At 47.1% G+C, this 70873-nt stretch overlaps 2 protein-coding genes across 11 annotated transcripts in view; one reads left to right on the forward strand and one right to left on the reverse strand.

The window, feature by feature from the left end:
• HECTD4 (HECT domain E3 ubiquitin protein ligase 4) overlaps positions 1 to 12255 on the forward strand; it is a 226734-nt gene extending 214479 nt beyond the window's left edge. For 6 of the 8 annotated variants that reach the window (XM_032168628.2, XM_058425552.1, XM_058425553.1 and 3 more), the window contains exons 68-76: positions 1219 to 1365; positions 2029 to 2148; positions 2821 to 2976; positions 4566 to 4669; positions 4946 to 5167; positions 8194 to 8360; positions 8729 to 8924; positions 9193 to 9415; positions 9935 to 12255. In XM_032168628.2, coding sequence (XP_032024519.1) covers positions 1219 to 1365; positions 2029 to 2148; positions 2821 to 2976; positions 4566 to 4669; positions 4946 to 5167; positions 8194 to 8360; positions 8729 to 8924; positions 9193 to 9415; positions 9935 to 10071 — 1472 coding nt within the window. In that variant the 3' untranslated portion in view covers positions 10072 to 12255. Of the gene's footprint in view, positions 1 to 1218; positions 1366 to 2028; positions 2149 to 2820; positions 2977 to 3676; positions 3851 to 4565; positions 4670 to 4863; positions 5168 to 8193; positions 8361 to 8728; positions 8925 to 9192; positions 9416 to 9934 lie in introns of those variants that run through there. The other 2 variants (XR_009209060.1, XM_058425555.1) reach the window with 2 other exon arrangements.
• A 14832-nt stretch (positions 12256 to 27087) lies between these two features.
• TRAFD1 (TRAF-type zinc finger domain containing 1) lies at positions 27088 to 54362 on the reverse strand. 3 transcript variants are annotated; one of them, XM_032168638.2, is made up of 12 exons: positions 54259 to 54362; positions 49155 to 49213; positions 44844 to 44979; positions 44651 to 44704; positions 39277 to 39682; positions 38197 to 38403; positions 34648 to 34724; positions 32410 to 32640; positions 30848 to 30968; positions 28545 to 28884; positions 28186 to 28258; positions 27088 to 27951 (listed from the first exon to the last, which is right to left on the reverse strand). In XM_032168638.2, exons 2-12 carry the CDS (start codon positions 49199 to 49201, stop codon positions 27895 to 27897), a joined length of 1749 nt encoding a protein of 582 aa, XP_032024529.1. In that variant the 5' UTR covers positions 49202 to 49213; positions 54259 to 54362; the 3' UTR covers positions 27088 to 27894. The 3 variants fall into 3 exon arrangements, with proteins under 3 accessions (XP_032024529.1, XP_032024530.1, XP_032024531.1); XM_032168639.2 differs by having other exon boundaries at positions 53728 to 54318; XM_032168640.2 differs by lacking the exon at positions 38197 to 38403.
• Positions 54363 to 70873: the final 16511 nt, after the last annotated feature.

The following is a 70873-nucleotide window of genomic DNA, read 5'->3' on the forward strand; positions in this document are numbered from 1 at the left end:
GGCAGGGAGCCAGGACTGTGGCCTAATTAGTCCGGGGCCTTTTTTAATGCCAATGACAACAAAGCCAGGGAGCAGATACAGAAATGCACGGCTGCAGGGGATGCCCAGGCCGCTGCCTGGAGGCCCCACTGAGGCCAGGCTGCCATGGAGAGTGAGAAGCATTTATAGTCTGATAACTTGCAGTAGAGGCATTAGCCTTCATAACGGGGAACACTGTGTTTTTCTTAAAAGCTAGGATTGCAGGAGGGCCCATTCAGGTACCCCTGTGTTTCCATAGAGAGAAAGCTGTTCTCTGGGCCAGGCGCGCTGGCTCATGCCTGTAATCCCAGCACTTTGAGAGGCCAAGGCGGGCGGATCACCTGAGATCAGGAGTTCGAGACTAGCCTGACCAACATGGAGAAACCCCGTCTCTACTAAAAGTACAAAATTAGCCGGGCATGGTGGCGCACGCCTGTAATCCCAGCTACTTGGGAGGCTGAGGCAGGAGAATCACTTGAACCCGGGAGGTGGAGGTTGCGGTGAGCCACCGCCTGGGCAATAAGAGCAAAACTCCGTCTCCAAAAAAAAACTAGGATTGCACACAAAAAATAAATTGTTAATTCCCAGACGCACCCCCTTTACAAGGTGTTGGCGAGCAGCTCATTACACTCGTCCCAGGGGCTGTGCTCAGCCGCTTGCCTCATCAGCAACAGAAGCAGAGCCCTTGCTCTCTCCTGGGTGCCAAGGAGGTAAAGGTGGGCAAGAGGTTGTCCTGACTTCCGTCTGTCGCAGTGAGAAGGGTGAAGGACTGAAGGGCAGTGTGCCAGTGGCACAGTTTCCTGGTTTTGATATGACATCACCATTGGGGGACACTGGGAGAAATGTACACAGGACTCTTTGTGCCATTTTTGCAACCTCCTATATTACTATTTCAAAATAGTAAGTCAAAAAATAATATAGTGCACAGCCCTGGCATGGCCCTGAAGGTAGATGAGGGGGCCTTGGACTCCTTAAGAGCCAGCACCTCCATCTGGCCAGCCAGGGCCTTGCCCTTTCTGTATGCTTGGCATAGGCACAGGCACATTGGAGGCCGCTCACTCACTGACAGCATCTCCAGGGTCCCAGGTAAAAAATCCACCAATCCTGTTCGCAGTGATAGGGTCTCCCTGTGTTGCCTGTGAGTCAGGCATCTCAGCCACCTGGCCGAGATCTCAGCCTGACTGCTCCTGCGCCCTGCAGACGTGCCCATTGAGAGCCTGCGCCTGCGCTTCGCCTTGCTGCAGTCCCTCAACACCACACTGGAGACCTTCTTCCTGCCCCTGGTGGAGCTGCGCCAGACTCCCATGTACACCCACAGCATCGCCGCCCTGCTGAAGGAGGCCAAAGGTCAGTGCCTGCGCCCGCCCTGGCCCTGCAGGAAGAGAGCGGTGACCTGCAAGACGCCAGGGGCCAGAATCCACGGGCAGGTCCTTGGGCAGCCCCCCAGGTTGAAGATGCCTCCCCACCTCAACCTTTCATCTAGCAGGCAGGGCTCCTCTGGAGCAACAGGCCCACCCAAGGAAAGTTACTTTAATTATAAAAGTAACATATGCTCTGAAAAATAAAATTATTTTTAAGGTTTTCAAATTAATTAGAAATATATGAAGGTCTGTTTACTATCTGGCCTCCACATCCCTACATCCCAGTAGTGACATTGTTAACAGATGAGTCTCTATCCTTCCAGACTTTTCTCTTCACATATAAACAGACACATGTGTGCACACACAGCTTTTTGTCTTTTTTTAAATTAAAAATAGGTATCATTTTCTACATTCCATTTTGCAACTCTAGTTTGTTTGCATTGTTTCTGGAAATTGGATGTCTCCTGGGAATGACAAAGGCTAAATGCTGGGTGGATGCTGACACACCGCCCTCCACAGTCAGGACCCGGCTCTACTGCCACCAGGGGTCCTGAGAGTGCCACACCCAGGGACCCGAGGAGAGTCTTGGGGGGACTGGGAAGGAAGGGACAAAGCCCCACCCAAGCCTCTCCCACGTTCCTCTCCTTAGGGCTGATCTTCTATGACACGAAGGTGACTGTGATGAATCGAGTGCTGAATGCCACTGTGCAGAGGACAGCGGACCACGCGGCGCCTGAGATCACCTTGGACCCACTGGAAATTGTGGGAGGTGGGGTTGGCTGCAGAGAGCAAAAAATGCAAAATGGCAGTGCCTAAACACGCTAGCGGATTTCTGGAACATAAAAGAAGGGGGTCCAGGGCTGGTGCGGCGGTTCCTCCTGTCGTTCTGCTGGAGCACCCTGGTGTGTGGCTTCCTGCTGGAAGGTCCCCTCAGGAGCTCAGGGAAGGGGCATAGCAGAAGGAGCTTGGCTCCTGGGGGCCTGCCCAGCTGCACAGGGTCAGGTGGGGCAGGCTTTGCTCTGATCAGCCATGTGCCTGCCAAAAATGGGGATTCCAGCATCAAAGGAAAGGGAGAGAAGGGCATTGGGGAGGCTCCCCAGAGTCTCTGCCACAGCATATAGACAGAAGAGATACACGCAGAGGAAACGAGAGAGGAGTTGGGGGGCGAGGACCTCCCCGAGAGGCAGAGGGAAGCCTCTAGAAGATGAGAAGGGGCCAAGCACTGGGGGCCCAGGAGGGCAGGTTCCAGAAGTGGGAGCCATGAGTGCTAAGGCACAGAAGGCTCTAAGGTGTTCTGAGGGTAGAGAAGGCACAGGGGGCCGAGCGAGGGAGCAGGGGTCCGGGGACAGGCACAGGCCTGCTAGGCCCAGGGTCTGTCCTCAAGGGGAGGGGAGAGGGTGGCCACGGCGGGGTGCTTTGATCAGCTCATCTCACTTTCCAGGGGAAATCAGAGCTTCTGAAAACTCCTACTTCTGTCAGGCTGCCAGGCAGCTGGCCTCAGTGCCGTCGTCTCAGCTCTGCGTCAAGCTGGCCAGTGGCGGTGACCCCACATATGCCTTCAACATCCGCTTCACTGGCGAGGAGGTCCATGGCACCAGTAAGTGGTGGCCCGCCAGGCTCCCCTCCCCGCTGGAGGAGCTGTGTTTAGTGTCCAGCCTTAGCCCCAGCTGCCCAAGACCTCCATTTCCAAGAGTAAAAGCCACATCCTCAGCACCTGTGCTGCAGAAGCCAGGTCTGCACCCAGAGCGGCCTCACGCCCGTGTCCTCCAGACCAGCCCGCTGTGGAAGCCTCAGCCAGTCCCTGCTGGGCTTGGGGACGGCACCTCTGCTCAGGGCCCTCCTCGGTGCTGATTGGACCCCTCCCCAGGAAGGGCCCTGGCTGAGGAGTTGGTGGGCCTAAAAGCTTGTGTGTGCCCCATGAGAGGCAGGGTGTTGAGGAGCCCTTGGTTAAGATGGCACCATCGCACTCTGCAGGGATGAGGACTGGCAGCTGAGCAAGTGCTCCCTTGTGACCTCTTAGGCTTAGCCCCAGACATTCAGGAAACGTGTCCACTGCAGATGGAGAAGAAAGCTAGTTTCTCCGCAGCCGGGCGCACTGGAGGGAAAGGCTGTCTGGGCAGGAGGGAGCCCCCACCCAGCTCCTTCTCCCCTTTCCTCTGATCTGCCCCCATGGAACACAGCTGCCTCCCAGACGGGGGACCCTGGCATCCTATGGGCAGGCCTCCTAGGCCTCTCTGAGAGCAGCTCTGGTTCACTGACAGCCCAGACTCACGCTCGACACCTTATCCTCCCCACAGCAGCGAACCTGCCCAGAGTGCCAGCCCTGGCCCATCCTACACATAGGGAAACTGGGACTCTACAAAGCCAAGTCACTTCCCAAGGTCATGCAGCCAGCTGGGGTTCCAGGGTCCAGGCCCCTGGCCTTCCAGGCGTCAGCAGTCAGGATGCTCCTGCTTCTCCTTGAAGCAGAGGTGAGGGCCAGGCCCACCATCTGCCCCTGCACTGGGTCCCCACACTGGGTTTCCACATGTCTCTGACCAAGCAGGGTGTGGGCACAGCTGTGCTCAGAGCTCCCTGACCTCAGGGTACTGATAGGGAACACAGGGAAGGCCACAGGAGATTTGCAACGAAACCAAAGGCCCATCTTGAATGGCAGCAGGAGAGGATGGGCAGTTACCATTGCCCTTTGCACATTCACACATTTGTCCATTCACTTACGCATTCATCGGGCAAACGCGAGCCCGGGCAGTGGGGGAGGCAGTGCTGAGTGAAACAGGTGGTCCTGCCCTCAGCCTGGCCCAGAGGGACAGAGGTGGACCAAACAAGTCCACAACTCAGGCGGGCTTGCAGCTGTGAGAGGTTGCCGGTGTGGGGACCTGCGGTGACCTCACTGAATCTTTGAATGGCCTTTAGGGTAGGTACGGTCACTCTCCCATTTGACAGACAGGTGACTGAGCCTCAGGGACATCTTGCCCTCCGTGGTATCCCTGGGTGGCCCTACTAGTGAGTGGAGAGCAGGATTGGGCCTGAGGCCTCCCAGGCCTGAGGTGGCTTCTTTCCACCCCGCCACAGCGGCAGGTAGGCTGTGGAAGGAGTAGCCGCTCCAGCCAGCAGGTGAGAGGGAGAGAATGGTGTCACCTCCCGCTGGGACACCCCAGGTGCCCATGTGTTTCGTCTGTCCTGCAGGCGGCTCTTTCCGCCACTTCCTGTGGCAGGTGTGTAAGGAGCTGCAGAGTTCCTCGCTGTCGCTGCTGCTGCTGTGCCCCAGCTCAGCTGTCAATAAGAACAAGGTAGGCAGAGACCGGGAGGAGGCTCCATGCCCCCGAGCTCAGGTCCGGCGCAGTGGCTGGGGTGGCGGGGCAGTGTGTGTTTCATCAAAGCCAAACCTTTTCAGAAACCCTCCCAATCTGTGGGGACAGGTCCCTGCCACACTGGATCGGCAAGCTCTGGGAGCTTGCAGTGACTTCTCTCCTGCCTGCCACAGGGTGCAGTGGCTTGAAACACATGTTCCCTGGCGGGCACAGAGGCCCACGCCCAGGTCACCTCATGGCCACCTCCGCTTCCAGGGCAAGTATATCCTGACCCCGAGCCCCATCACCTACGGGGAGGAGCAGCTGCTGCACTTCCTGGGGCAGCTGCTGGGGATTGCTATTCGGGCAGACGTCCCGCTGCCCCTGGACCTCCTGCCCTCCTTCTGGAAGATGCTGGTGGGCGAGCCCTTGGACCCTGAGCAAGACCTTCAGGAAGCGGACATCCTCACCTACAATTACGTCAAGAAGTTTGAGAGCGTGAGTGCAAGGCACAGTTCTGGGGGGCTGCAGAGCCCGGGGCCTCCCTGCCACCTTGCTTAGGCCTCCATGCAGACCCGAGCTCCCTGCTGAGGCTGGGTTGGGATCCCACAGAGGACCTTAGGGGTGTGAGCCACGTGCCAGGAAGGCTTGTTTCATGGGGACAGAGGCCTCTGGCCTCCCTCCCTGCTGGCAGCAGAGATTGGAAGTGACATGACCAGCCCTGCTGGCCCTCCCCTCCCACATTGGTGCTCGTCGCCTGGCCATGGGCAAGGGCTCCTGGAGCTGAGTGAACAGGCACTGGGAGAACGGCTGTAGGGGTGAAGGTTAAGAGTTGTTTCAGGGCCTCAGAGCACAGGAGTCAGCCCTGGGACCACCTGAGGTCAACCAAGGGGGAGGCATTAGGATGGAGCCCTTCCTGCCTCTCCAGGCCACGTGCAGATGTTGACAGCATGGTGCTGTTGCCCAGTGCCCCCCCGGAGGGAGATGGGGTCCACAGTCCCTCCGTTCACTCAGGGGCCATCACTGAGGCCCTGTCACGGGCCAGCCAGACTCTGGACACTCGCCCTGTCCTCGGGGAGTGTCCAGGCTTGTCTCTTTCGCGGTGGAGGGCGGAGGGCTTTATTCCATCATCACAAGGCCAGGAGGAAAGTGAGGCTCACCAAAGGGAGGTGACTTGCCTGGGCCCTCACAGCTGGCAGGGAGCAGAGCCACCGGGAGCCCAGGGCTGCCTGCTCTGACTTCCGGCCTCTCCAGCACCACACGCCCTGCAGCTGAGAGAGCCATCTTGGCCGAGTGTGGAGGGCAACGTCCCACCTGGCGCCCCTCAAGGCCATGAGAGTGGACATCATGCCTGAGGCCTGGCAGAAGCTGCTCTCTCCTGGGCCTCAGGTGAAGGAGGTGCCAGCTGCTTCTGCCTATGCCAGCAGAATACTCCATGGCTAACTGAAGCACTGCCTGGCCAGGTCTCTGGTCTCTGCCATTGTCCCCCTGGGTCACTCAGGGCAGCCATTGCAAGACAATAGCAGAGCCAGAGTCCTGGATGCCAGTGGCTTCTCGGTGGAAACAGAGATGACAAGGCATTGTCTAAAGGGTGGAAGAACACCCACAGTGGGCTGGGGGTTTATGCGTCTCCTGCACTCCTCCAAGGAGTCCTCCTGGGGCTCTGGGTGCAGCGCAGGCTGGGGCAGCAGGGGATGTGAGGCGGGGTCCCAGCAGACAGGCCAGCTGAGGCTTCTGGCTACAGGGATGGCCAGGGCCCCAGAGGGTGTGGGATACAGAACCACATGGTGTTGTGGAGTGCATACTAGGAAGAAATGCTCTCGACTTGTATCAGTGGAGTATCTGCGGTGAAGGGGTAGGGAGGTTGCTACTAAGGAGACTCCAGGCTTAGACCTGAATGTCCATCCACCTGTCACTGTCCCCAAGCTGCAGTCAGTCTCCTTTGGGTCCGACCCTGTCGTCTCCCTGGTGGCCGGGCAGGCACAGTGCAAATCAGTTTCCCCTGGACTCTGATCCTGGTCGCCAAATGTGGGGAGGCGGTAGCCTGTACACCTCCACAGACAGGACTAAGTCAGGGCTGTCTGGTGGCAAGGGACAGAAATCCCAACTCCAACAAGCTTTAGAAAAAAATTGTTTAAAATGAGTTGCTCTTAGGCCAGGTGTGGTGGCTCACACCTGTAATCCCAGAACTTCGGGAGGCCGAGGCGGGCGGATCATGAGGTCAGGAGATCAAGACCATCCTGGCTAACACGGTGAAACCCCATCTCTACTAAAAATACAAAAAATTAGCCGGGCGTGGTGGCGGGTGCCTATAGTCCCAGCTACTCAGGAGGCTGAGGCAGGAGAATGGCATGAACTCGAGAGGCGGAGCTTGCAGTGAGCTGATAATCGCGCCACTGCACTCCAGCCTGGGTGACAGAGCAAGACTCCATCTCAAAAAAAAATTAGTTGCTCTTAAAACAAAAAGCATGATGGGTTTGACTTCAGGCAGGGCCAAATCCAGGTGTTCAAACAGTGTCATCTGGTATTGGTCTCAGGCCTCTGATCCAGATTGCTTTAAAAAAAAAAGAAAGAGGCCAGGCGTGGTGGCTCACACTTGTAATCCCAGCACTTTGGGAGGCTGAGGCGGGTGGATCACGAGGTCAAGAGTTCAAGACCAGCCTGGCCAAGGTGGTGAAACCCCGTCTCTACTAAAAATACAAAAATTAGCCAGGCATGGTGGTGGGTGCCTGTAATCCCAGCTACTCGGGAGCCTGAGGCAGAGAATTGCTTGAACCCGGGGGGCAGAGGTTGCAGTGAGCTGAGATTACGCCACTGCACTCCAGCTGACAGAGTGAGAATCCGTCTCAAAAAAAAAAACAAAAAGAAAAAGCGGTCTGGGTGCAGTGGCTCACACCTGTAATCCCAGCTCTTTGGAAGGCTGAGGCAGGTAGATCACCTGAGGTCAGGAGTTAGAGACCAGCCTGGCCAACATAGTGAAACCCAGTCTCTACTAAAAATACAAAAATTGACCAGGCATGGTGGTGGGCGCCTGTAATCCCAGCTACTCGGGAGGCTGAGACAGGATAATTGCTTGCACCCAGGAGGCGAGGTTGCAGTGAGCCGAGATTGCGCCATTGCACTCCAGCCTGGGCAACAAAAGCAAAACTCCGTCTCAAAAAAAAAAAAAGAAAAAGAAAAGCATAATTAGCCTTGAGCAGTCTCTCCTAGCGCACAGGCAGAGGTGGCCTCCAGCAGTAAAGGGTTTCCCATCATAGTCGGTCCATGCCAGTGAGAGAGGATCGCTGCCTCCAAACAGACATGGGAAAAGGCCTGGAATGTGGGTCTCTTTAGCCTGGCCTGGGTCACACGCCCTGCCCTGAACTGATGGCAGGTTCTGATTGGCCAAACCTGTGTCACGTGCTCATCTGCACGGCCAAGGGTAGACCCCACCAGCTGCGCTTGGGGTTTGCCCAGCCACCTGGGGATCAGGGTTCCACCTCCCATGGCCTCATAATGAGCCTCGCTCTGCCTCCACCCTCCAGATCAATGACGAGACCGAGCTGGAGGCCCTGTGCGCTGAGATTGCCTCCCAGCACCTGGCCACCGAGAGCCCCGACAGCCCCAACAAGCCCTGCTGCAGGTTCACCTACCTGACCATGACGGGCGAGGAGGTGGAGCTGTGCAGCCGGGGCCGGCACATCCTTGTGGCGTGAGTGTGTGCGCGTGGCAGGGGCTGGCAGGGGCTGGCCTGGCCAGCCAGCCAGGGTATGACAGCAGCATCTGTTCCTGGGCAATGACACGAGGACCTAGGTCAGGTGACAGGTGGATTTCATCAGAAGAGGGAGATGAGGCAGGATGGTGGGTGCCAAGAAAGAGGGTCCTCAGCAGAAGGGGTTTACTAAGAAAACAGCTCTGAGGTGGCGGCACCAGAGGCAGGAAAGGACTGGGATGACCAGGGCGGCTGGGCCCCAGTCCTCTCCCAAGAGAGGATCTAGGACCTCCGGCTGAGTGGGTGTGGCCCCCAGACCCAGCCTCTTCGGCGGTGTTCTCCCTCACCTGTGCCCCTCACCCGGGCAGGTGGGAGAACAAGGACATCTACGCAGCAGCCATCCGGAGCCTGCGGCTGCGGGAGCTACAGAATGTGGAGTGCGTGACGGCCGTGCGGGCCGGCCTGGGCTCCATCATCCCCCTGCAGCTGCTGACCACGCTCAGCCCGCTGGAGATGGAGCTGCGCACCTGCGGCCTTCCCTACATCAACCTCGAGTTCCTCAAGGTAGACGCCCCAGGGCCAGGCTGGGCAGGGAGGTGGTGAGCCCCAGGCGTGCCTCCCTGTCACCCTCAACTCCAGCAGCAGGCATTGACAGTGGCCTGTCTCAGCTCTGTCCTTGCCACAGACCTGTATCATTGTCATCTCCCTGTGCTCACAGCCCACACGTTGCACCCTGCCCCAGGATTGGGCCTGGCCTGCAGACCCCAGGGCTGGGGAGGCACTGGGTAGGTGGGGCTCCAGGGCTCCTGACACCTGGACCTCTCCTCCCCAGGCCCACACCATGTACCAGGTGGGGCTGATGGAGACGGACCAGCACATCGAGTTCTTCTGGGGGGCCCTGGAGATGTTCACCCAGGAGGAGCTGTGCAAGTTCATCAAGTTTGCCTGCAACCAGGAACGCATCCCGTTCACCTGCCCCTGCAAAGATGGGGGTCCCGACACCGCCCATGTGCCCCCGTACCCCATGAAGATCGCCCCCCCAGATGGCACAGCAGGTACCGCCCTCCCCTGGCCAAGTCCCAAGTAAGGACACACTAGCCTTTCTCTGTTTGGAACTGGGGCTGCCAGGCCCCATGTGAAGGGAGAACAATGAATAGGAGCCCCACATGCCAAAACCCAGACATCATTGAGGATTAGGGCCGGGCAGGAACCAGCCATACAGGCCTGCTGTTAGATACTTTCTCATATCTTAAAAGAAGCTGAAAATCCAGAATGCTTCAAATCTTCTAACTTTTAAATGCAGAAAAATGGTTAAAAAAAAAAAAAAACGAAACAATTTGCTGGGCAGACAAACCCATCAGCAGTTTGGCACATGTGCTGTCCAGCAGCTCTCTCCCCTTTTCCCTCCAAGAACATCTCACAGGTTCCCAGGCCCTCATCCCCCTCCTGCTGGGCCCCAGGATTGGCTTCGGGCTACCCAAGGAGGCAAACCTGGAAGCAGAGGCCAGCCCAGCTTCCCTGGGAGCCTCACAGACATGGGCCCAACCCTCTGATGCTGGCTCGGTTTCTTGTAGGTTCCCCAGACTCTCGCTACATCCGCGTGGAGACCTGCATGTTCATGATCAAGCTTCCCCAGTACTCCTCTCTGGAAATCATGCTGGAGAAACTTCGTTGTGCCATTCACTACCGCGAAGACCCCCTCAGTGGCTGATGGGAGGGAGCCCCAGAATTAGGCTGTCACTGAGGCACCCACTCTGCCGGCTTGGGAAGCCACCACTGCAGCCCGTCCCTCCAGGGCCCTGTGTGAGGAGTTGGCAACATTTTGCTTTTCCGAACTTTCGTCCACGTTCCAGGGCCTCCTGGAAGACTTAACCTTTTGTCTTTGTACGTTTCGTGATGGGTTGGTTCTTTTGCTGCCTGTTTGTGGTCTATTTGTAGGATAGTTTAGTTCCCAGACAGTTTGTGTCTAATTTGATCTTCTTGGACATTGTCCCTCGTGGCCACCAGATTCTTATGCCATAAGGCCCCAGCTGGTTCCCCATCACAGAACCACCCAGCAGGAAGCCGGGGGTACAATGACCTTGGCCACACAGAGCGCCTGTGCTTTCAGCAGAGCGCCTCCACAGACAAGCCTGTGGCCAGCCCTGCCCTCCAGCCTCGAGCTGGAGTTGCTCCAGAGGCAGCCCCAGCAGGCCTCCCTCCACCTAGAGGTGGCTGAGCCAATTGCCCAAACACGCGAGACACACAGGGAGCTTTATGTGTTCATCTTCCTGCTTTAGAACTTGCTCCTGGTCTTGGTTTTTCTGAGGAAAAGCCCACAATGGTTCCCCTGCCCCTCCCATACCTCCCTATCTGCTGTCTGTCTCTTTGGGCCCTGGTCTGACAGTTTTCATCTGAGGCCTCCTCGGGAGCAGGAGACTTAAGGGTTCATCCCAACCTTAGTTCACAGAGCCTAGCTGGGTGCATCCCAGCTGCAGGGGGTGAGAAGACACCCAGAGATGGGGGACAGTGCTCAGGTGGGGGTCTCCTCCGAGACTCTGGTTGAAGAGGAAAGCACATGATTCAAGCCTACCCCACAAAAAAGGAGCACAAAATGCTCAGAAATGGCCCTTCCTCCCTGCAGTGACGTAGGACAAGGGAAAGGGCCACATCCCCGTTTTCAAAAGAGTGGACTGAGGTGCCCTGCTCAATTTGGGGTCTGCTTTAGTGACCCAGACACTCAAGTCCAGATGGAGACTCCAGGGGGGTCCTTCTGCCCCTCTGGCCAGCCCTGCCCAGCACTCCCCATCACCCCATGTAAGTAAGTGTGTGTGCCAGGGCTGAGCTGCCTCCAGGCTCACCCACTGCCCCAAATCGGTCTTTGTCCAGTGGTACTCTGTTCATGAGCAGCACAGGCCATCTTGTTGGACACTGTCACTTTGGGCCTTGCCAGGTCTCACAGAATCACATCGCTGTATTTATTGTATAATATTGTGAATATTGGAAGTTTTGAGTGAGTGCTATCTAGAAGGTTTTGGAGTGTGGATGCTGGTCCAAGAAAGAAGATGTGCCCTGGCCTGCTGGAAAGATTGTGAGTTCTAGAGATAGAGCCGTTAGCATCCATCTCCTCCCCATAACTCTTAGGAAATGCATCAAGGACCATTACAGAAAGGATCCCCTGACCTAAGGATGAAATCGACCTAGGGTTAATCATGACAGCTGCATCAGTTGTATTTGATGCAAGTCACCTCTGGAGGTGAGTGCCCGCAAGCAGTTCCCCTGCTTTGAAAGAAGATGGTCAGCCCGCTGCCTCCCCAGCGGCCACAGCTCCTTTGAGTGTCGGGGGTCACATCCAGGATGTATTCCTGACAACAAGGATCCTTTTATTTTCATTTCTGCATAATGAAAGAGCCTTTCGATTTATTAGAAGTGGTTTTTCCTCCCTATATCTTTAAATTCTTGGTTCTCTTTAGCCCTCATCCCTTGAATGGACTTGTCAGCTACCTCCCCAGGAGGAGTTCAGAAGCTTCTGTTGGCCATCACTTGAGTAGATGACAGCTGTATCTGCTGCTAACATGGCTGCTTCTCTGAGAGCACATTGAGGTCCAGACAGATCCAAACCTTGGCCCTAAAAAATGTGTGCTGTAAAGTTACTTGATGTATATTTATTATAATTATTTATGGTTGCATTTAACAAACTTTTCATTCAATCTGATGCTATTTACACCATGCTGTGTAAAGGAAGCTCACTAAAGGAAAAAAGTCACACCAATAAATAACCTTCATCTAATTTTGATTTACCTTAAGAGTTGTGTGATCATCTACTCTTGCTGAGCAAGTTCAAAGGCTGGCATGCTTGGATGGCTCTGATATTTAAGTGCTGCCAAGTGGCTAGGAATTAAAGTGTTTCTAATTATTATGGTCTCTTGGCATTTGACGTGATTCTTACTCCGTGAGGCTTTTAAACTACCCTTCCCCAAACCTGACTGACTCTTCAGTCTGTGCATTCCATGTAGAAATTACGAAGGCAGGGGAATCCAAAATCAAAGCTAAACCTAACCCTACATCCCCTGCCCACTTTTTGTCCTGGCAGCTAGTCTATGCACTTGGGCCTGGTGTGGGCATTTTCCTCAAGCAGATTGTTACTGTGGCAGAGTCTAGGCCCCTCTTAGACACAGCTCCTCCTTCAGGAGCAGGCAGTGGATGTAGACCTACCTTGTGCAGAAGGGACATACAGGAAAGAGATGAGGACTTGCTGAGTCCTGCTGTCCATGATCAACACTCAGGTCCTTGCACAGCTGCCTCCCTGGCCAGGGAGCCCAGGTTGGCTATACTCTGGATAATCTCAGTTCTCTGTGACCTGCTTGTCCCCTCCTACTGTTCCATGGTAGTCCTCACCCAGAGCCGCTTTATTCTCATGCTCTCAACTCCACCTTTCTTGTACTTCATAAACACTAACTTTGGAAGGGTAGCAAGATAGCCAAATAGGAACAGCTCTGGTCTGCAGCTCCCAGCGAGCCCAACACACAAGGCAAGTGATTTCTGCATTTCTAACAGGTATCTGGCTCATCTCAATGGGACTGGTTAGATAGTGGGTGCAGCCTATGGAGGAGGATCTGAAGCAGGGTGGGGCATCGCCTCACCCAGGAAGCACAAGGGGTCAGCAAACTCCCTCTCCTAGCCAAGGGAAGCCATGAGAGACTGTGCCAGGAAGAACAGTGCACTCCAGCCCAGATACTAAGCTTTTCCCACAGTCTTCACAACCTGCAGACCAAGAGATGCCCTCTGGTGCCTACGCCACCAGGGCTCTGAGTTTCAAGCGCAAAACTGGGCGGCCATATGGGCAGACACCAAGCTAGCTGCAGGAGTTTTTTTTCATACCCCAGTGGCACCTGGAATGCCAGCAAGACAGAACAGTTCACTCCCCAGGAAAGTGGGCTGAAGCCAGGGAACCAAGTGGTCTAGTTCAGCAGATCCCACCCCCATGGAGCCCAGCAAGCTAAGATCCACTGGCTTGAAATTCTCACTGCCAGCACAGCAGTCTGAAGTCAACCTGGGATGTTGGAGTTTGGTGTGGGGAGGGGCGCCTGCCATTACTGAGGCTTGAGTAGGCGGGTTTTCCCCTCACAGTGTAAACAAGCTGCCAGGAAGTTCCAACTGGTTGGAGCCCACCACAGCTTGGCAAAGCTGCTGTAGCCAGACTGCCTATTTAGACTCCTCCTCTCTGGGCAGGGCATCTCTGAAAGAAAGGCAGCAGCCCCAGTCAAGGGCTAATAGATAAAATTCCTATCTCCCTGGGACAGAGCACCTGGGGGAAGGGGCGGCTGTGGGCACAGCTTCAGCAGACTTAAACTTCCTGCCTGCCGGCTGTGAAGACAGCAGCAGATCTCCCAGCACAGCACTCGAGCTCTGCTAACGGACAGACTGCCTCCTCAGATGGGTGCCTGAACCCCATGCCTCCTGACTGGGAAACCCCTCCTGACTGGGAAACCCCTCCCAGCAGGGGCCGACAGATACCTCATACAGGAGAGCTCTGGCTGGCATCGAGCGGGTGCCCCTCTGGGACGAAACTTCAGAGGAAGGAACAGGCAGCAATCTTTGCTGTTCTGCAGCCTCTGCTGGTAATACCGGTCTGGAGCAGACCTCCAGCAAACCCCAGCAGACCTGCAGCAGAGGGGCCTGTTAGAAGAAAAACTTAACAAACAGGAATAGCATCAACATCAACAAAAACAACATCCACACAGTAACCCCATCCAAAGGTCACCAACATCAAGGACCAAAGGTAGATAAATCAACGAAGATGAGGAAAAACCAGCGCCAAAACGCTGAAAATTCCAAAAACCAAAACACTTCTCCTCCAAAAGATCACAGCTCCTCCCCAGCAAGAGAACAAAACTGGATGGAGAATGAGTTTGATGAACTGACAGAAGTAGGCTTCAGAAGGTGGGTAATAACAAATTCCTCCAAGCTAAAGGAACATGTTCTAACCCAGGGCAAAGACACTAAGAACCTTGAAAGAAGGTTAGAGGAATTGCTAACTAGAATAACCAGTTTAGAGAAGAACATAAAACCTGATGGAGCTGAAAAACACAGCACAAGAACTTAGTGAAGCATACACAAGTATCAACAGCCGAATCGATCAAGTGGAAGAAAGGATATCAGAGATTGAAGATCAACTTAATGAAATAAAGTGAGAAGACAAGATTAGAGAAAAAAGAATGAAAAGGAATGAACAAAGCCTCCAAGAAATATGGGATTATGTGAAAAGACCAAACCTACATTTAATTGGTGTACCTGAAAGTGACAGGGAGAATGGAACCAAGTTGGAAAACACTCTGCAGGATATTATCCAGGAGAACTTCCTCAACCTAGCAAGACAGGCCAACATTCAAATTCAGGAAATACAGAGACCACCACAAAGACACTCCTTGAGAAGAGGAACGCCAAGACACATAATCATCACATTCACCAAGGTTGAAATGAAGGAAAAAATGTTAAGGGCAGCCAGAGAGAAAGGCCGGGTTACCCACAAAGGGAAGCCCATCAGACTAACAGCAGATCTCTCTGCAGAAACCCTACAAGCCAGAAGAGAGTGGAGCCCAATATTCAACATTCTTTTTTTTTTTTTTTTTTTTTGGAGACGGAGTTTCGCTCTTGTTGCCCAGGCTGGAGTGCAATGGCGCGATCTCGGCTCACCGCAACCTCCGCCTCCCAGGTTCAAGCAATTCTCCTACCTCAGCCTCCCGAGTAGCTGGGATTACAGGCATGCACCACCACGCCCAGCTAATTTTGTATTTTTAGTAGAGACGGGGTTTCTCCTTGTTGAGGCTGGTCTCGAACTCCTGACCTCAGGTGATCCTCCCACCTCGGCCTCCCAAAGTGCTGGGATTACAGGCGTGAGCCACCGCGCCCGGCCTCAACATTCTTAAAGAAAAGAATTTTCAACCCAGAATTCCATATCCAGCCAAACTAAGCTTCATAAGCAAAGGAGAAATAAAATCCTTTACACACAAGCAAATGCTGAGAGATGCTGTCACCACCAGGCCTGCCTTACAAGATCTCCTAAAGGAGGCACTAAATATGGAAAGGAAAAAGCAGGACCAGCCACTGCAAAAACATACCAAATTATAAGGCCGGGCGTGGTGGCTCACGCTTGTAATCCCAGCACTTTGGGAGGCCGAGGCGGGCGGATCACGAAGGTCAGGAGATCGAGACCACGGTGAAACCCCGTCTCTACTAAAAATACAAAAAAATTAGCCGGGCGTGGTGGCGGGCGCCTGTAGTCCCAGCTACTCGGAGAGGCTGAGGCAGGAGAATGGCGTGAACCCGGGAGGCGGAGCTTGCAGTGAGCCGAGATTGCGCCACTGCACTCCAGCCTGGGCGACAGAGCGAGACTCCTTCTCAAAAAAAAAAAAAAAAAACATACCAAATTATAAAGACCATCGACACTAGGAAAAAACTGCATCAACTAACAGGGAAAACAACCAGCTAGCATCATAATGACAGGATCAAATTCACACATAACGATATTAACCTTAAAAGTAAATGGACTAAATGCCCAAATTAAAAGACATAGACTGGCAAATTGGTTAGAGTCAAGACCCATCAATGTGCTGTATTCGGGAGACCCATCTCACATGCAAAGACACACCTCACGTGGAAAGACACACATAGGCTCAAAATAAAGGGATAGAAGAATGTTTATGAAGCAAATGGAATGCAAAAAAAAGCACGGGTTGCAATCCTAGTCTCTGATACAACAGACTTTAAACCGACAAAGATCAAAAAAGACAAAGAAGGGCATTACATAATAGTAAAGGGATCCGTGCAACAAGAAGAGCTCACTATCCTAAATATGTATGCACCCAATACAGGAGCACCCAGGCTCATAAAGTAAGTTCCTAGAGGCCTACAAAGAGGCTTAGACTCCCACACAATAATAGTGGGAGACTTTAACACCCCACTGTCCATGTTAGATCAATGACACAGAAAATTAACAAGGATATTCAGGACTTGAACTCAGCTCTGGACCATGTGGACCTAATAGACATCTACAGAACTCTCCGCCCCAAATCAACAGAATATACATTCTTCTCAGTACCACATCACATTTACTCTAAAATTGACCACATAATTGGAAGTAAAATACTCCTCTGCAAATGCAAAAGAATGGAAATTATAACAAATAGTCTCTCAGACCACAGTGCAGCCAAATTAGAACTCAGGATTAAGAAACTCACTCAAAAACTGCACAACTACATGGAAACTGAACAACCTGCTCTTGAATGACTACTGGGTAAATAATGAAATTAAGGCAGAAATACATAAGTTCTTTGAAACCAATGAGAACAAAAACAACGTACCAGAATCTCTGAGACACAGCTAAAGCAGTGTTGAGGGGGAAATTTATAGCACTAAATGCCCACAGGAGAAAGCAGGAAAGATCTAAAATCAACACCCTAACATCACAATTAAAAGAACTAAAGAAGCAAGAGCAAACACATTCAAAAGCTAGCAGAAGACAAGAAAGAACTAAGATCACAGCAAAACTGAAGGAGATAGAGACAGGAAAACCCCTTCGAAAAATCAGTGAATCCAGGACCTCATTGTGAAAAGACTAACAAAATAGACCACTAGCCAGACTAATAGAGAAGAGAGAAGAATCAAATAGACACAATAAAAAATGATAAAGGGGATATTACCACTGATCCCACAGAAATACAAACTACCATCAGAGAATACTATAAACACCTCTATGCAAATAAACTAGAAAATCTAGAAGAAATTGATAAATTCCTGGACACATACACCCTCCCAAGACTAAACCAGGAAGAAGTCAAATCCTTGAATAGACCAATAACAAGTTCTGAAATTGAGGCAGTAATTAATAGCCTACCAACCGAAAAAAACCCAGGACCAGATGGATTCAGAGTCAAATTCTACTAAAGGTACAAAGAGGAGCTGGTACCATTCCTTCTGAAACTATTCCAAATAATAGAAAAAGAGGGACTACTCCCTAACTCGTTTTATGAGGCCAGCATCATCCTAATACCAAACCTGACAGAGACACAACAAAAAAAGGAAATTTCAGGCCAATACCCCTGATGAACATCAATGTGAAAATCCTCAATAAAATACTAGTAAACTGGCCGGGCACAGTGGCTCACACCTGTAATCCCAGCACTTTGGGAGGCCAAGGTGGGCAGATCACAAGGTCAGAAGATCGAGACCATACTGGCTAACACGGTGAAACCCTGGCTCTACTAAAAATACAAAAAAAATTAGTCAGGCGTGTGCCTGTAGTCCCAGCTACTCGGGAGGCTGAGGCAGGAGAATGGCATGAACCCAGGAGGCAGAGCTTGCAGTGAGCCGAGATCACGCCACTGCACTCCAGCCTGGGCAACAGAGCGAGACTGTCTCAAAAAAAAAAAAAAAAAAAAATACTGGCAAACTGAATCCAGCAGCACATCAAAAAGCTTATCCACCAGTCGACTTCATCCCAGGGATGCAAGGCTGGTTCAACATACTCAAATCAATAAATGTAATCCATCATATAAATAGACCAATGACAAAAAACACATGATTATCTCAATAGATGCAGAAAAGGCCTTTGATAAAATTCAGCACCGCTTCATGCTAAAAACTCTCAATAAATTAGGTATTGATGGAACTCATCTCAAAATAATAAGAGTTATTTATGACAAACCCACAGCCAATATCATACTGAATGGGCAAAAACTGGAAGCATTCCCTTTGAAAACTGGCACAAGGATGCCCTCTCTCACCACTCCTATTCAACATAGTATTGGAAGTTCTGGTCAGGGCAATCAGGCAAGATAAATAAAGGGTATTCAAGTAGGAAGAGAGGAAATCATATTGTCTCTGTTTGCGGATGACATAATTGTATATTTAGAAAACCCCATTGTTGGCCGGGCACGGTGGCTCAAGCCTGTAATCCCAGCACTTTGGGAGGCCAAGGCGGGCGGATCACGAGGTCAGGAGATCGAGACCATCCTGGCTAACACGGTGAAACCTCGTCTCTACTAAAAATACAAAAAATTAGCCGGGTGTGTTGGCGGGCGCCTGTAGTCCCAGCTACTTGGGAGGCTGAGGCAGGAGAATGGCGTGAACCCAGGAGGTGGAGGTTGCGGTGAGCCGAGATCGCGCCACTGCACTCCAGCCTAGGGGACAGAGAAAGACTCCGTCTCAAAAAAAAAAAAAAAAAAGAAAAGAAAAGGAAAGAAAACCCCATTGTGTAGCCCAAAACCTCCTTAAGCTGATAAACAACTTCATCAAAATCTCAGGATACAAAATCAGTGTGCAAAAATCACAAGCATTCCTATACACCAATAATAAACAGCCAAATCCCATTCACAATTGCTACAAAGAGAATAAAATACCTAGGAATACAACTTAGAAGGGATGAGAAGGACCTCTTGAAGGAGAACTACAAAACACTGCTCAAGGAAATAAGGACACAAACAAATGGAAAAACATTCCATACTCATGGATAGGAATAATCAATATTGTGAAAATGGCCATATTCCCCAAAGTAATTTATACCATCAAGCTACCATTGTGAATTAGAAAAAACTGCTTTAAATTTCATATGGAACCAAAAAAGAGCCTGTATAGCCAAGACAATCCTAAGCAAAAAGAAAAAGCTGGAAGCATCATGCTACCTGACTTCAACCTATACTACAAGGCTACAGTAACCAAAACAGCATGGTACTGGTACCAAAACAGATATATAGACCAATGGAACAGAACAGAGGCCTCAGAAATAACACCACACATCTACAACCATCTGATCTTTGACAAACCTGACAAAAACAAGCAATGGGAAAAGGATTCCCTATTTAATAAATGGTGCTGGGAAAACTAGCTAGCCATATGCAGAAAACTGAAACCAGACCCCTTCCTTACACCTTATACAAAAATTAACTCAAGATGGATTAAAGACTTAAATGTAAGACCTAAAACCATAAAAACCCCAGAAGAAAACGTAGGCAGTACCACTCAGGACATAGGCATGGGCAAAGACTTCATGACTAAAACACCAAAAGCAATGACAACAAAAAAAGCCAAAATAGACAAATGGGATCTAATTAAACTAAAGAGCTTCTGCACAGCAAAAGAAACTGTCATCAGAGTGAACAAGCAACCTACAGAATAGGAGAAAATTTTTGCAATTTATCCATCTGACAAAGGGCTAATATCCAGAATCTACAAAGAACTTAAACAAATTTACAAGAAAAAAACAAATCCCATCAAAAAGTGGGTGAAGGATATGAACAGACACTTCTCAAAGGAAGACATTTATGCGGCCAACAAACATGAAAAAAAGCTCATCACTAGTCATTAAAGAAATGCAAATCGAAACCACAATGAGATGCCATCTCACCCCAGTTAGAATGGCGATCATTAAAAAGTCAGGAAACAATAGATGCTGGAGAGGATGTGGAGAAATAGGAATGCTTTTACACTGTTGGTGGGAGTGTAAATTAGTTCAATCATTGTGGAAGACAGTGTGGTGATTCCTCAAGGATCTAGAATCAGAATACCATTTGACCCAGCAATCCCATTACTGGGTATATAAATCATTCTACTGTAAAAACACATGAACATGTATGTTTATTGCAGCACTGTTCACAATAGCAAAGACTTGGAACCAACCCAAATGCCATCAATGATAGACTGGATTCAGGAGATCGAGACCAACCTGGCTAACATGGTGAAACCCCGTCTCTACTAAAAATACAAAAAAAAATTAGCCAGGCGTGGGGATGGGCGCCTGTAGTCCCAGCTACTCGGGAGGCTGAGGCAGGAGAACGGTGTGAACCCGGGAGGCAGAGCTTGCAGTGAGCCCAGATCGCACCACTGTACTCCAGCCTGGGTGAGAGAGTGAGACTCCATCTCAAAAAAAAAAAAAAAAAAAAAGACTGTATAAAGAAAATGCGGCACATATAAACTTATAAAGGAAGTTTTGGTGCCACAAAAGAAATAGCGCTCAAATGTAAAATTTTCTTAATTCTCAGCAAGGCAAGTTACTTCTATAGAAGGGTGCACCCTTACAGATGGAGCAATGGTGAGCGCACACTTGGGCGAGGGGAAGGGGTTCTTATTTCTGATGCACGTAGCCCCTGCTGCTGTGTCATTCCCCTATTGGCTAGGGTTAGACTGCACAGGCTAAACTAATTCCAATTGGCTAATTTAAAGAGAGTGATGGGGTGAGTGGTTTGGTGGGAAAAATGGTTATGACAGAGCAGGTAATCAGAATGCGTCAGGGTGGAGCAGGTAATCGAAAAAGGTTGCTTTATGAGGAAGCTAAGTTTAGAAGGCAAAGAATTGAACATACTGACATGTTGATTCTTTGAAAAGAAATTTAGAACTCATATCTAACAACACCATGGAATACTATGTAGCCATAAAAAAAGAATCAGTTCATGTCCTTTGCAGGGACATGGATGAAACTGGAAACCATTCTCAGCAAACTACCACAGGAACAGAAAACCAAACACTGCATGTTCTCACTCGTAAGTGGGAGTTGAACAATGAGAATGCATGGATCCAGGGAGAGGAACATCACACACGAGGCCTGTCGGGGGCGGGGGAATAGTGGAGGGATACCATTAGGAGAAATACCTAATGTAGGTGACAGGTTGATGGGTGCAGCAAACCACCATGGCACATGTATAGCTGTGTAACAAACCTCCACATTCTGCACATGTAGCCCAGAACTTAAAGTATAATAATTTTTTTTTAAATGCTAACTTTGGTGGAAGTGTCCCAGATGTGTCTTTTTTATAGGCAGAACAAGGACCCTCTTCAACAAAGAACAGGCAGCTTTCCTTCCTTCCCCTGTCTGTTGCTTCAGGGTACTGGGAACAGGGAGCAAACACAACCACTCACAGCAAAGAGAGATTTCTGTTTAGATGAGAAGCTGAGGAACGAGATGCCTAGCTGTCTCCCTGGCTGAGCAGAACCAGGAGTCCCCTGCTCTCCACTGCTGAGGCCATTGCACTGGGCTGCCTCTTGAGAAATAAGTACCATTCGAAAAGTGTACCATCCACTAAAGAGAAGATACTCATCTTCATTTGTCAGCAGGGAACTACAGATTAAAATGACAATGTGCCGGGTGCAGAGGCTCACACCTCTAATCCCAGCACTTTGGGAAGCCAAAGAGGGAGGATCACTTGAGGTCAAGATGGAGAGTTCAAGACCAACCTGGCCAAAAAGGCAAAATGCCATCTCTACTGAAAATACAAAAATTAGCCAGGTGTGTTGGTGCGTGCCTGTAGTCCCAGCTACTCTGGAGGCTGAGGCAGGAGAATCGCTTGAACCCAGGAGGCAGAGCTTGCAGAGAGCTGAGGTTGTGCCACTGCACTCCAGCCTGGGCAACAGAGCAAGACTCCGTCTCAAAAAATAAAAAAGATAAAATAAAATAAAATGTCAATGTGATATACTACACCACCAAAAGGATTAGGAAGACAATACCATGGTTGGGGAAGATGTGGAACAACAGAATTCTCATACACTGCTTATGAAAATGTAAACTCCTATTTTGGAAAACTGTTTGGTACTATCTCTACACATACCTATAAACCCAGCGATCCCACTCACAGTTAATAAACCCAATAGAATTACCCACATTTGCCAAAGGACATGTGTGAGAAAGTTCACAGCAGCACTGACAGTCACAGCCAAAACTGGAAGCAAGTTGAAGGTCCATCAACAGTGGAATAAATTTTGTTTTCTTTTTCTTTTTTTTTTTTTTTGAGACAAAGTCTTACTCTGTCACCCAGGCTGGAGTGCAGTGGCACGATCTAGGCTCAGTGCAACTTCTGCCTCCCAAGTTCAAGCGATTCTCGTGCCCCAGCCTCTCCAGTAGCAGGGACTATAGGTGCCCGCCACCACGCCCAGCTAATTTTTGTATTTTTAGTAGAGACGGGGTTTCACCATGTTGACCAGGCTTGTCTCAAACTCCTGACCTCAAGCGATCTGCCTGTCTTGGCCTCCCAAAGTGCTGGGATTACAGGCGTGAGCCACCGCGCCCAGCCAGAATAAATTATTGGCATACAATGAAATACTGTACTGGAAGAAAATGAACAAACCACTGCTACATGCAACAACATGGGTGAGCCAGTAACATAATGATCAGCAAAAGAAGCTAGACCTAAGAGGCTACTTAATGGTAGGATTCCATGGATAATGTTGAACGTGGACAGTAATAACTGACAGTGATAGAATGTCAAGGCGTGGGTTACGTTTGTACCGGGATGGGGAGAGTGGCCTGGGAGTGTGAGGAGTGTTGTAGTATCTTAGTAACGTTCTGTTTCTTGATTTGGGTAGTGGTGACAAATATGTGTTCACACTTAGCTGTACACATCCATGCACTTTTCTATAGGAACGTTGTACTATATAGGTGGTTTCTTATAAGTAGGCCAAAACAGGGAAAGTCAAGAAAGAAAAGCACACATTCTGTCTTCATGAAACCAAGAGACATCTGTAACTTCAATCACAATTTATGAAAAAGGACAGCTGATGAAAGAATAATAAATGACTTAGAGTATATCATAAGAAGCAAGATTATTTGCACTGTCTTTAAAAAAAAATGTAATGGAGAAGAATTGGAGGCCCCATGTGCCAGGGAAAAACAGAGATTGGAAGTTCATGTAAAAAGCAGTTAGAATTAACAAGACCAGAAGTTACATATATTTGGAGAAACAACCTCAGAAACTCACAGCTCCAGCCCTGTGGTATTTGGAGAAGGAATGACCAGACCAAAATGGGGACAAAATAAAGTCTGTCTTCTGAACATCCCAACCCCTTTCACAGTGCCACTCCAGGTTTAGACTGCAGACCAGAAGACCTCTCTCTAAACTAACTCTGAGAAAAGACCTATAGAGATTGACTTCTAGGGATTGCCAGTGAAAATGCCACCTGATTGCCCTACAGTGAAAACCAGCAGTTGAGGAGAGTTGCTCTTAGTGCCCTATGCTTACATACATAGCCAGCCAGCCAAGAAGTATCAGAAGGAAAAGTCTACAACATAAAATACTGAAGTGAAAATAACTCCCAGGAAATGGACAACACAAAGAGTAGAAGATATCAAAAAATAACTATGATGCAAAAGTATAAGAAAAAGTATCCATTAAATAGGGGAAAAAAAGACTGTGAGAGGATAAAAGATACAGGTTTTGAAAATTACTATTAGAGGCCAGGTGTGGTGACTCAGACCTGTAATCCCAGCACTTTGGGAGGCTGAGGCGGGTGGATCACCTAAGGTCAGGAGTTTGAGACCAGCCTGGCCAACATGGTGAAACCCCGTCTCTACTAAAAATACAAAAATTAGCCGGGTGTGGTGGCAGGTGCCTGTAATCCCAACTACTTGGGAGGCTGAGGCGGAAGAATTGCTAGAACCTGGAAGGCAGAGGTTGCAGTGAGCTAAGATCATGCCACTTGCACTCCAGCCTGGGTGAATATACGAGACTCTGTCTCAAAAAAGAAAGAAAATTAGTATCAGAAATAAGCTTAATATAAGGATAAAAGGATAAAGCTGACGAAATCTTCCATAAAGTAAAAATGACAAAGAAAATAAAAATGATCAGTCGAAGAGGGTCAACATCCAACATCCAACTGTAATTGGAAATCTGCAAAGAGAAAAAACAGGAAAGAAATTGCCAACATAATAATAGGAGAAAATTCTGAAAAACAGGAAGAAGACCTAAGTTCCCAGAATGAAAGTGCTAAGTGTCACTCTTTGAATAGAAAAATAATCCACACCAAACTAGGGATAGATGGGCTCCTAAAAAGCTTCAAAGGAGACTGGTTATATGCCAAGTCAGAAAGAATGGCATTGGACTATAAAAACCTAGAAAGTAAAAGTGAGGCTTTCAGGACACTTTTAATTTCAGCTAAGATAGATTAACGGAAATCAGACAGCTCTTCCTTAAAAGAGAATACCAAATAAAATGCAGAAGAAATGATCCAGTTAGAGAGTCACCATATGAATAGTAATAATTCAGGCAAGAATCATCCTGGATGCTAAAACTAGTAGATGAAGGTTTGATAAGGAGCAGGATTATGTATAATCTCAATTATCTCCCCACCAAATAGTTACTTTACAATGGAGAAACATGGCAGACTAATGTCTTAACCAAGTAATTAGTTGTTTCCAGTAATGGAACTGACACCATGTGCCTCTGATATCATGCATTGGGAAAGATACATCATCATCTCTGCTATTCCTCTCAAAACCACATAATCAGAATCTAATAATAAGAAAACATCAGACAAACACAAGTTACAGGACATTCTGCAAAATCACTGGCCTATACTCCTCAAAAATGTCAAGGAAAATAAATCTAAGAAGTTATGCCAGAGTAAGGAGGCTAAAGAGGCATAACTAAATACAAGGCATGATCTTGGACCAGAGGAAATTTTTTTTTTTTTTTTTGCTATAAAGGTCATTATTGGGATAACTGGTAAAATTTGAATAAATTTTATAAATTAAAGTTTGTATCAAAGTTAATTTCCTAATAATGGTTGTAGTAAGAGAACATCCTTGTTCTGAGGAAATACATGCTGAAGCATTTGAGGTTAAGAGGCACAATGTCTGCAATCCCCTCTCAGAGTTCAGGGAAAAAAATTATCAACAGAAGGCCGGGCGCGGTGGCTCACGCTTGTAATCCCAGCACTTTGGGAGGCCGAGGCGGGCGGATCACGAGGTCAGGAGATCGAGACCACGGTGAAACCCCGTCTCTACTAAAAATACAAAAAATTAGCCGGGCGTGGTGGCGGGCGCCTGTAGTCCCAGCTACTCGGAGAGGCTGAGGCAGGAGAATGGCGTGAACCCAGGAGGCAGAGCTTGCAGTGAGCCGAGATCGCGCCACTGCACTCCAGCCTGGGCGACAGAGCGAGACTCCGTCTCACACAAAAAAAAAAAAAAAAAAAAAAAAAAAATTATCAACAGAATGCTAACAAATGTGATAAAAGCTAAAAACTGCAGTGTTGTCAAATGCATGATTTGGAAATATGGCAGTGAATACCAGAAAAAAAAAGCTTAAAAAAACTAAAAGCAGTCAACTCTTGGGAGAGGATTTTGGGAGAAGAGGACAAGGAATTATTTTAAAACTCTTTTTAGCTGTATTTGGCTTTAGTTGCATACAGCACTTTTTTTTTTTTTTTTGAGACAGAGTCTCTGTTGCCCAGGCTGGAGTGCAGTGGCACGATCTCAGCTCACTGCAAGCTCCGCCTCCCAGGTTCATGTCATTCTCCTGCCTCAGCCTCCTGAGTAGCTGGGACTACAGGTGCTTGCAACCACGCCTGGCTAATTTTTTGTATTTTTTAGTAGAGATGGGTTTTCATCGTGTTAGCCAGGATGGTCTCAATCTCCTGACCTCGTGATCTGCCTACCTCGGCCTCCCAAAGCGCTGGGATTACAGGTGTGAGCCACCGTGCCCGGTGCATATGGTACTTTTTAAAAGTATATTCGTTATAAAACATTTAGAAACTATAGGTTACTTTAAAAAATGTCAAACAGGCCAAGTGCGGTAGCTCACGCCTGTAATCCCAGCACTTTGGGAGGCCGAGGTGGGAGGACCACTTGAGGTCAGGAGTTTGAGACCAGCCTGACCAACATGGTGAAACCATCTCTACTAAAATACAAAAATTAGCCCAATGTAGTGGTGTGCACCTGTAATCCCAGCTACTCAAGAGGCTGAGGCAGGAGAATCACTTGAACCTGGGAGGTGGAAGTTGCAGTGAGTCAAGATCGCACCACTGCACTCCAGCCCAGGCAACAGAGCAAGACTCTGTCTCAAAAAACAGTGTAAAACCAACCAACCCCCTGCTATTTTACTCAATGTCTAATCCAACCAAAGGCAGAGTGGGGAGAGTTTGACTTTCTGACAGGTCTATCTCCACACCCCAACAGACAGTAAAGGGCAACATGACTGCCTCTCTGGCCCAGCTGGGGAGAGGACTTAGAGCTGCCCTGGATCCTTCCTCCCAACTTTTTGAAGTCCCAGGGGGATTTCAATGACAGCAGAAGCCATGCAAGTCCGATTCCTTCCAGTTTCTTTCACCCAACACATGAAAGTCTCACTGAGCTAAGGTGATTTTGTTTTACTGAGATATAACTGACATGCACTAAAAGATCTAACCCTACTGTGTATTGTTTGTGTGTGCGCGCACGCACACGCGCATGCAGCTTTTTTCTCTCAGGATAATTCTTTTCAGAGTCCTGCCTCTGCAAAGAACTGGCCGCATGGTTCCCGTGTCTAATGTTCCATCTATGAAATAGGGCAGTTCCTCCCACCTTTCCCACCCCAACAGGTTGTTGGAAGAACAAAGGAACTCAAAATGACCTGCGGTGCTCGATGGTCCTATACAGACAGAGGCACTGAGGGGTAACAGCTAATCCTGCTAGGGCTCAACTCCTCTCAGGATGAAGGCTTTTGAAGAATCTGCTTATCTCTATTCAGTCAGAGGCACCCATTCTAGCCCCAGTCATCACCACAGCTACAGCAAGCCTGTCAGTTTTCTCAGAAGTCCAATTTAAAACACTACACGTTCAATGTCTGTGTACTCCGAGAAGGGACTCATGGTGGAGCTGCAAGGGTTACTGGAGTGCCAGAGAAAGCCCAGCCCTGCTCACCTCCTCCAACCCCAGGGCTGACTCCAGCCCACCCTGGCCTCCCTGCAGTCTCTAAAGCACACAGGAGAAGGAACCACAAGACTGAGCTGAACTCCAAGTACAAACTTTATTTCTATTACAAGGAAGTTAATAATTATTATAATAGTAACATAAAAACAAGGGGAAGGGGCTCTGACACTTGGTTTTCAGAGCAAGCATGGGGCTGGGGCAGAGCCCAACATACCCCTGTGGGGACAGGGAGCCCTCAGCCCTCCCCATTAGAAAGCAGTGAGGACAAAAGATCCATGCTCCCCCAGGAACAGAAGGCAGTGATGCCAAATGCCAAGGAAGCAGCTTAAAACACAGCCCCCAGTCCACTCACCTCCAGCTCAACACATCAAAAGCCTCGTTACTGACAGACATTGCAAGTGGCCTGAGCACCTTACCAGAGCCTCACACACACCTGGGGCCCAATCGGGTGTGGACAGAGGCAGTACAGGGAGAGGTTGCCCAAAAGCCCCCAAATTTAGGCCCCAACAGGGCAGAGAATCAGTTTACTGGTGGCTAACAGGTTTCCAAAATCTTCCCCTCCTTCCACCGGGACCACACAGCACCAAGGGGCAGTGGCGACTTGTCAAAAGGGAGCTCTGGCAGCCGAGGCTGCAGCTTGTATTTCACTGCTGCCAAAAGGTAGCAGCTAAGGCTGAAGCGTTCCTCAACCGCCACCCTGCTCCCTTCCCTCAAACCCAAACCCCCACAGCACAACCTCAAAAGACACAAAATGGCCATAACCTAGAAAAATCTAAAATCTGGAAAATCTCTCCCACCCAAAGAGCCAGAGAGGTGGGCCTGCACGGCAGCAAGTGCTGCTGTGCACAGAATACAGGAACCGATGTAAAGTCTCTGGAGATACCATTACTCCTCCTCTTCCTCCTCTGCATCCCCAGCTCCTTGTTGCTTGGAGGGCTTTGCCTGGTGAACAACACAACACAAATGAAGCTTTACGTAAAAAGTGAAAGAGCACTACTCCTCCCCTGGATCCCTGAAAATGTCCTGCTTCCTTAGAAACCTTCTCCTCAAAAGCCAAAGGAACAATCTTTGAACCACAACCAGCCTGGTCCCAGCAACTTCTACAACTTCAGGAGCCACACAAGCCCCACCATGTCTGAGTCCCCCCTGAGCATCCTGGGCTGGAGCCCACCTTACCTTTGCAGTTCTGCTGCAGTAGTTGGCAGCTGCAGGGGTGACCCCAGAATTCCTGCCACCTTCACTCCCACCACTGAAAGAAAACAATTGGAAACTAGCTCCTAAAGTGTCCCTGAGCAAAGGTCAACAAACTCAGAGGGAACAGGAAGCAGCCCTATGCTACCAGACAAACCCCAAAAAACCCATGGGCCACAAAATAATTTTTTTGGAGTCAGGTAACAATACAGGGAAAATCCATACTCCTCCCCTTACCAGGCAAGGACCTCAGTCTTACCCCAGGCCCGGCAAGGGTAACCAGGCCTTTGCCCATGTTCACTTCAGCTACTCCCAAGCCCCATTCCTGGGCTACTGATTCTTACCTAGCTCTGTATCTCCCTGTAGGTCCACAGGAGAAAGAGGGCACAATGTTTTCTGGGTAGAGATTTTGAGGAGGGCGAATCACTGAAACGTGCCCAGGGGCTATGGCCCCATTCTGGCTGTTTCGATTCCGCCCCCGGATGTCCTGGCTGTCTGAGTTGTTGAGCTTCTGCACAAGAGGAGGGCTGGGCTGGCACCCAGGTCTGGGGCCTGATGTTGATCTCGATAGCTGATTATAGGTAGCTGTCATATTGTTAATGGGTCGGCTGGGAGGCAGACAGGAGGTGGGCCCATTAGCTGTTTCCTGCTTAATATCATCCAGGTAACCAGAAGACAGGTCTCCTGAGAAGAGAAAATGGTAACAGCTTTAGGAAAAAGCCTGCTCTGGCTATAGTGCCAGGTTTAGGGCAGGAACAAAAAGATTCCAGATAGAAGACAACTGCTCAGCCAGGTGTGGTGGCTCATGCCTGTAAACCCAGCACTTTGGGAGGCCAAGGTTGGGGCGATCAGCTGAGGTCAAGAGTCCGAGACCAGCCTGGCCAACATGGTGAAATCCCATCTCTACTAAAAAAAAAAAATACAAAATTAGCCAGGTGAGGTGGTACACGGCTATAGTCTCAGCTACTCAGGAGACTGAGACCAGGAGAATCACTTAAACCCAGGAGGTGAAGGCTGCAGTGAGCCAAGATCATGCCACTGCACTCCAGCCTGGCCAAGACAGAGCAAGACTCTGTCTCAAAAAAAAAAAAAAAAAAAAAAGACAACTGCTCACCCCAAAAGGCCGCTGGAACCCACATCTCCAGGGCAGAGATGGGGATATTTTATCAATTCTGCACATATCTGAGTCCTCAAAGACAGCCTCCTAACTGTTCAACAACAGTGTGCAAGCAAACCTTGAAAAACAATTTTTTTTTTTTTTTTTTTTTGAGATGGAGTCTTGCTCTGTCGCCCAGACTGGAGTGCAGTGGCATGATGTTGGGTCACTGCAGCCTCTGCCTCCTGGATTCAAGTGATTCTCCTGCCTCAGCCTACCAAGTAGCTGGGACTACTGGCGCCCGCCACCACGTCCAGCTAATTTTTGTATTTTTAGTAGAGACGGGGTTTCATGATATCAGCCAGGCTGGTCTTGAACTCCCAACCTTGTGATCCGCCCACCTCAGCCTCCTAAAGTGCTGGGATTACAGGCGTGAGTCACCATGCCCAGCCAAAAAATAATTTCTAATTGGCTTTGTGGTGGTGAGGTTTCAAAAACAGTTTACTTGCCTAAACATGATGCTCTTAAGTAATAATAATAAGTTTGAGGCTGGGTGTGATGGCTCACACCTGTAATCCCAACACTTTGGGAGGCCGAGCTGGGAGGAACACTTGAGCCCAGGAGTTCAAGATCAGCCTGGACAATGTGGCAAAACCCCAACTCTACAAAAAAAAATTAAAAATTAGCTGGGTGTGTTGGTGGGCACCTAGCCTACCTATAGTCCCAGCTACTCAGGAGGCTAAGGGTGGGAGAATCACTTGAGCTCAAAAGGTCGAGACTGCAGTGAGCTGTGATCACGCCACTGCACTCCAGCCTGGATGACAAAGAGACCCTGTCTAAAAAAATAAAATAAAATAAATAAGTTTGAGGTCAGTCACAGTGGCCCACGCATGTAACCCCAATGCTTTGGGAGTCCAGGGCAGGAGGACTGCTTGAGGCCAAGAGTTTGAAATCACCCTGGGCAACAGAGCAAGACCCTATCTCTACAAATACAAAAAAATTAGCTGGGTGTAGTAGAGTGTGCCTGTAGTCCCAGCTACTTGGGAAGCTGAGGAGGGAGGATCACTTGAGCCCAGGAGTTTGAGGCTGCGGTAAGCTATGATTGTGCCACTGCACTCCAGCCTAGGTGACAGAGCAAGACTCTGTCTCTACAAAAAAATTAAAAATAAATAATAATAATAGGTTTGAGTACCCTAAGTGTATTTCAACTTGAAATGGGGGCCCAAGGTAGCTACCATAAGGTCTGCAAATTATCTACAAATAATCCACTAAGTGCACAGACAGGAAACCAGAAACTTATTACAAGCACTTACTACTACGTGTATCTCATGGATGTCTGCAAAGCCATTACCCTAAAAATCACACACTTGAGAGAGCTCAGTCTAATGTGGGACCACAACTACCTGCAGAGGAGTCCCCCATGAGACCCTAGTGTGTTTGGAAATTCGAGATGCAGGTAATCCCCACGTTAGAGCACTGGATGAGAAGTGGTAAACAGGCCAGAGCCAGTAGTAGACCTGTGGCCTTGGCTGAGTCCTGGCTAATAAATACCCTGGTGTCTGACACGCCTCCTGGGCAGCTCTGGTGAGGTCTCTTGAGGCTGGGAATCCAGTCTAGGAATCCCCTCTGTCACATGGTTGGTTGCTGTGGCTGGGCGTTGGTCACACTGGTCCTAAACAAGAAAAACCAGAATTAGTACCTCTGAATTGAGTTATTCCCAGAAAAGAGCATGTGATGGGAGGCACAACAGTGTATTCCTCATCTGGAGGGGGACTTTGACAACCTCTGAAAGTTCTGGGAACTTTCAGTAACCACACATCTGGAATGGTTGCATTCAATCCCATCGGCACATGAGGCACTGACAGAAGCACTTTCTGATTTGTGCAGGGATGCAGGAAGGGCTGGTCTTGTAGCCCAGAAAAACATTTCTTTCTTTTTTGTTGTTTTTTAAGACTATTCAAGTGCAATAGTGAGAAGGGGGAAAAGAGTAGAACAAGGAGTTCAATCTGTAACTGTGAACAATCAACTGAGATAACTCACTACCTTCAGAGCAGCTGAAGAGCATTTCTATACTCTGACCAGAGTATTTATTTGTGTGGTTGCTTATTTCAGTCTGCCCTAGAGGGTAAGCAGTCGCTTATCTACTGTTTGATCCCAAAGCAAGAGTCTTTTTCTTTCTTTCTTTTTTTTTTTTCTGAGACAGAGTCTCGCTCTGTCACCCAGGCTGGAGTGCAGTGGTATGATCTCGGCTCACTGCAACCTCCGCCTCCCAGGTTCAAGTGATTCTCATGCCTCAGCCTCCTGAGTAGCTGGGATTACAGGTGCCCGCCACCACATCCAGCTAATTTTTGTATTTTTAGTAGAGATGGGGTTGCACCATGTTGGCCAGGCTGGTCTCAAACTTTTGACCTCAAGTGATCTGCCCACCTCAGCCTCCCAAAGTGCTGGGATTACAGGCATAAGCCACCGCGCCTGGCCTCTGAAAAGCAGGAGTCTTTATTACAGAAATGAAATGTACAATGTTCTAGTAACAGCTGCATGGCATCAACTACAGAAATGGTAGCTGCAGTGTTGACTCTCACTCCCCATAACATATACGATTGGGCAGAAAACATTTTTTCCACTAACAGATTGGAATCCTATACTGTAAATACTGAAAAATGACTTCATATTGTCTAGTCCAACTCCCTCACTTACAGATGGCCCCAGTGAGGGTCATCCACAGGACAAAACCAGAAGTAGACCCTCAGGTCTCCTAGAATGCAAGTCTCAAATGCCACCACAATGGGAAAAACCCACCTGATGAAAAGCAGGGAGACTCTCATCTAAACCCTCTGACAAGGCTTCCTTCCACACCTGCTCAAATAGAGTCCTGGCTCTTTGGTCCTCAGCTAGTAACAAGATGGCTTCAGTTGCCCGAAGGGAGGGAAAGTCTGAAAGCCTGCGGTATTGGTTACCACAGACAGCTCACAAAGACGACATGGCCAGAAGCCAAGTGTGTGCATTCCTTGTCAGGATGGAATGCAACTTAAAGGCTAAGGAAGTGTTCTCAACTCTGGAAGCCTCAGGTTCACTCACAGAGCCACATGGACAGGGACTCCAGGGACCCTTACCTGGTGATGGAACAGCACCTCCTCTTCCAGCTGTACCCCACAGAATTCACATGGGATGATGATGCTCTCCTCCACAGGGTGTGAATTGCTCAGACCCATCAAAGAGTCTAACTGGTTACTTGCAGCCTGTTGCAAGAAGTTCTGGAAGATGACATCAGGTTCCTCCACCCCTCTGGGGGAAGAGCTGCCAGTATTGAGTGAAGGTAAGGCACGTGAAGGGTTACAGCTTGTCTGTCATTCAAAAAATATAGGTTAAAAACAAAAATCAGAGGTTAAGAAAACAACTACATTTCTAAAATATTTTCTAGAAGAAGTCATATAATTTTAACAATGCTTGGCCGGGCGTGGTGGCTCACGCCTGTAATCCCAGCACTTTGGGAGGCCGAGGCAGGTGGATCACAAGGTCAGGAGTTCAAGACCAGCCTGGCCAAGATGGTGAAACCCCGTCTCTACTAAAAATACAAAAATTAGCCGGGCGTGGTGGCACTTGCCTATGATCCCAGCTACTTGGGAGGCTGAGGCAGAGAACTGCTTGAACCCGGGAGGCAGAGGTTGCAGTGAGCCGAGATCGCACCACTGCACTCCAGCCTGGGCGACAGGGTGAGACTCCGTCTCAAAAAAAAAAAAAAAAAAAAAAAAATTTAAAATGCTTAATATTGGAAAGAGAAACTAAAAAGAGGAATACACATAGAACACTCATTTTACTTTTAAATATTTTTGTGGTTTTTCTAAGTGTGTTCATTCTTTTTAAATTAATTTGAAAAGATTCAAGGTTCTTCCCACCACACCCATACAGTAAAAGAGAGGCACAAATATTCTTTATTATCTTTATTAATGGATTTTCTATGGTACTCCCAAAACAAAAACTACATGTATTCAAATAATATATTATTTCATTTATGGGGGAAAGTATGTTCCATCATCCAGAGTACAGGCACTACTTAGTAGTTGTGGAAATGCCAGACTACGCCAAACCAAATCAGAGTATTGAGAGAACAAGAAATTCCCTCCAGGCCAGGCGTAGTGGCTCATGCCTGTAATCTCAGCACTTTGGGAGGCTGAGGTGGGCGGGTCACAAGGTTAGGAGTTTGAGACCAGCCTAGCCAACATGGTGAAACCCTGTCTCTACGAAAAATACAAAATTAGCCGGGCATGGTGGTGTGTACCTGTAGTCCCAGCTACCCAGGAGGCTAAGGCAGGAGAACAGCCGGAACTCTGGAGGCAGAGGTTGCAGTGAGCCCCGATCGCATCACTGCGCCCCAGCCTAGGTGACAGAGTGAGACTCCGTCTCAAAAAAAAAAAAAAAAAAACAGAAGTCCCCTCCATCAGGTAATCCTCAAACACATAAAGCTATTTGCTCATCATTCCTAAATGGCTCAAGAATAGTCAATCATTCAAATAACTGATACCTTTTCAGATACCAAGTATTTAGAGATTCCGAAACTGGGAAAACCCAGAACCTGCCCTCAGGGAACTCAGCCTAGTAGTGCAGACCAACAGGAAAATCAGAAGACCACATCATAAAGTGACAAACCATAAGAGAGGTGGGCACAGACTTTCAGAAGCACACAGGTGTGGTTCCTGAACTAGCCTTCATAGTACCTCTCAGGATGGCTTCCATAAAGTCACATCTGAACCAGCTCTACAAGTAAGGGGTCTGTGTTGTTGGATGTGTTAAGGAGACAGGGGCAGAAGGCCAGACACCTTTCAGGTAGATAAAGTAATGTGCAGAAAACACCCTTGACCTTTCTAGAAAAATGCAAGGACTTCAATACAGCTCCAATAAATCAAAATGTGGCATGAGATGAGACCAGATCACAAGACGGGTAGTGGAGATATATGTGCACCAGTCACTACCACATGAAAGGGCTGCTAGCATGAGATTTCTAGGTCTGCTGAAATAAGCATCATTCCCTGCCCCCCTTTTATTTTGCTAGAGCTGGGGTCTCACTATGTTGCCTAGGCTGGCCTTAAACTCATGGGCTCAAGCAATCCTCCCACCTCAGCCTCCTGAGTAGCTGGGACTACAGGCACACATCACTGCCATCACTTTTTCTAAGAAGGAACAAGGCTAAGTTTTCATATCTGTATGCCACTCACATCATGGAAAAGAACACTTGCTATTCCTACCATGGGCATTGTATTAAAATGATTTGTTCAAGGCCTCATGTGGCCTGTAACACCAATTATGGCCTGCATACAATCCTACTAAAAGTCCTCAAGTAATTCATAACACACCTGATGGTCAATCAGCAGTTCCTCTGGGTAGAGCTCCTCACAAAATTCACAAGGCAACATGATCTCGTCAGCTGCACCTAGGTATTAGGCCACACAATGAGACTCAGGATGAACAAAAACAAACTTGAATTTAACTTTTTATCCTCTTTTTGGGATCTTATATAGAAGTTTGGCTTTCTTTAATGTTTCTTATAGATAGCAATTTGTGGGGCTGTATATTCTCAGAGGGAACCCATCCAAGAGATAAACTCTAAGCAAAAACTTCCATTACAAAACAAGAAATGTACTTGACCCCAATTTCCTGAGTAGCAGTATAGTAGTAGTTTACCTGCTACTCACTACTCTAAGGAAGCGATTTAAATGTGTAATAATCATAGGCAATAATCTTAAGTGTTTTCCACACACTATTTCAATCCTCAGAAAAAACTTACGAAGTAGATCCTACATTATCCTTATTTTACAGATAAAGAAACTGAGCAAACTGGCAAACAATATCCTGAATACTCCTCCCAGTACCAAAAAATGCTGACTAAAGTAACTGAAGTGAACAAATTGATACATTTTAAACCCAAGATTCCCAGACACAACATCCTCAGTAAAACTGCTAAACAAATGGGAGGGTGAACAATGGGGGGATGTAGGGAAATTTACCCTTCTACCCATCTAGATTTTAGTTCTGGGTAAAAGAGAGAAAAGTCTCTACCAAGTAGAGTAACTAGAGCTTGGCCCCTTACATAGGTTTGGGGTCACAGTCTGTGCTTCTGTTTTTTATGTTTCTATTTTTACATAAATTCACATTTGTGACTTTTTTTCTGTTGCCTAGATTGGAGTGCAGTTGGTGCAATCTTGGCTCACTGCAGCCTTGATCTCCCAGGCTCAAGAGATCCTCCCATCTCAGCCTACCCAGTAGCTGAGACTACAGGTGTGTGCCACCATGCCTAGCCAGTTTTTGTTTATTTTGTGTAGAAATGAAGTCTGACTCTATTGCCCAGGACGGTCTTGAACTCCTCAGCTCAAATGAACCTCCCGCCTCAGCCTCCCAAAGTGTTGGGGGGAATGAGACATGATGCTCAGCTATGTTTATGCTTTTTAAAAGTCCAAGCCAGCCGGGCATGTTGTCTCACGCCTATAATCCCAGCACTTTGGGAGGCCAAGGTGGGTGGATTACCTGAGGTCAGGAGTTCCAGACCAACCTGAGCGACATGGTAAAACCTCGTCTCTACTAAAAATACAAAAATTAGGCAGGCATGGTGGTACAAGCCTGTAGTCCCAGCTACCCTGGAGGCTGAGGCAGGAGAAATCACTTGAACCCCAGAGGCGGAGGTTGCAATGAGCCAAGATCGCACCATTGCACTCCAGCCTGGGCAACAGAGGGAGACTCTGTCTCAAGAAAAAAAAAAAAAAGTCCAGGCCAAAAGCTTAAAGTTACCCCTAATGGTAGTATCTCTATGTGCCTGCCAGAAGCATTTATAAATTCTCAGAGGAACATGCTAGAAAACTTGGTGTTCACACACACACATAGCAAGCCTCCATAAACAGGAGACAGCAGAAACAACATAGCAAAGAAACAGTTTTTGCTATTTTTGGACACAAAAGAAAAATAAGTATATTTAACATGTTTAAAGACATGTTAAAGAGGCAACTATGCTGGGTGCAGTGGCTAACGCCTGTAATCCCAATCCTTTGGGAGGCCAAGGTGGGGCAGATTGCTTGAACTCAGGAGTTCGAGACTACTAGCCTGGCCAACATGGTAAGGAACCATCTCTACTAAAAATACAAAAAAAATAGGTAGTGGTGCATGCCTGTGGTCCCAGCTACATGGGAGACTGAAGTGGGAGGATCACTTGAGGCCTGGGGGCGGAGGCTGCAGTGAGCTGAAATCACGCCACTGCACTCCAGCCTCGGTGACAGAGCAAGATCCTGCCTCAAAAAATAAAAACAAAAAACAAAACCAAAAAAAAAACCAAAGCAGGAACTGTAATATGACTATGGAACAAAAGATTATTTTAAAAAATTAGGAGGTACAATGAGGAAAAGGATCAAACAGAACTCAAAATGAAATATATAATCACTAAAGTGAAAATCTTAATGGACACATTAAACAACAGATTAGAAGTAACTACAGAGAAAAATCAAACTAGAAGACCGATAAGAAATTACCCAGAATGGCTGGGCGCAGTGGCTCACACCTATAATCCCAGCACTTTGGGAGGCTGAGGCGGGTGGATCACCTGAGGTCAAGAGTTTGAGACGAGCCTGGCCAACATGGTGAAACCCCGTCTCTACTAATAATACAAAAAAATTAGCCAGGCATGGCTGGGCGCAGTAGCTCACGCCTGTAATCCCAGCACTTTGGGAGGCTGAGGCAGGCGGATCACGAGGTCAGGAGATCAAGACCATCCTGGCTAAAACAGTGAAACCGCGTCTTTACTAAACATACAAAAAATTAGCCGGGCGTAGTGGCAGGCGCCTGTAGTCCCAGCTACTCGGGAGACTGAGGCAGGTGAATGGTGTGAACCCGGGAGGTGGAGCTTGCAGTGAGCCGAGATCGTGCCACTGCACTCCAGCCTGCCTGACAGAGTGAGACTCCGTCTCAAAAAAAAAAAAAAAAAAATTAGCCAGGTGTGATGGTACATGTCTGTAATCCCAGCTATTCAGGAGGTTAAGGCAGGGAGAATCACTTGAGCCCAGGAGGCAGAGGTTGCAATGAGCCGGGATTGTGCCATTGCACTCCAACCTGGGCAACAAGAGCAAAACTCCGTCTCCAAAAAAAAAAATGTTCAGAATAGTATAGCAAATACCCATATACTCCTCATCTATATTCACAAAGCTTAATATTTCCTCACATTACTTTTGTGTATTTTTCCCCTGAACTATTTGAGAGTAAGTTTGAACACATAACATTTTATTCCTAAGTACTTCATCCTGTGTCTTTGAAGAACAAGGGCACTGCTTTCTCCTACGTAAACAATACGGATGACTTAGGAGTTGGGATGCAATCCAGATTCCATCCTGACCCCAAGATTCATCATATGCATTAGGAGGTATGGCAACCTCATTTCTCTTTTCCTCCCCCTCTCTCCCACAAACTTCAGGGTGAGTCTTCAGATCTTTCACAAGGACATACGGATGAGAACTTAATCTAAGTTCTTTACTTGTACAATAATGTCCTTTAGAGCTTTTTTTTTTGAGACAAGGTGTCACTCTGTCACCAGGATGGAGTGCAGTGGCACAATCTCGGCTCACTGCAACCTCCGCCTCCTGGGTTCAAGCGTTCACCTGTAATCCCAGCTACTCGGGAGGCTGAGGCACAAGAATCACTTGAACCCAGGAGGCAGAGGTCGCAGTGAGCCGAGGTCATGCCATTGCACTCCAGCCTGGGTGACAGAGCGAGACTGTCCCAAAAAAAAAAAAAAAAAAGAAAAAAGAAACGAAAAAGAATAAGGCAAATTCTCTTTCATCAAAATCTTTCAATTGTATAAGAATTGTATAACCTAAGACTTACAAAAACTGTAGAGAAAGAGGCTAGTGCAGAATGAGCAAGCCTACCCTGTATGTCACTCAGAGAACTGGGACCGCCATGAGACTGGTCGGCCTCACATACGGCCCTCCAGAAGTCCTGCTCTGCCACACTGGAGGCTTGGCCTTCATTTTGCAGACTTAGGGCCAACATGAAGTCCAAGTTTGCACTGTCTTCACCACCCTCTTTGGGGGGCTGTTGGCCTCTATTCCTTTCCTGCCTCTCTCGTTCTTCAACTGAAAAAAAAAAAAAAAAAACCCCAACCAGCATTCAGGATACCTTAGAAATGTTACCACCCTCAACTTAAGTCCATGCCTAGCAAATAGTCAAGGTTTACAGGCATCTGGGTAGGAACAAAAATGACCACGTTCAATCAGCTCTCTTCACCCTCTGGGTCTCCTAACTCTGAACATTAAAGTTTGCCATGTGAAAAGGCTCCATTATTATTCTAACTGTATTATTAAGCAATATTACTGAGTCATAATTATGAGACAGGCACTGTGCTAAACATTTTATACTTATTTTCTGAATTATAGTAGAATGGTTTAAAGCACGAGGTCAGATTATCTGAATTCAAATCTCAGTTCTACCTTCAAATTTACCTACCTTCGAATAATGAGAGAATTAAATGAGTTAATACATATAAAGCACTTTGCAAATGCCTAAGGGAAATAAGATACAGGTTGGGCATACCAATCCAAAAATCCAAAATTTGAAACTTTTTGGGGATCAATATGGCTCTCAAAGAAAATGCTCACTGGAACATTTTGGATTTCAGATTCTCAGATTTGAGATGCTCATCCAGTATATATAATGCAAATACTTCAAAAGCCAAAACACTTCTGGCCCCAAGTATTTTGGATAAGGGATACTCAATCTGTATAAGTGTTGGCTATTTACAACACTGTCATCATCCTCACCATTATGAACCCTAACTATAATCCAATGGAGGTTATTTCCATTTTATAGGAAAGTGAGGTATTCTTCCCAGTGTTACTCAGCTACAGTCAGGTTTCTATAATCAAGATCTATCTGGCCCCAAAGCCCTGTTCCCATTTGCCTTGGGATTTTGATACCATTCTAGTTCCCTAATCCCAAGCACAACTCACACAGATTATTCTGAATTAAAACCTGGGCTGTAATGTTCCTTTGGTTGGTAGTTCTATTGTGGAAAACATCTGATTCAAAGGCTCTCAGGGGCCTTCGCGGCAGCCTCATGGGTGGGTCCAGAGCCTCAATTTGTCTGAGGAGTTGGGATGCAATCCAGATTCCATCCTGACCCCAAGATTCATCATATGCATTAGGAGGTATGGCAACCTCATTTCTCTTTTCCTCCCCCTCTCTCCCACAAACTTCAGGGTGAGTCTTCAGATCTTTCACAAGGACATTGCGACCACAGTTGCCACATAATTCCGTCCGGGCACCACAATAATCTTCATGTTCCTTCAGTTTGAGAATGGAAAGTTCTAAATCACAGTGCTGACAGACAGCAAGCCGCAAAGGGCACTCAGTCTCCTACAAAACAGAGGAATGAGGCAGTTAATATGCATATCTAGGAGAGGTGTGTTTTAGTACAGGGCAAGGAAAGCCAAGAGTATCTACTGCAATCTTTTCTTCCAACCCTTGATTCTCCTGCCATTTTTGAATGTATTTAATTATTTAAGAGTCACAGCTTACCCTTTTGTTCCTGCCACAATGTTCTATAAAGGAAAATAAAATATTAGAGGGAGCCCACTACTCAGCCACCCTAACTATCATATTGTTTTGTGTACACATTACTAAGTAATCTAAAACCAGCCAGAGAAGCCCAGGAGCAAATAACAAGAATCATAGCAATTCAGATGTTTGTCAAAGCTCCAACGTCCCTGTCCCCTACCAACTACTCCAATTCAGTTTTTTTTTTTTTTTTTTTTTTTTGAGACAGTGTCTTGCACTGTCACCCAGGCTGGAGTGCAATGGTGCAATCTCGGCCCACTGCAACCTCTGCCTCCCGGGTTCACACGATTCTCCTGCCTCAGCTTCCTGAGTAGCTGGGATTACAGGTGCACACCACCACACCCGGCTAATTTTTTGTATTTTTAGTAGAGACGGGGTTTCACTATGTTGGCCAGGCTGGTCTTGAACTTCTGACCTCATGATCCGCCCGCCTCGGCCTCCCAAAGTGCTGGGATTACAGGCTTGAGCCACCGCGCCCGGCCTCCAATTCAGTCTTACATACCTAATAATGAGGAAAAGAAACTGCACTTTAGAAAGACACAGGTTTCTCTAACCTTCATATTTGTATTTAGCACAGGCTTTATTTTTTATTTATTATTATTTTTTGAGAAAGTATTGCTATCGCCCAGTGATAGAGTGGTGTGCATGGAGTGCATGGTGCAATCTCGGCTCACTGCAACCTCCACCTCTCGGGTTCAAACAATTCTTGTGCCTCCGCTTCCTGAGTTGCTTGGGACCACAGGTGTGTGCCACCACACCCAGCTAATTTTTTTGTATTTTTAGCACCAAAGGGGTTTCACCACGTTAGCCAAGTTGTTCTCAAACTCCCAGCCTCAAGTGGTGTGAGCCACTACTCCTGGCAAATCCGTGTTATTTATCTAATAAAAGAACTTTGGGGCCCGGGCAGTGGCCCACGCCTGTAATCCCAGCACTTTGGGAGGCCAAGGCAGGCGGATCACCTGAAGTCAGGAGTTCAAGACCAGCCTGACCAACATGGTAAAACCCCACTCTACAAAAAATACAAAAATTAGCAGGGTGTGGTGGCATTCACCTGTAGTCCCAGCTACTTGGGAGGCTGAGGCAGGAGAACTGCTTGAACCTGGGAGGCGGAAGTTGCAGTGAGCTGGGATCACACCACTGCACTCCAGCCTAGGTGACAGAGTGGAAAAAAAAAAAAAAAAACTTTTGAAAAAAAACTTTCTGAATTGGCATTATATCTACATGGTATCAAATTTTATTTCTTAATTTTAATTTTTCTTTTTTTTTTGAGACAGGATCTCAGTGTCACCCAGGCTGGAGTACAGTGGCATGATCTTGGCTCACTGAAACCTCTGCCTCACAGGTTCAAGCAATTATCCTGCCTCAGCCTCCCGAGTAGCTGGAATTACAGGCATGCAGCACCATGCCTGGCTAATTTCTGTATTTTTAGTAGAGACGGGGTTTCACCACGTTGACCAGGCTGGTCTTGAACTCCTGACCTCAAGTCACCTGCCCACCTCCGCCTCTGAAAGTGCTGGGATTACAGGCTGAGTCACTGCACCTGGCCTACCTTTTTATTTTTATTTTTTTGAAACAGGGTCACACTTTGTCGCCCAGGCTGGAATGCAGTGGCACAAACAGGGCTCACTGCAGCCTCAACCTCCAGGCTCAAACAATATTGTACCTCAGCCCCTTGAGCAATTGGGACTACAGGAACAGACCACCATTCCCAACTAATTTTTTAGTTTTTGTAGAGATAGGGGTCTCACGATATTGCCTAGACTGGTCTTGAACTCCTTGGTTTAAGCAATCTTCTCGCCTTGGCCTCCCAAAGTGCTAGGATTACAGGCATGAGTCACTGTAGCCCGCCATGAATTACCTTTACGGGTAATTTAATTATAAATTAATAAAATCAAGTTGTTACAGTTTGAGGCACACAGAATGAAATGCACAAATCTTTAAGTATATACCTTGGTGAATTTTTACATATGTATATTCATTCTTATATAACTACCATATAAACAGCTGTTTGGATTTTTATTTATTTATTTATTTTTATTTATTTATTTTCTTAGAAGGAGTCTCGCTCTGTCGCCCTGACTGAAGTACAGTGGCGCAATCTCGGCTCACTGCAAGCTCCGCCTCCCAGGTTCACGCCATTCTCCTGCCTCAGCCTCCCGAGTAGCTGGGACTACAGGCGCCCGCCACCATGCCTGGCTAATTTTTTGTATTTTTAGTAGAGAGGGGGTTTCACCGTGTTAGCCAGGATGGTCTTGATCTCCTGACCTTGTGATCTGCCCGCCTCAGCCTCCCAAAGTGCTGGGATTACAGCTGTGAGCCACCGCACCCGGCCTAGAAATGAAGATCAAGGCTGAAGGATGCTCCCTACTGAATGGGAAAACTGTCCTTGGTTCCACATGGGCTGTAGACACAGCCCTTCTGCCAGCAACTGTTCCTGCAAGGAACTTGTGCTCAACTGAACAAACTGTCACATGGCTCCTTGAAGGGGCACAGCACTGATTTCACTTGCGTTATAAAAGATTGAGTGGTGCTTTTGACTGTTAGTTTATGTCAACACTTGAAAACAAGGTGAGCCAGTTTTTTTTGTTTGTTTTAGATGGAGTCTCACCCTGTCACCCAGGCCAGAGTGCAATGGCACGATCTCGGCTCACTGCAACCTCTCCCTCCCAGGTTCAAGCAATTCTCCTGCCTCAGCCTTCTGAGTAGCTGGGATTTCAGACACGCGTCTCCATGCCCAGCTAATTTTTGTATTTTTAGTAGAGACGGGGTTTCACCATATTGGCCAGGCTGGTCTCGAACTCCTGACCCTGTGATCCACCCACCTCAGCCTCCCAAAGTGCTGGGATTACAGGCGTCAGCCACTGCTGGCTGGATTTTTAAATTGGTGAATTAACATACTCATTCAATGTTGGCCAGTTTTGGCCAGGTGCCATAGTTCACGCCTGTAATCTCAGCACTTGGGAAAGCCAAGAAGGGAGGATCACTTGAGGCCAAGAGTTTGAGACTAGCCTGGGCAACATAGCAAGACCCCAACTCTATGAAAAACAAAAATAAATAAAATTAGCCAGGCATAGAGGCCTATACCTGTAGTACCACCTATGCAGGTAGATCATTTGAGCCCAGGAATTCGAGGCTGCAGTGAGTTATGATCATGCCATTGCATGCTAGCCTGGGTGACAGAGTGAGACTCTGTCTCTTAAAAAAGGTTTTTAATTAAAAAAAAAAAAAATGACCGGGCACGGTGGCTCACGCCTTTAATCCTAGCACTTTGAGAGGCCAAGGCGGGTGGATCAACCTGAGGTCAGGAGTTCAAGATCACCCTAGCCAACATGGCAAAATCCTGTCTCTACTAAAAATACAAAAAAAATTAGCCAGGCATGGTGGAGCACGCCTGTAATCCCAGCTACTCGGAAGGCTGAGGAAGGAGAATCGCTTGAACCTGGGAGATGGAGGTTGCGGTGAGCCAAGATTGCGCCACCGCATTCCAGCCTGCGAGACAGGAACAAAACTCCATCTCAAAAAAAAAAAAAAAAAAAAAAAACTTTGGGCTGAGTACAGTGGCTCATGCCTGTAATCCTAGCACTTTGGGAGGCTAAGGCAGGAGGACCACTTGAGCCCAGGAGTTCAAGACCAACCTGTGCAACACAGCAATAGAGACAACACCTGTCTCTATTTTTTGGGTTTTTTTTTTTTTTTTTGAGACGTAGTCTCACCCTGTCGTCCAGGCTGGAGTGCGGTGACGCGGCCTCAGCTCACTGCAACCTCTGCCTTCCGGGTTCAAGCGATTCTCGTGTCTCAGCCTCCCAAGTAGCACACACCTCCACGCCCAGCTAATTGTTGTATTTTTAATAGAGACAGGGTTTCACCATGTTGGCCAGGCTGGTCTCAAACTCCCGACCTCAAGTGATCTGCCCACCTCCACCTCTCAAAGTGCTGGGATTACAGGCATGAGCCACCATGCCCAGCTGACCCTGTCTGTATTAAAAAAAAAAAAACAAAAACAAAAAACCACGTTCGGCCAGTTTTATCTCAACTAGCGAGCAAATGATACTCTATTCTCTCTCAGCAAATGCTGAGGAATTTCTTAGGTTAAATAGCATGTTATCCAGGTGTTCAAGAATTTAAAATGAAGCCAGGTGTGGTGGCTCACGCCTGTAATCCCAGCACTTTGGGAGGCTGAGACAGGCAGATCACAAGGTCAGGCCAACATGGTGAAATCCCATCTCTACTAATAATTAGCCGGGAGTGGTGGCGGGGCACCTGTAATCCCAGCTACTTGGGAGGCCGAGGCAGGAGAATTGCTTGAACCTGGGAGGCAGAGGTTGCAGTGAGCCGAGATCACACCACTGCACTCCAGCCTGGGCAACAGAATAAGACTCCGTCTCAAAAAAAAAAAAAAAAAAGAATTTAAAATGAAATGACAGCTTGTAAGGCAGGCTGTGTGCTAAAGAGGTTATCCCACACTGGCAACTCTAGGGCTGGCTTCATATTCAGTGAGGCTGCCAATAACCAAACCCCAGCAGAAATGACAGACTCAGTTCCAAAGGGAGAGACTTCGTGAGTCTCAACATACACAAGGGAGTTCCAACAGCCAGGTAGCCAAATCTGGCAGCAGTCACATAGTCAAGGCCTCAAACAGGCTTTGAGAAACAGTATGCATGTGAGCTCGTGGAGAACTAACACTCAACCAGACTGGCTTTCTGCTCTGCATGTGGGTCTGTAATCTCAGCAGGACTGGGCCCACAGTAACTCACTCCATGGACTAACCTCATGCTTCTTCAACAGCCTCTTCTCCAACTTCTTGTTACATTTGCAGGTCACCTAGAGTAAGAAGTGAGAATCAATAAATTGGCTTTGTGACAATATGCTCATTTGCTATTGCACAATAGCAAACAGAATACATTTATGAACAACAGCAAGTATAACACATGTATAAACATTTGGGTACTTGGTGGCTCACCTGACAGTGTTCTGCAGCCATGTGAGTCTCCATGTCAGATTTGGGAAATGGTTCCTTGCAGATAGGACACATACCAATGTTCCTTTGACAGTGGATCTCATGGATGGTAAAGTTAAACACAGGAATTTCTTTTTTGCTACAGAAATAGACCAAAGAAAAAGGCAAGCATTACTGACTAACCTATGCCTTTTCTTGCACAGTGGCATCACATGGAAATCTGTCCTGTCCAATCTTTAGTCTCCATTATTTATCTTTAGTGAATACCTAGCCTACAAACTCATGACCATTACCATTCCTGCTTTTCAAGAACTAAATCCTGGCCAGGCGCGGTGGCTCATGCCTGTAATCTCAGCACTTTGGGAAGCCAAGGCAGGCGGATCACCTGAGGTCAGGTGTTCGAGACCAACCTGGCCAACATGGTGAAACCCCATCTCTACCAAAAATACAAAAATTAGCCAGGCGTGATTCCGGGCACCTGTAATCCCAGCCACTTGGGAGGCTGAGGCAGGAGAATCGCTTGAACCCAGGAGGCAGAGGTTGCCATTAAAAAAAAAAAAAAAAAAACTGGCCGGGTACAGTGGCTCACGCCTGTAATCCCAGCACTTTGAGAGGCCGAGGCGGGCAGATCACCTGAGGTCAGGAGTTCAAGACCAGCCTGACCAAATGGAGAAACCCCGTCTCTACTAAAAATACAAAATTAGCCAGGTGTGGTGGCACATGCCTGTAATCTCAGCTACTCAGGAGGCTGAGGCAGGAGAATCGCTTGAACCCACGAGTCGGAGGATGCAGTGAGCCTAGATCGTGCCATTGCACTCCAGCCTGGACAACAAGAGCGAAACTCTGTCTCAAAAAAAAAAAAACAAAAAAAAAACTAAATCCTTTCCAGGTGCAGTAGTAATCCCAGCACATTGGGAGGCTGAGGCAGGCAGATCACTTGAAGTTAGGAGTTCAAGACCAGCCTAGCTAACATGGTGAAACCCCGCTTCTACCAAAAATATAAAAAATTCACCAGGTGTGGTGGCAGGTGCCTGTAACCCCAACTACTCGGGAGGCTGAGGCAGGAGAATCACTTGAACCCGGGAGGCGGAGGTTGCAGAAAGCTGAGATCATGCCACTGTACTCCAGCCTCGGGGACAGCGAGATTCCATATCAAGAAAAAAAAAAAAAAAAGAACTAAATCCTGAAGGCTGACTCTTCTGTGCAACATTCTGAGTTACCGGTGCTATGCACTACTACCTCTAAAAGCTCAGCCTTACTTTCTCAAAGTCAGAGCTGATCACAACATAAAGTCAGATGCCAATAAGAGTGGAGCTAGGCTATTCCAAAACTATCCATGTCCCAAAGCAGAGTGATATGCTCCAGGATTATTTTAAAACAGAAAACAAACCAAAACAACAACAAAAACAAGTGAAAAAACACCCTACCACTGATTTTCCCTCAGTCTTAAGTAGTTTAATTTCATTGGATTTTATTCCATGAAAAGTCAAACCAAAAAGAGAAGACACCAGCTTTCAGATAGTCAAAGGGGAAGGGGAAATTGTCTCCTGTATGCCTCACATGACTTTCAAAGCAGGCTGGATGCTTCCTGACTACAGGAACATGCTCTCTGGCTGGGTTGGTAGCAACTTCACTGTAAAGCTGTACAAAAATGAAATCCTGAACCCTTTCCTCCACCAGTCTGGTCTCTCCACTTCATTTTTGCCTTTCTCACTTAGTTTAGTGGCCCAAAGATCATATCTAAGCTATACAAATTAAGGAGGTAAAGTGATAATCTTACATGAAAGAGTAAGACCATTTAAACATGAAAAGATTATACATATACTCGAACTAAAGGTACATTCTATTCAAAGGCCTTACTTTTACTTATTTGGATAGGACCATTGTAAAATTACAATTTCACCAGCTAAAAACTACATTAAAGAAGGTACCTATAACGATAATTCAGAAAAATAAAATACTGAACAGGATCAATACAGATAGTCATAAAACATTATTTAATATCATATTTTGCCTCTGAAGCTGAATACTAGAAGAACTCTCTCCCATACTAAATTATAAATAGCTTATTTCTCTTTTAATAACCTTTAATATTCAGACATTGTCTAAGAAACATTTCAAAGTAGGATAAACGATATGCCTCCAGCTATAGTCATTCTTCCAAACTGAAAGACCAAGACACCAAGGAAGTGCAAATTCATTTTCATCCAGTGGTGGAATTATCAAGCTAGGGACCCCAAGGTAGCTCTCAAAGCAGCACTGGAAGGTGACAGAACAATCAACTGTGAGAGATGGGAAGAAAACTCAAATGGATAAAGAGGTAAATTACTGACAGATTTAACTTCCCATATTTCTCTCACATTTCTAGCTTTTTAAGGAAACTACTCATTTTGAATTAATTTAGTTAAAATAATACATCCCAACTTTTTAAAGATGTTGTGAAACCAATACTTTAATACATTACTGGTGGTAGTATAAACTGCCTAAAAACAGTCTGAAAATGCATTTCTAGGACCATAAAATTATATACTCTGCAACACAATAATCCTACTCTTGGGATCATGTATGAATATTTTCATTACAGTATCACAGAATGGTAAAAAATGAAAGTCATTAAAAATACCTAAACAAGAAAGGAATAGCTAAGTTACATATAGTACACCAACAAAGTGAAAGAAGCAATGTTATATTGTGATTGTAAATCATGTATGTACAAATGCCAAGAAAATTAAAGCCAGTAATTACTGCTTAGGGTGTAGAAAACCTGGGTTCCTTTTTCATAATTTTGGCAATAATTTTTATTTTAATGGTAAATATGGAGACACTAAATGTCTAGCGTTTACTTTACAAGGCTGTTCAGGATAACTTGTTGACATACTACATACACAAGGCCCCTAAAACTTTAGAACTAAAACAAAAAATATTAAGGACCACACCATCATAATATGAAGCAACAAGAATCAAAAGCAGCTGTCAAGTAAGACTACAAAGCATTTACTATTCCACATATTCACCTCTTAGGAAATGCTGAAATAAAAGATAGTTGTAACAATTATATAAAACAGTTGCCTGCTGGGTTTTTTTCTTTTAAAATTTAACTGCCAACATATTCCTACCAAACATTCCCACCAGACGAAATACTAATATGCTTACTTCCTATCTTTGGATAAAATGAAGATGTTTTAAGTGAGATAAATGAGCACACAATTCCGTATCTAGATAAAACTGCTAAAAGTCTCAAGGAAGGGCTAGCAAATTAGAGGTGAAATTTCATTTAGATAGAAATAGCTGAAAGGCAAACCAAAGCTTCCAGAAAAATTCCCAAGAGCTTTCCAAACACTAAACACAAACAGCCAGAAATTATTTCTTTACAGGTTCAGTCAGCCTTCTATGCTAATCTGCTTTTTTCTTTAATTTCTTTGGCTTTGAATAGCATTGTTTTTCACTAGCTTTCCATTAACTCACCCTTTAACTCTCTTAGCACAGTTATTTACATATTGTCCTAGGCTTCAGATTCCTCCTAATTAGAGTGGACTGATAAAGCAGGTGTATCTTAACTAATGCTAAAAACCAATGTGTCTGTTTTCTTACAAAATCATGTTTTCTTTTGATTATTTGTTCCACTGATTACTCTGTTTCAGTAGCTATACATATAAAACCCAAACAAAACTAAAATAATTTATGAAATGGTAGAAAGTGATAGTGGCATAGCAGAAATACCCTACAATATGGCAAGACACCTACAATGAAATGAAATCTTAATTCCAAGCAGGTAAAGAATATTGTAACCAGCTGTTGCTCTAATTATATCCTAATTCTGCCAAAGTTAGGCTGAGAAGAAAGAAAAAGACAACAACGATGACAAAAATGTTATTTGGCTCAAATATTCCACCAATGAGTCAAATTATTTTCCTTATTCCACATCTCTTTCTACCACAGTTTGCTAAGGTAAACATAGCACATTGTGAAAGAAGTACCCAGTGAAGGAAAATAAAGTAATAAACATAGCAGACAGTTCTGCTTTGCTTTTTTTGTCAGCTTACAGTAAAAGCACTTGTATAGCACCAAGATACCAAGATAAGTTCTTAGGAAATCCCCAACAGGAACCAGCTGATTATTAACTTTACAACCAGTTTCATTTCATCAGGAAAGAGATGCTCTTTCTTGTAATTCATGTGAGTTATAAACACCAAAATAGAAAGCTTAACTCAAGACTGTGCCAGTCTTCACTAAGAGTTTTTAAATCAGGAAATGATAGTTGATTAAGCTTGACTGTCCTCATTCCACTAACATTTCTTAGATTTAATGTCTTACCAGTTGTCACACAGTCGAGTTTCCTGGTCATCTAGAAATTCAGCCATCTTTAGCTCTTCCTAAAAACCACAAAGGAAGACATGAACTTTCTCTTTCATTTCTGCTTTAAAGATGACATGCAAAAAAACAAAATAAAAAACTAGTATACAGAAAATGTCACCCAAACCTGCATGTTAGAGCATTGTATTCAATATCCAGCCCCTTGGGATTTTGTTATTTTAAAATTTTCAATTTAAAATAATTTTATTGGATAAGGGACTTTTAAAAAATAAAAATAATAAAATACTTTTACTAGGCTGGGTACAGTTGCTCATGCCTGTAATCTCAGTACTTTGGGAGGCCAAGGTGGGCGGATCACTTGAGCCCAGGAGTTTAAGACCAACCTGGCCACAACATGGGGAAACCTCATGTCTACAAAAAAATACAAAAAATACAAAAAAAAAAAAAATTACCCAGGCATGGTGATGTGTGCCTTAGTCCCAGCTACTCGAGAGGCTGAGGCAGGAGGAATGTGCAAGAGGAATGCTTAAGCCTGGGAGTTCAAGGCTGCAGAGAGCCATGATCATGCCACTGCATTCCAGCCTGGGTGACAGAGTGAGACCCTGTCTCAAAAATAATAACAAGAACAACATCCTGGCCAGGCGCGGCGGCTCATACCTGTAATCCCAGCACTTAGGGAGGCCGAGGCGGGCGGATCAGAAGGTCAGGAGATCGAGACCATCCTAGCCAATATGGTGAAACCCCCATCTCTACTAAAAATACAAAAATTAGCTGGGTGTGGTGGTGCATGCCTGTAATCTCAGCTACTCGCGAGGCTGAGGCAGGAGAATCGCTTCAACCAGGGAGTCAGAAGTTGCAGTGAGCCGAGATCGTGCCACTGCACTCCAAACTGGTGACAGAGTGAGACACCGTCACAAAAATAAATAAATAAATATAAAATAAAATAACATCCCTTATAGACTTCATCCAATTACCCTAAAAGCATCATAACAATAGTAAAATTATCAAATAGAGGAAATTAACACTAATACAATATTAGTAACTAATCTATAGAATTTATTCAAATTTCACCAACAAGCCAGGCATAGGGGCTCATGCCTGTACTCCCAGAACTTTGGGAGGCTGAGCTGGGAGGATCGCTTGAATCCAGGAGTTTAAGATCAGCCTGGGCAACATGGTGAAACCCCTTCTCTACAAACAATTTAAAAATTAGCCAGACATGATGGCACACACCTGTGGTCCCAACTACTCAGAAGGCTGAGATGGGAAGATCACTTAAGCCCAGGAGGTCAAGGCTGCAGTGAGCAGTGATTGTACCACTGCACCCTAGCCTGGGTGACAGAGTGAGAGACCCTGTCTCAAAAAAAAAAAAAAAAAAAAAAATCACCATCCCAAAATCACCGTCCCACCCTTTTTCTGGTTCAGCATTCAATCTAGGATCACACATTGCATTTAGCTATTACTTGTACTTAATCTCCTTTGATCTGGGAGAGTTCAGTCTTTCCTTCTCTTTCATGACCTTGTTAAGCATACTGGCTTTTTTTTTTTTTTTTTTTTTTAAACAGAGTCTCACTCTGCTGCCTAGGCTGGAGTGCAGTGTAGTGCGTCTCGGCCTGCCTGCAACCTCCACCTCAGCCTCCTGAGTAGCTGGGACCACAGGTGTGCGTCACCATGCCCAGCTAATTTTTGTATTTTTCCTTCTCTTTCATGACCTTGTTAAGCATACTGGCCTTTTTTTTTTTTTAAACAGAGTCTCACTCTGCTGCCTAGGCTGGAGTGCAGTGGTGCGATCTCGGCTCCCTGCAACCTCCACCTCAGCCTCCTGAGTAGCTGGGACCACAGGTGTGTGCCACCATGCCCAGCTAATTTTTGTATTTTTAGTAGAGACGGGGTTTTACCATGTTGACCAGGCTGGTCACTAACTCCTGACCTCATATGATCCACCAGCCAGCCTCAGCCTCCCAAAGTGCTAGGATTACAGGCATGAGCCACCATGCCCAGCCAGCTAGTTATTTTATATAATGTCCTTCAATTTGGGTTTGTCTGATATTTTCTCATGATTAAATTCAGGTTATACATTTTTGGCAAGAACACCATAGAAATCATGTTGTGCTCATCTCAGTGCCTTGTATCAGAAGGTACATGATGTCAACAGTCTTATTTTACTATTGATGTAAACCATGATCACATAGTTGATATGGTGTCTGCCAAATTTCTTCACTATAAAGTTTCTCCTGCTTTTTAAACAAGATGTCAATGCAGAAAGCAAAGCACTGGCAACTTTACTACCATTGTTTAGTTTAGATTATTCCTTTCCATGACACAAAAATGGTCTTAAATCCTGCCCCCAGTAGGGTTCTTCAATGGTTTTGGCATTATCAAGCGAGTTGCCACTTTTGCAAACATGTAGTCACTTGTTCAACATGCTTAATTAAGACAATACTTTGGGGCTGGGTCGAGTGGCTCATGCCTGTAATCCCAGCACTTTGGGAGGCTGAGGTGGGCGGATCACTTGAGGCCAGGAGTGCAAGACCAGCCTGGCCAACATGGCAAAATGCCTCTCTACTAAAAATAAAAAAATTAGCCGGGTGCCTGTAGTCCCAGCTACTAGGGAGGCTGAAGCAGAATTGCTTGAACCCGGGAGGTGGAGGTTGCAGTAAGCCAGGATCACACCACTGCACTCCAGCCTGGGCAACAGAGTGAGACTGTCTCAAAAAAAATAAAAATCAAAAAAAAAAGGACAATACTGTGGGCTAGGTGCAGTGTCTCATACCTGTAATCCCAGCACTCTGGAAGGCTGGGGTGGGTGGATCACTTGAGCTCAGGAGTTCAAGGCCAGCCAGGAAACATAGTAAGACCCTGTCTCTATAAAAAATAAGCAGCTGGGCGCGGTGGCTCATGCCTGTAATCCCAGCACTTTGGGAAGCTGAGACAGGCGGATCATGAGGTCAGGAGATCGAGACCATCCTGGCTAACATAGTGAAACCCAGTCTCTACTAAAAAGAGCTTGCAGTGAGCCGAGATTGCACCACTGCACTCCAGCCTGGGCGACAGAGCAAGACTCCGTCTCAAAAAAAAAAAAAAAAAAAAAAAAAATTAGGTGGGTATTGTGGCACATGCCTGTAATCTCAGCTACTTGGGAGGCTTGAGCCCAGGAGGTCGAGGTTACAGTGAGTGAGTTGTGATCACACCACTGCACTCCAGCCTGGGTGACAGAGTGAGACCCTGTCTCAAAGAAAAAGAAGACCATACTGTGTGCCACTGTGCCCTGGCACTAAAAATACTTTACAAAATAAGGAAATATAGTGTCTGATAAAGCAATTTAGTGGTAGAGAAAAACAATAAGCAAAAAAATACATAAAACTTAAGGTGAGTATTGTGATGGAGAAGTATACTGACAAATGGGGGTGGAGTAGAGGCAAATCTACTTTAGGTAGATAAGAGTGGTCAGGGAAGAACTTTCTGGGGAGATGACATTTAAATTAAGAACTGAAGTACAAGAGCCAACCATGAAAAGACAAAGATGGAGGATGGGAATGGGAGAAAATCCACCCAGGCAGTGGGAAGGGCAAAAGGCCTAAAAGCAATGAAAGAGAAAGTAAAGGCAGATCTGGAAGAGCATAATAAAAAAGGGGAATGACTCAAGAAGCTCTTGTCATATAAGACAGAGAATATTGGATTCGATTCCAAGCTCAATGGTAAACCACTGAAGGGCTTTAAACTAGGGAATGATATAATTCAAGACACCCATTCTGGGCTGGGGGCGGCAGCTCACGCCTGTAATCCCAGCACTTTGGGAGGGCGAGGTGGGCGGATCACTGGAGGTCTGGGGTTCGAGACCTGCCTGGCCAACATGGCAAAACCAAGTCTCTACTAAAAATACAAAAATTAGTTGGGCGTGGTGACGAGCGTCTGTATCCCAGCTACTCAGGAGGCTGAGGCAAGAGAATCACTTAAACCCAGGAGGCGGAGGCTGCAGTGAGCTGAGATCTCGCCACTTTCACTCCAACCTGAACAACAGAAGGTGACTCCATCTCAAAAAAAAAAAAAAAAAAAAAGATATTCACTCTGATATGAAATGACAACTAAGGAAGGCTGTCCGATTGATTTCAGGTGTGCTCTATTCCAGCCCACTAAGTGGCCAACTCTAAGGCCGGAGCTCAGATGTAGCAGGTGCTTGCTTTTCTAGATGCAAGGAGACTGGGGGTGGCCTGCAGTGGTCCTCCTCTGGGGGTCAAGTTCTGGCTGGTTCTGCCAGATTTAACCTCTCTGGGCCTCAGATTCTTCAGGCAGAGGACTGACAGTACTTCAAAGGGTCAAGGAAACGGGCGAATGCACGGAAGAGTTGAGGCACAGAAAAAAGTCTTCAAGCTTATAAGGAGCCTGTTCGGGGTCAGCTAGATATCTCTGGTCCGCAGAGGGGACCGTCCCTCTGCCCGAGGCGGCGGAGCTTCCACTGCCGGGTCCAGATACCCCAAGGCAGTTTCCAATCGCCCCCTTCCCCAGGAAGGTCGGTGATGGGGAGTGAAAAAGTAAGCGGCTTCTCAAATAATAGCAGTTGCCAAACGCTTACCGGGAAAATCTTTTAATCCCGACTACAATCCTAAGAGATGAAAGTCTTGGTCCCCACTTTACAGGCTGCGAAAGCGGAAGGTCACCTGAGTTTTCCGCAGCACCAGTAGGTCGGAGTGCGAGTTCAGACTCGGGTCCTTCGGCCTCGAGGCCGCATTAGGCCACTTGCGACCCCCCACGCCGGCAGCTCGAGGCTCGGGCTCTAGGCCCAGGCCGGCACTGAGCCCAGCTCCGCCCGGGACGCGGTGGCCACAGCGGCGCTGCGGACGACGCCCGCTTCCCGGCTCCCCAGACCAACCTAGGCCGCGAAGGGGGCGGCGTCGCCGGGGGCTGCCAAGGCGCCGGTTCCCTGAGGAGAAAGCGCGGCCTCCTCCAGGTGCCTAAGATGCCGCCGCGCGGGCAGCCTCTCCTCACAGCCGCGACCCCGGGCCCAGAGACCCCTCGCCCACACACCCCTCCCTTGGGATGCTGGACCCTTCCTAAACTGGAGGCCACAGGGGATCTCCAGCCGCGTGCCGCCGCTACACCTCACCAGGGACGAGAGGAGAAACGCTGAGTTGACACACTAGCTGCAGACACGGAGCCTCCTCTGTCAGACCCCGCACTGAACAACGGCCCTCAGAGCTGCCTCACCACTTCCGCCCATCGCGGAGGAGCGCGCCCATTGGCCAGGGGCGGCTCCAGCTGTCTGCCCATTGGATAACACCGTTGTCGCTCCCGGGGCCCCGCCTTCTGCGCGTCGATTGGCTCCCTGGAGGCCCACGGGGGCGTGTCCCTGGAAGCCCTGGCCCCTGCACATCTGGAACCAGAGGCACGGAGCTGAGCTGTGTGCCTGTTGCTGAGTTTAGCAACTGTCCCTGGCACAGGCTAATAATATTTGCATGAATAATTCTGTACAAACATTACTAATATGCCTAATATATTGAGATAATTAATGGTATTTGTTCTTTTCTCATGGGCCATTAATACTTATTAGTCATTCTTGTTGCTATGATAATGCCCTTGTGCAAGACTTCTGCAGCGCTGTGACCATATTTGAGCACTTTGCTTTTTTGCAGTGGAAGAATGAGAGCCTGAGATGCAGGTTTGAGAGCTAGTTTCTCCGCTTGCTGCCTTAATGGATTCCCTGAACTTCTCTTACCTCATGTATAATAAAGGAGAGAATAATTATATAAGTATAACCAAGCACATATTACAAACAATACAGCAATTTAAAATTATGATTCCATTGCAGATTATAATTGCAAAATATGGAGGCCAAGGCGGGTGGATCTCTTGAGCTCAGGAGACCAGCCTGGGCAATATAATGAAACCATATCTCTACAAAAAAAATACAAAAATTAGCCAGGCATGATGGCATGCACCTGTAGTTCTTGGGGGGCTGAGGTGGAAGGATCCCTCGAGCCCAGGAGGCAGAGGCTGGAGTGAGCCCTGATCATGCCACTGCACTCTAGCCTGGGGGACAGAGCAAGACCCCGTCTCAAAAATAATATGATATAATATAATATAATATAATGTAATATAATAGCAAAATGTTAATGAGATAGTACTAAGCAAGAAAAGCAGCTAACAGGCTGGGCGCGGTGGCTCACGCCTGTAATGCCAACACTTTGGGAGGCAGAGGCTGGTGGATCACCTGAGGTCAGGAGTACGAGACCAGCCTGGCCAACATGGTGAAACATCGTCTCTACTAAAAATACAAAAATTAGCTGGCCGTGGTGGCAGGCGCCTATAATCCCAGCTACTTGGGAGGCTGAGACAGGAGAATCGCTTGAACCCAGGAGGTGGAGGTTGCAGTGAGCCGAGATTGAGCCACTGCACTCCAGCCTGGGCGACAAAATCAAAACTCCGTCTCAAAGCAATATTTATAACAAAATAAAATATTTAGTTTAAATATGCAATATAATTTGTGTGATTCCAATATATAAAGTTTAAAACCAGGGAAAACTAACCTAAAGTGAGAGAAGTAAGTAACTGGTTCCATTCAGAGGGTATATAGCCTGAAAGGAGATATGAGAAAGATTTTCTAGAAATGTTTATATCTTGATCAGCAAAGTGATTAACACAGATGAATTAATTAGTAAATAGTTATTAAGCTACACACCTATATCTTAAGCACTTTACATTGTATATTACATTTTAATACCAAAACTTACTGGAGTTCAAAAGAAAGCACAATCATTAACGATTAAAAACAATCAGAAAAATGTGTATTAATATGAATTAAGTATATTAATGTATTAAGTATATATAAAGAAAAAAACCATATAGTGTGTTCTTTTATGAATAAGGTGTTTTAGGCCGGGCGCGGTGGCTCACACTTGTAATCCCAGCACTTTGGGAGGCCGAGGCGGGCGGATCACGAGGTCAGGAGATCGAGGCCACGGTGAAACCCCGTCCCTACTAAAAATACAAAAAATTAGCCGGGCGTGGTGGCGGGCGCCTGTAGTCCCAGCTACTTGGAGAGGCTGAGGCAGGGGAATGGCGTGAACCCGGGAGGCGGAGCTTGCAGTGAGCTGAGATTGCGCCACTGCACTCCAGCCTGGGCGACAGAGCGAGACTCCGTCTCAAAAAAAAAAAAAAAAATGAATAAGGTGTTTTAACTCAGCTAATGTTTTTGAGGTTTATCCATGCTGTTGATAATATCAAGTCTATCCCTTTTCAGTGCCAAGTAGCATAGCACATGGATATGCCACAATTTATACTGACAAACATGAGAGCTGGTTCTAGTTTTTGGCCAGGCATGGTGGCTCATGCCTACAATCCCAGCACTTTGGCAGATCAAGGCGGGTAAGATCGCCTGAGCTCAGGAGTTCCAGACCAGCCTGGGCAACATAACAAAACCCTGTCTCTACAAAAAATACAAAAATTTAGCCAGGCGTGGTGGCTCATGCGTGTAGTCCCAGCTACTTGGGAGGCTAAGGTGAGAAGATTGCTTGAGCCTGGGATGCAGAAGTTTCAGCGAGCTGAGATGGCGCCACTGCACTCCAGCCTGGGTGACAGAGCGAGACTCCGCCTCAAAAAAAAAAAACTGATTCTAGTTTAGGCAGTAATAAACATTCTTGTGCAAGTCTTTGGGGATATAAGTTTTTATTTCTCTCAGATAAATACTTGGAAGTGGGATTGCTGGATCATATGGTAAGTCTATGTTTTAACTTTACAAGAAACTACCAAACTGTTTTCCGAAGTGATTGCAACACTAAACGTTCCCAACAGTAGTGTGGGAGAGTTTCAGTTGCTCCATGTAGTCATCCACATGGTATAAACACAGTTTGAATAAATAAACAGGAGAATGTCAGTCCTGCCTTTCCCTTGCCTGAGTGACCCAGAAGCTCCTCTAAATTCATAGTTCACAGTGGGAGGAGACAACAAGGTCCAGGGTAGCAAGGAATGAACTGGAAATAATGATAAGCTCAAATTTCACTTAACCCCTGGGGCGCCTTATTTTCACTGGCCTAAATCCAACAGCAGAAATCAAAAAAGTTTAGGGGTATTTTATTCCTGACCAAAAAAGGCAGGCAAGGCGGGGTGATTACAGTGGCAGCAGAAAGTATTTAGATTAGGTTAGAGGAAGAGCTGCTTCTTGGTTTACCAGGAGTCACCTGTATGAGAGGATTAGATGGAGTTCCCCCCAGCCTCCTTGCACCAGAATCTTTAAAGGGCTTGTTAGGAACTTATTTTTATTCATTTATTTACTTATTTTTTATTTTTCTGAGACAAAGTCTCGCTCTCTCTCCCAGGCTGGAGTGCAGTGGCGCGATCTCAGCTCAACTGCAACCTCTGCCTGCCCGGTTCAAGCGATTCTCCTGCCTCAGGCTCCCGAGTAGCTGGGACTGTAGGTGCCCACTACCACGCCTGGCTATTTGTTTGTATTTTTAGTAGAGATGGGGTTTCGCCATGTTGGTCAGGCTGGTCTTGAACTCCTGACCTCAAAAGATCTAGGCCGGGCGCGGTGGCTCACGCTTGTAATCCCAGCACTTTGGGAGGCCGAGGCGGGCGGATCACGAGGTCAGGAGATCGAGACCACGGTGAAACCCCGTCTCTACTAAAAATACAAAAAAAATTAGCCGGGCGTAGTGGCGGGCGCCTGTAGTCCCAGCTACTCGGAGAGGCTGAGGCAGGAGAATGGCGTGAACCCGGGAGGCGGAGCTTGAAGTGAGCCGAGAGCGCGCCACTGCACTCCAGCCTGGGCGACAGAGCGAGACTCCGTCTCAAAAAAAAAAAAAAAAAAAAAAAGATCGTCCTACCTTGGCCTCCCAAAGTGCTGGGATTACAGGCGTGAGCCACTGCGCCCAACCGGCTTGTTAGAAATTTGAATGTCTGGCCGGGCGCGGTGGCTCACGCCTATAATCCCAGCACTTTGGGAGGCTGAGGCAGGCAGATCACGAGGTCAGGAGATCGAGACCATCCTGGCTAACACGGTGAAACCCCGTCTCTACTAAAATGTACAAAAAATTAGCCAGGCGAGGTGGCGGGCGCCTGTAGTCCCAGCTACTCTGGAGGCTGAGGCAGGAGAATGGCGTGAACCCCCAGGGGGCGGAGCCTGCAGTGAGCGGAGATCGCGCCACTGCACTCCAGCCTGGGTGACAGCGAGACTCCGTCTCAACAACAACAAAAAAATAAATAAATAAATTTGAATGTCTGCTCAAGGTCAACCTCCTCACTATCCCAATTCCCTAGTACCTCAACCTCATCCCCAAAAACTCACTAAATTAACTGAATCTGGATTTCTGGTGTCATGGCCTAAATGGCACTTCTGGGCTCTGGCAGAGTTAGCATTCACTGCAGTAGAATTTTGATAAAGCCCAAAGGGAGAGGTGTTGCCCTACCCTTCCCAGCTCAGCCCTACTCAGAGCCCTGCCAGGCTGGGGGATGGAAATTCCTCTCCTCTAGCCAAAGCTGTCACTACCTAGTCTGAGAAGCCAACCCGACTCCATTCCCCAACACGCCCCCATCCCTGTTCTGAACTGTCTTCTGCCTCCCACAGCCTCAGCCCCTGCTCAAGGGCTAGGGATCTTCCCTGACAGAATGCAGCTTTTCCTTGTGGTTCTAGTTGCCAACCTGTTCCCTTCCTCTCACTTTTACTTCCCAGCAAGCAGCTGCTTAGAGTCATAGATTCCTGGCCCCATGCCTAGCCCGGACACATGGAAGGCACTCAATTTCTACTTGCTGAATTACCTCAAGGTGCTGCTTTACAATAAACTCTTTTTTTTTTTTTTTTAAAACAGAATCTTGGCTGGGCGCAGTGGCTCAAGCCTGTAATCCCAGCACTTTGGGAAGCTGAGGCGGGCGCATCACCTGAGGTTGGGAGTTTGAGACCAGCCTGACCAACGTGGAGAAACCCCATCTCTACTAAAAATACAAAATAAGCCGGGTGTGGTGGTACAGGCCTATAATCCCAGCCACTTCGGAGGCTGAGGTGGGAGAATCACTTGAACCCGGGAGGCGGTAGTTGCGGTGAGCTGAGATCACGCTATTGCACTCCAGCCTAGGCAACAAGTTTTTTCTGAAACTCCGTCTCAAAAAAAAAAAAAAAGAAGGAAAATAGAAACAGAATCTCGTTCTGTCACCCAACCTGGAGTGCAGTGGTGCGATCTCGGCTCACTGCAATCTCCACCTCCTGAGTTCAAGCAATTTTCCCGCCTCAGCCTCCCAAGTAGCTGGGATTACAGGCATGTACCACCATGCCCAGCTAATTTTTGTATTTTTAGTACAGATGGGGTTTCACCATGTTGGTCAGGCTGGTCTCGAACTCCTGATCTCAGGTGTTCCATCTTGGCCTCTCAAAGTGCTGGGATTACAGGTGTGAGCCATCTTGCCCAGCCTACAGTAAACATTTAAAGGTGGTTTTTTGTTTTGTTTTTGGCCAAAACCAAATCTGTTTTCATCAAACTGGGTTTTCATCAAACTGGGTTCCTTTCTACCCTCTAGCATTCCATCCTTTGCACTTCTCTCAGCCCTTCGCCAGCTCCCTCTCTCTTTTGAGGCCCCTTCCTGTTGATCTTCCTGGCACTTTTTTGGATGCATCAAGAGGCGACTCTGGCAGTGAGTCCCTTGCTCCCTGGCGTCCCAATAAGCACCCAATCCCAAATATCTTCTCCCTCTCTGCCCATCTTCTCAGACACCTCTGGTAGGAAACTACTATTATTTTGTTTTGTTTTAAATTTGTCTGGGGTAGAAGTACACGCCATAAAGTGCATACACCTTAAGTATATTGTGTAAGGACTTTTTTTTTTTTTTTTTTTTTTTTTTTAGACAGAGTCTCGCTCTGTCGCCCAGGCTGGAGTGCAGTGGCGCGATCTCGGCTCACTGCAAGCTCCGCCTCCCGGGTTCACGCCATTCTCCTGCCTCAGCCTCTCCGAGTAGCTGGGACTACAGGCGCCCACCACCACGCCCGGCTAATTTTTTTTGTATTTTTAGTAGAGACGGGGTTTCACCGTGGTCTCGATCTCCTGACCTCTTGATCCGCCCGCCTCGGCCTCCCAAAGTGCTGGGATTACAAGCGTGAGCCACCGCGCCCGGCCGTAAGGACTTTTTAAATAACAGTAACAGTTTTATCAAAGGTATAATTCACATATCAGACAATTCATCCATTTAAAGTGGACCTGGCATGGTAGCTCACACCTGTAATCCCAGCACTTTGGGAGGCTGAGGCAGGAGGATCCCTTGAGCCCAGGAGTTCAAGATCAGCTTGGGCAACATAGGGAGACCTCGTCTCTACTAAAAGTAATAAAAATTAGCTGGGCGTTAGTGTGTGCACCTGTCGTCCCAGGTGCTTGGAAGGCTGAGGTGAGAAGATTAATGGATCCCAGGAGTTTAAGGCTGTAGTGAGCTATGGTCACACCACTGCACTCCAGCCTGGATAACAGAGAGAGACTTTTACCTCTAAAAAAAAAATTGGTTTTGGCCAGGCGCGGTGGCTCATGCCTGTAATCCCAGCACTTTGGGAAGCCAAGGCAGGTGAATCGCTTGAGGTCAGGAGTTCGAGACCAGCCTGGCCAACATGGTGAAACCTCGTCTATACTAAAAATACAAAAATTAGCTGGGCATTGTGGCATATGCCTGTAATCTCAGATACACGGATTTGGGAGGCTGAATTAGCAGAAACGCTTGAGCCCAGGAGGCAGAGGTTGCAGTGAGCAGAGATTGAGCCACTGTACTCCAGCCTGGGTGACAAAGCGAGACTCCGTCTCAAAAAAAAAAAAGAAAAAGAAAAATTAGCCAGCTGTGGTGGCAGGCACCTGTAACTGTAATCTCAGCTACTTGGGAGGCACAGGCAGGAGAAGCACTTGAACCTGGGAGGCAGAGTTTGCCTCCCAGAGTTTGAGACTCCGTCTCAAAAAAAAAAAAAAAGAAAAGAAAAAAGTAGACTTCACAATGATTTTTTAGTATAGTCACAGATTTGTGCAACTATCACTGCAATCTAGTTCCTGGACATTTTTTTTTTTTTTTTTTTTTTTTTTTTTCTGAGATGGAGTCTCTTTCTGTCGCCCAGGCTGGAGTGCAGTGGCGCGATCTCAGCTCACTGCAACCTCCGCCTCCCGGGTTCAAGCAATTCTTCTGCCTTAGCCTCCCGAGTAGCTGGGACTACAGGCACCGACCACCACGCCCAGCTAATTTTTGTGTTTTTAGTAGAGATGGGGTTTCAACATATTGGCCAGGCTGGTCTCAAACTCCTGACCTCAAGTGATCCACCCACCTTGGTCTCCCGAAGTGCCAGGATTACAGATGTGAGCCACCGTGCCCGGTGGTCCTGGACATGTTTATCATCCCCAAAAGAAACTCTGCCCATTAACAGTTACTCCCCTCATCTCCGTGCCCAGACTGACAATCACCCATCAACTTACTTTCTTTCTTCATAGATTTGCCTATTTGGGACATTTCATATGAATGGAATCATACAATATGGAGACTTTTGTGATGGTTTATTTCACCTAGCATGATGTTTTCAAGGTTCGTCCATGTTATAGCATTCATCAGTACTTCATTTCTTTCCTTTTCTTTCAATTTTTTTTTTTTTTTTTTCTGAGACAGGGTCTCCCTCGATCACCCAGGCTGGAGTGCAGTGGCAGCACAATCTCGGCTCACTGAAACCTCTGCTTCCCGGGCTCAAGGAATTCTCCCACCTCAGCTGTCTGAGTAGCTGGAACTACAGGTGCACGCCAGCACACCCAGCTAATTTTTGTATCTTTTGTAGAGATGGGGTTTCCTCATGCTGCCCAGGCTGGTCTCGAACTCTTGGACTCAAGCAATCTGCCTGCCTCAGCCTCCCAAAATGCTGGGATTACAGGCTTGAGCCACCTTGCCCAGCCGAGAATGCTGTTCTACACAACTGTATACAAATTTTGCATGGATGTATGTTTTCTTTTTTTTTTTTTTTCTTGAAACGGAGTCTCTCTGTCACCCAGGATGGAGTGCAATGGCGTGATCTCAGCTCACTGCAAGCTCCACTTCCCGGGTTCACACCATTCTCCTGCCTCAGTCTCCTGAGTAGCTGGGACTACAGGCACCCGCCACCACGCTCGGCTAATTTTTCTGTATTTTTAGTAGAGACGGGGTTTCACTGTGTTAGTCAGGATGGTCTCCATCTCCTGACCTCGTGATCCGCCCGCCTCGGCCTCCCAAAGTGCTGGGATTACAGGCGTGAGCCACCGCACCCAGCCCTGCATGGATGTATGTTTTCATTTATCTAGGAGAAATTTCACCTAGAAGTGGAGTTTTGTATTTGTATATACCCCTGTTACCATCACTCAGATCAAGAAATAGAAAATGCCCGGCCAGGCGCGGCGGCTCATGCCTATTATCCCAGCACTTTGGGAGGCCGAGGCTGGCAGATCACGAGGTCAGGAGTTCGAAACCAGCTTGGCCAACATGGTGAAACCCTGTCTGTACTGAAAATACAAAAATTAGCTGGGCGTGGCCGGGCGCGGTGGCTCACGCCTGTAATCCCAGCACTTTAGGAGGCCAAGGCGGGCGGATCATGAGGTCAGGAGATCAAAACCATCCTGGCCAACACAGTGAAACCCTGTCTTTACTAAAAATACAAAAAATTAGCCGGGCGTACTGGCGGGCGCCTGTAGTCCCAGCTACTCGGGAGGCTGAGGCAGGAGAATGGCGTGAACCCGGGAGGCGGAGCTTGCAGTGAGCCGAGATTGCGCCACTGCACTCCAGTCTGGGCGACAGAGCGAGACTCCGCCTCAAAAAAAAAAAAAAAAAAAATTAGCTGGGCGTGGTGGCGCATGCCTGTAGTCTCAGCTACTTGTGAGTTTGAGGCCGAAGAAAAGCTTGAACCCACAAGGCAGAGGTTGCAGTGAGCCGAGATTGTACCACTGCACCCCAGTTTGGTCAACAGAGTGAGACTCCATCTCAAAAAAAAAAATTAAAAAAAAGAATAGTTGGCCGGGCACAGTGGCTCACGCCTGTAATCCCAGCACTTTGGGAGGCCTAGACGGGCGGATCACGAGGTCAGGAGATTGAGACCATCTTGGCTAACACGGTGAAACCCCGTTTCTACTAAAAATACAAAAAAAAATTAGCCGGGCGTGTTGGCGGGTGCCTGTAGTCCCAGCTACTCGGGAGGCTGAGGCAGGAGAATGGCGTGAACCCAGGAGGCGGAGCTTGCAGTGAGCTGAGATCGCGCCCCTGCACTCCAACCTGGGGGACACAGCGAGACTCCGTCTCAAAAAAAAAAAAAAAAAAAAAAAAGAATAGTTTTGCCTGTTCTATTCCACAGGAACAGATAGAATGATGCAATATATACTATTTTGTGTTGGACTTCTTTCAGGCATTATCTTGAATGTTATATTCACCCATGTCATTGCATATAACCTTAGTTCATTCCTTTTCATTGTCATGTAGTATTCTTAATAAATTGTGAATATCTTCACAACTTCACAATTTATTAGCCCATTCTACAGTTAATGAACATTTGGCTTGTTTCTAGTTTCAGCCAAGTATGAATATTCTTGTTCTTGGTTAGATATGATGTTAATTTCTATTAGGTATACACCCAGGAGTAGAATTACTGGAATGGGCTGTAGAGTTGGCCTTTACTTGGCTTTTGGTTATTAAAAGTTCCAGTCATCCATGTGTACATAAATATCTCTAGCTCTCATGAGTTATTAACATTTATTTAGCCCTGGCTTCTTTTTTTTTTGAGATGGAGTCTTGTTCTGTCGCCAGGCTGGAATGCAGTGGTGTGATCTCGGCTCACTGCAACCTCCTCCTCCCAGGTTCAGGTGATTCTCCCGCCTCAGCCTCCCAAATAGCTGGGACTACAGGCGCACACCACCATGCCCAGCTAATTTTTGTATTTTTAGTAGAGACGGGGTTTCACCATGTTGACCAGGATGGTCTCGATCTCTTGACCTCGCGATCCGCCCACCTCGGCCTCCCAAAATGCTGGGATTACAGGCATGAGCCACCGCACCCAGCCCCTGGCTTTTTTTTTTTAATTAAAAAAATTTTTTTTTGAGGCAAGGTCTCACCCAGGCTGGAAAGCAGTGATACAATCACAGCTCACGGCAGCCTTGACCTCCTGGTCTCAAATGATCCTCCCACCTCAGCCTCTTAAAGTGCTGGGATTACAGGTGTGAGCCACTGTGCTGGCTCTGGCTTAAAAACCAAAACAATACAGTCTTTTAATTTCTACCTACAAGTTTTGGAATTCCATCTTTTTTTATTTTTCAGTGGCCCCAGAGTGACTCAGGCACTCACTCATTAGCTGGCCATCTGATTACTCAGAGAGGCTTAGATAATTGAGACACTGGGAGGGGAAGTAACCAGGCAATAACAGGGGAGTAACCAGGGAATAACAGGGGAGTAACCAGGGAGGGAGCTATTAGGGAAGCAAGAGCAAAGGACAGTGTCTGCCACAGAAGGACATCACGCACTTTTATTTTCTAGATGGAGTTAGGTCTTCCAAGGCGGGCTTTAGACATTCATCTGATTTAATTATTATTATTATTATTTTTGGCACATAGTCACAAGTATATTCATCTCTAACTGGAGAAATATTTGCGAAACCACTGCTAAAACCCAGTTTCCTAATCAAGGTGCCAGGCCCTGAAACACTCTAGATTAATGTCCTCAGGCCCTGAAACGTTCACATTATTTCATCAGTTCTGAAGCAAGGAGCAAGAGATGTTGCCAGTTATCAAGGAGAAGAGGAAGGGTGAGGGATGTTTGTGTGGGGAAGGGAGTGGTGGGGGGTTGAGCCGGGAGGAAGAGGCTCAGAGCCGCAGCTGATATCTGGGGACTCATACATATTCATGAGGAGGACTGGGATTGGACCAGAGGCCTCAGAGCATGCTGGGACATTTTCCAGGCTGCCTGGTCGCCAGGCAGAGTTCCCAGGGGCCACCGCTCCCTTCCCCAGGCAGCTTCAACCCTCAGACACCTGCAGGGACCCTCCTAGTGTCTAGAGGAGGAGACTTAGGATCACTTTGTTTTAGTCTGATTTCCCAGGAAAAGCGCTCACTCAGTTCTCTCCCTCAACACTGCCTAAGGTGTGAGGCCGGGCACAGTGGCTCACAGGTACATATAATCCCAGCACTTTGGAAGGCAAAGGTGGGGGGATTGCTTGAGCCCAGGAGTTTAAGACCAGCCTGAGTAACATAGCAAGACTCCTGCCTCTACAAAAAAGTGAAAAAATTAGCTGGGCATTCTGATGTGTGTTTGTAGTCCCAGCTACTCGGGAGACTGAGGGAGGATCGCTTGAGCCCAGGAGTTCAAGGCTGCAGTGAGCTGTGATTGTGTGACTGCACTCCAGCCTGGGTGACAGAGTGAGACCTTGCCTCACAAACAGACCAAATAAATAAATAAAAACATAACCTATGGTTCCATTTACTGGGAGAAAAAATCTTTTCTCCGCTGAATTACACTTGGGTCTTTGTCATAAATCAAGTGACCATATGTATAGAATCTATTTCTGGGCTCTCTGTTCTACACATCTACCTGTTTATCCTTTTTTTTTTTTTTTTTTTTTTTTTTGAGACGGAGTCTTTCTCTGTCCCCCAGGCTGGAGTGCAGTGGCGCGATCTCGGCTCACCGCAACCTCCACCTCCTGGGTTCACGCCATTCTCCTGCCTCAGCCTCCCGAGTAGCTGGGAATACAGGCGCCCGCCAACACGCCCGGCTAATTTTTTGTGTTTTTAGTAGAGACGGGGTTTCACCGTGTTAGCCAGGATGGTCTCGATCTCCTGACCTCGTGATCCGCCCGCCTCAGCCTCCCAAAGTGCTGGGATTACAGGCTTGAGCCACCGCGCCCGGCTTATCCTTATACTGTTTCTCCACAGTCTTAATGAATGTGGCTTTATTTATTTATTTATTTATTTTGAGACAGGGTCATAGCCCACTTCAGCCTCAAACTCCTGGCTGGATCAAGCAATCCTCCCGCCTCACACTCCAGAGTAGCTGAGACCACAAGGGTGCACCACCACTTCCAGCTAATTTTTTTAGTTTTGTAGAGATGGGGGTCTTGCTATGTTGCCCAGGCTGGTCTTGAACTCAAGCAATCATCCTACCTTGGCCTCCCAAAGTACTGAGATTACAGATGTGAGCCACTGCAACTGGCCTTGCCATTTTGGCTATTCTAAGTCATTACCATTTACATATAAATTTTAGAATCATTTAAAAAATTTCCTAGGTGGTTTTAATTCCTTATCTCGTATGCTTTCTCGGGGAACTGGCCGCAAAACAGCACTACCCCCTCAAGGTGACTTCATTCCAAATCAAGGGCCTCATTCTTAGCATCCAGTAGCCCAAATGCAGCTGACAATGTTCTCCCAAGAGTCGAGTAGTTCAGAGGCTGCACAGAGCAAGCCCAGACTCAGATCAGATAATCCAGCCAGCTCTGCAGACTCTGGTGTTGACCTGCCCTTGAATAGAGACTAGAGACTGTTCCATGACTAGCCGGAAATGCATATGGAAATTTAATATATGATAATTATGGCATTGGGTGCTTTGTGAGAAAGATGGACTATTCAATAAATAGGGGTTGAGGTCAGGCATGGTGGCTCCCTTGGCTTTGAGAGGCCGAGGTGGGAGGATTGCTTGAAGCCAGGTGTTCAAGACCCTGTCTCTACCAAAATATATATATATATAAAAATACATTTTAAAAATATATATATATATATATTTTTTTTTTTTTTTTGAGATGGAGTCTAGCTCTGTCACCCAGGCTGGAGTCAGTGGCACAATCTCAGCTCACTGCAACCTCCATTTCCAAGGTTCAAGCGATTCTCCTGCCTCTCTTGTAATCTGGGATTACAGGCGCCTGCCACCACGCCTGGCTAATTTTTGTGGTTTTAGTACAGACGGAGTTTCAGCATGTTAGTCAGACTGGTCTTGAACTCCTGACCTCAAGTGATCCGCCCACCCTGGCCTCCCAAATTGTTGGGATTACAGGCCTGAGCCACTGCGCCCAGCCTGTCAGCCACCGCACCAGGCAAAAACAAAAACAAAACAAAACAAAACAAAAATATGTATATGTATATATATATTCCTTTATATATTTATGCAGCTACTATATATATTTATATGACCACCATAGATAGATGGATACAACTGAAAAAGATAAAATTGAAATCCCACCTTATTTATTTATTTGTTTTGAGACGGAGTCTCGCTCTGTTGCCCAGGCTGGAGTGCAGTGGCGAGATCTCAGCTCACTGCAACCTCTGCCTCCTGCGTTCAAGCAATTCTCCTGCCTCAGCCTCCCAAGTAGCTGGGACTACAGGTGCACGCCACCATGCCCAGCTAATTTTTTGTATTTTTAGTAGAGATGGGGTTTCACCCTGTTGCCCAGGCTGGTTGTGATCTCCTGAGCTCAGGCAATCTGCCCACCTCGGCCTCCCAAAGTGCTGGGATTACAGGCATGAGCCACCGCACCTGACGTTTATTTATTTATTTATTTATTTATTTTATTAATTTGTTTATTTTGAGAGGGAGTCTCGCTCTGTCACCCAGGCTGGAGTGCAATGGTGAGATCTCAGCTCACTGCAACTTCCTCCTCCTAGATTCAGGTGATTCTCCTACCTCAGCCTCCTGAGTAGCTGGGAATACAGGCGCGTGCCACCTCGCTCAGCTAATTTTTGTATCTTCAGTCAGACGGGGTTTCACCATGTTGGCCAGGCTGGTCTTGAACTCCTGACCTCAAGTGATCTGCCCATCTTGGCATCCCAAAGTATTGAGATTAGTGTGAGCTACCACGCCTGGCCGAAAGCCTACCTTATTATTCATATGGAAATAAACACCAAATGGATCAAAGATTTACATGTTAAAAATAAAACCATAGGCCGGGCGTGGCGGCTCACGCCTGTAATCCCAGCACTTTGGGAGGCTGAGGCGGGCGGATCGTGAGGTCAGGAGATTGAGACCATCCTGACCAACATAGTGAAACTCCGTGTCTACTAAAAATACAAAAAAAATTAGCCAGGCGTGGTGGCAGGCGCCTGTAGTCCCAGCTACTCAGGAGGCTGAGGCAGGAGAATGGCGTGAACCCAGGAGGCGGAGCTTGCAGTGAGCTGAGATTGCTCCACTGCACTCCCGCCTGGGCGACAGAGCGAGACTCTGTCTCAAAAAAAAAAAAAAATAAATAAATAAATAAGACAAACCATAAAACTACTAGGATAATAAAGTAATTTACAAAATGATATGGAAGGTCCAGGCACGGTGGCTCACACCTGTAGTAAGCCCAGCACTTTGGGAAGCTGAGGTAAGAGAATCACTTGAGGCCGGAAGTTCAAGATCAGACTGGAGCCAGGCATAGTGGTGCCCAACTGTAGCTCCAGCTACTTGAGAGGTTGAAATGGGAGGATTCCTTGAACCTGAGGGATCAAGGCGACGGTGAGCCATGATCATGTCGCTGTACTCCAGGCTGGGTGACAGAGACCCTGTCTTTAAAAAAAGCAAAATAAAAATCATTAAATTTTGCATTCAAAATGGGCAAATTTTGTGGTATTTAAATTATATCTCAATAAAATTGAGTATAAAAATTAATAAAATATAGCTGACACAAACATATTTGCTATGTTTTATTAAAGCATGCAAAATGAGATGTATTTGATTTGGAAAGTGGCCTGGGAGACTTGGCATTCATAGGCCACCTGGCGGACACAATTGGAAGTGCTGAGGCGGACAGCTACTGCATACAAGGGATTGAGTTGGAAACGGTCTCTTAGTTTCATCCTCTCCTTTTGTTTCTTTCTTTTTGTTTTTGTTTTTGTTTCTGAGACGGAATCTTGCACTGTCGCCCGGGCTGGAGTGCAATGGTGCTATCTCGGCTCACTGCAGCCTCTGCCTCCTGGGTTCACACGATTCTCCGGCCTCAGCCTCCTCCTGGGATTACAGGCGCACACCACCACACCCAGCTAATTTTTGTATTTTTTTTTTTTTTTTAGTAGAGACGGAATATCACTCTTTCTTTCTTTTTTATTTTTGAGACAGTCCATTGCCCAGGCTGGAGTGCAGTGGTGTGATCATGGCTCACTGCAGCCTGGGCTTCCTGGGCTTGAGCATGCACCGCCACACTTGGCTAATTTTTAAATTTTTGTAGAGATGAGGGTCTTGCCTTATTGCCTAGGCTGGTCTTGAACTCCTGGGTTCAAGTGATCTGCCCACCTCAGCCTCCCAAAGTGCTGGGATTACAGGCGTGAGCCACTGCGCCCAGCTCATCCTCTCCTTTTCTTTTCTTTTTTTTGTTGGTTTGTTTTGTTTTGTTTTGTTTAGATAGAGTCTTGCTCTGTCACCCAGGCTGGAGTGCAGTAGTGTGATCTTGGCTCCCTGCAACCTCCACCTCCCAAGTTCAAGCAATTCTCCTGCCTCAGCCTCCTGAGTAGCTAGGACTACAGGGGTGCGCCACTACACCCAGCTAATTTTTGTATTTTTAGTAGAAATGGGGTTTCGTCATGTTGGCCAGGCTGGTCTCAAGCTCCTGACCTCAGGCAATCCACCTGCTTAGGCCTCCCAAAGTGCTGGGATTACAGGTGTGAGCCACTGTGCCCAGCCCATACTCTCCTTTTCTAATGGAAATAAGTCAGAACTTGAATTATTGGTCAAAAGAAGACCATAGCTCAGGTTATCCTAACTCTTAGTTGAAGGCGCTGCGTTTCTCCATCTACCTTTCACTCTGTGCCTACTTTGTACTTTAGATTTTCCCTATGCTAACCAGTGTGGGAAATTCCCAGATATTGTTCCTCCCAGGAGACATGTCAGACTTGGGAAAATTTCCTTCCTTAGTGCCCTGAAGTGCCAAGAAGTTATTTCTGCAGGGCTTTTGTTGTTGTTGTCGTTTCGTTTGTCTGTTTTGAGACAGTGTCTCAGTCTGTCACCCAGGCCAGAGTGCAGTGGCATAATCATAGCTCATTGGAGGCTCAACCTTCTGGGTACAAGCAATCCTCCCACCTCAGCCTTCTGAGTAGTTGGGACTATAGGTGTGCACCACTACGCCTGGCTAATTTTCTTATTTTTTGTAGAGCCGGGGTCTCCCTATATTGCCCAGGCCAATCTTGAACTCCTGGGCTCAAGTGATCCTCCTGCCTCAGCCTCTCAAAATGGTGGGATTACAGGCATGAGAATTTCTGCAGTTTTAAATCAAAGGAGTCCTCACACTAATATGAAAGATAATAATAACTGCTGTTGAGCGCTTTCTTTGTGCCTGTTTCTTTTTTTTTTTTTTTTCTTTTGAGACAGAGTCTCAGTCTGTCACCCAGACTGGAGTCCAATGGTGCAATCTTGGATCACTGCAACCCCGCCTCTCAAGTTCAAGCAATTCTCCCGCCTCAGTCTCCCAAGTAGTTGGGATTACAGGTACCTGCCACCACGCCCGGCTAATTTTTTGTACTTTTAGTACAGATGGGGTTTCACCATATTTGTCAGGCTGGTCTCAAACTCCCGACTTCAGGTAATCTGCCTGCCTTGGCCTCCCAAAGTGCTGGGATTACAGGCGTGAGCCATTGTGCCCGGCTATGCCTATTTCTTTTCATGGAAGACAGCATTTATTCCTTACATCAACTTGATGAGGTTGGTCATTTTATTATTATAGTTTCATAAATGCAGAAACAGGTTGGGAGACATTCAGTCACTTGTTTAGGATCACATGGTTGATAAATGTCAGAGCCTGGATTTGAAGCCGAATCTACTTGATT

Source organism: Hylobates moloch, unplaced genomic scaffold, assembly GCF_009828535.3.
Source record: "Hylobates moloch isolate HMO894 unplaced genomic scaffold, HMol_V3 SCAFFOLD_12, whole genome shotgun sequence".
Lineage (NCBI taxonomy): Eukaryota > Metazoa > Chordata > Mammalia > Primates > Hylobatidae > Hylobates > Hylobates moloch.

Bases quoted from the DNA above. Each gene is read 5' to 3' on its own strand.
- TRAFD1 (XM_032168638.2), bottom strand. From the start codon at position 49,201: ATGGCTGAATTTCTAGATGACCAGGAAACTCGACTGTGTGACAACTG. The intron at 44,705-44,843 runs GTGAGCCACCAA...TTCTTACTCTAG, and splicing joins TGGCTGCAGAACACTGTCAG to GTGACCTGCAAATGTAACAA. The intron at 32,641-34,647 runs GTGTGTTATGAA...TTTGAATGACAG, and splicing joins AACTGCTGATTGACCATCAG to ACAAGCTGTAACCCTTCACG.